This window comes from Aegilops tauschii, chromosome 3 (genome assembly GCF_002575655.3).
Source record: "Aegilops tauschii subsp. strangulata cultivar AL8/78 chromosome 3, Aet v6.0, whole genome shotgun sequence".
Taxonomy (NCBI): Eukaryota; Viridiplantae; Streptophyta; class Magnoliopsida; order Poales; family Poaceae; genus Aegilops; species Aegilops tauschii.
The window spans coordinates 354,379,502-354,451,590 of NC_053037.3; the positions used below are offsets into that span (position 1 = coordinate 354,379,502).

At 50.1% G+C, this 72,089-nt stretch overlaps 1 protein-coding gene across 1 annotated transcript in view; it reads left to right on the forward strand.

Moving 5' to 3' along the window:
- The first annotated feature begins 71,658 nt into the window (after positions 1 to 71,658).
- LOC109753909 (brassinosteroid LRR receptor kinase BRI1) overlaps positions 71,659 to 72,089 on the forward strand; it is a 4,271-nt gene continuing 3,840 nt past the window's right edge. Inside the window, exon 1 of the mRNA XM_020312828.4 lies at positions 71,659 to 72,089. This exon is cut by the window's right edge and continues 3,840 nt beyond it. The gene's annotated coding sequence lies outside the window, so the exon portion shown is untranslated.

Sequence of the window (72,089 nt, forward strand, 5' to 3'; positions counted from 1 at the left end):
CATGCAGGAGTAGGGGTATTATCTCTCCGGAGAGCCCCGAACCTGGGTAAACTAGCGCGTGCTACTCGCATACCCGCTCCCGGTTCTATCAGCAGCAGTCTTACCCTCACACAAAGCCCTTGTGGCATCTGTCGCCTCACACCCCCCCGTGAGAATACCACGACAGCTCGCGCCCACCGTGGGTCGGTACTATCTATGCTACCGCGCTGCTGCTGGTTTCGCAGTCCGGGCGGGACCATCTTCGCCATCACCACCACGGCGTCACGCCGTCCCTCCGATAGCGGTCGAGGGCTCGATATCGACGCGCCCTCGGAATGACCGCGAGGGGCGACGCGTCCTCGCCGTCGGGACCATCTTCGCCATCACCACCGCGGCGTCGCGCCGTCCCTCCGGTAGCGCTCGGGGGCTCGACTTCGACCCGCCCCCGGAGCGGCCGTGCGGGACGGCGCGTCCTCGCCGTCGGCCTCGCCTTTATCACCACTGCCGCGGCGTCGACTGCGTCGCCGCCGTCCCGGCCTCCTATGCGCCCTGCGCCTCGTCTCACTCCGGCGTGTGCGTCGGCACCTCCCCGCGTCGGATGACGCCCCAGCCGTGCGCCCGTGAAGCCCCGTCGCCCGCGTCCGCGCGTTTCCGCTGGCGCCCTGCGTGTCCGTGCACTGCGGGGTGGTTGTTGCTCTACCCACGTCCGTACGACCGTGCCTGGTCGCCTTCGCGTTGCGCACACGCCGGGCTCGCCTCTGCGCCCGCCCGTCGGCTCCTCGTCGCCGCGCCGAGTCCTCGACGCCGCCTCGCTCCCTCCCCGTGCACCCGGACGCCGAATCCCGTGCCGTCTCGCTCCGGCCGGCCGCTCCGCTCCGTGCGCCGCTCTACCGCGGCCGCACCCACTCACCGGCCGGCTACTCCGCTGCCGGCTCGCCGATGCAGCCGGCTATTGCCGCCCTCGCCTTGCCGGCTCCGCGTCCGCCTCCCGCGCGCTGGATCCAGCACCTGCGCCGGCCGCATGGGCCCTGTGCCCGGCCAAGGGTCCACTCCCATCGGCGCCAGCGCTCCAGCCGGCCGCGGCTCCGGGCCGGCTCACGCCCCACACGCGCGCAGCGCCTCCTCCTCCTGCCGACGTCCGCGCTCCCCTGCGCCTGACGACTCTGTGCCGACTCTCCCCCGCCGTGGGCCGACTGCCTCGCCTCCGCCTCCGCCCATGGCCGCCTGCTCGCTTCGGCCGGCTCCCGCGGTCACCGGCTCGCGGCTCCGCCAGCCGCCCCCGAGTCCTCCGCGGCCGACTCCACTGCGCGCCGGGTCGCCGCAGCCGCCTCCCTCCGCGCGAGCGCCCCCGACGGACCACGCCCGACTCCTCCGCGGCCGACTCCAGTGCGCGCCGGGTCACCGCAACCGCCTCCCTCCGCGCGAGCGCCCCCGACGGACCACGCCCGAGTCCTCCGTGGCCGACTCCCGTGCGCGCCGGGTCACCGCGGCCGCCTCCCTCCCCGCGGGACCGCCAGCCGGCTCCGAGCACCTGTCGGGTCGCCTCCGCTCGCGGCCGTCCGGCTTGCCGCCAGCCGACCCGCGTTGTGCCCGGTTTCCGGCCGCTTCCCCGCCTCGACTCGCCGCCTGCGACCTCGCCCGCGGCCGAGAGCTCCACGCCAGCTCGCCTCCTCGCTCAGCTGGCTTCCCGCATGCCGGCTGGCCAGCTCGTCGCCGCGCCCGCCCGCCCCTGCTGGCCCGCTGCCGGGTCGCCGCCAGCCGGCCCCGCACACATGCACGGGCTCCCCCTTCGATCGACTGCTTGGGCGAAAAAAAAAAGAAAGAGAAAGAAGTCGGCTAGGGCAAAGAGAAGAAAAAAAAAACACCCGTCCGGATGATTCGTCCGCCTGCTTCGCCACTCGGACGGTCAGTCGTGACCCACGCTGTCGGCAGTGCCAAGCCGGCTGGTCTGCCTCCTGCTCCGACGGCTATACCCAGCGGGTGCGCTGACGCGCCCCCGCGAGGAGAGAAGACAAAGTAGTCGCCGGGAGATCCGGCCCGACTGCTCAGCAGTCGGCCCGAATCTCGGGGGCTACACCCAGCGGGCGTGCTGACGCGCCCCCGCGAGGAGAGAAGACAAAGTAGTCGCCGGGAGATCCGGTCCGACTGCTGAGCAGTCGGCCCGAAACTCGGGGGCTACACCCAGCGGGTGCGCTGACGCGCCCCCGCGAGGAGAGAAGACAAAGTAGTCGCCGGGAGATCCGGCCCGACTGCTCAGCAGTCGGCCCGAATCTCGGGGGCTACACCCAGCGGGCGCGCTGACGCGCCCCTGCGAGGAGAGAAGACAAAGTAGTCGCCGGGAGATCCGGCCCGACTGCTCAGCAGTCGACCCGAATCTCGGGGGCTACACCCGGCGGGTGCGATGACGCGCCCCCGCGAGAAGAGAAGACAGAGTAGTCGCCGGGAGATCCGGCCCGACTGCTCAGCAGTCGGCCCGAATCTCGGGGGCTACACCCAGCGGGTGCGCTGGCGCGCCCCCGCGAGGAGAGAAGACAGAGTAGTCGCCGGGAGATCCGGCCCGACTGCTCAGCAGTCGGCCCGAATCTCGGGGGCTCCACCCAGCGGGTGCGCTGGCGCGCCCCCGCGAGGAGAGAAGACAAAGTAGTCGCCGGGAGATCCGGCCCGACTGCTCAGCAGTCGGCCCGAATCTCGGGGGCTACACCCAGCGGGTGCGCTGGCGCGCCCCCGCGAGGAGAGAAGACAAAGTAGTCGCCGGGAGATCCGGCCCGACTGCTCAGTAGTCGGCCCGAATCTCGGGGGCTACACCCAGTGGGTGCGCTGACGCGCCCCCGCGAGGAAAGAAGACAAAGTCGTTGCCGGAAGATCCGGCCCGACTGCTCAGCAGTCGGCCCAAATCTCGGGGGCTACACCCAGTGGGTGCGCTGGCGCGCTCCCACGGAGACAAGAGAAGAGTTTTGTCCGGTTGCCAGCAGCCGGCAGAAGAAGAAAAAGGGCGCTGCAAAACGCCTCGCTGCCTGGCCGGTCGAGCCTGACCGGCCGGGACCCTCCTTCGAGCGATCGGGGGCTCGAAGGCTACACCCAGCGGGTGCGCCGGCTCTCTTCGGCAAACTCCGCCTCGGCTACACGAAAACCAATGTGAGCTCCTCACCCGCAGGTTTTTTCACCACGAGAGCACGGATAACCTCGAGCGATGCTCGGGGGCTATCTCCGCATTTCATTACAGTTGCATCACTGTTCGCCCCGGCGCCAGCCAGAGTTGGCCCGGGGGCTGGCCGCTTGGCCTGAGACGTTAGTTCCCGCAGACGGCTTAGTAGCGTGCGCGGTATGAAAAGCCCACTCTTAGTCACAGACCGCAGAGCGGCTGTCCGACTGGCAAGAGTGAAAGCTGAAGGCCACCCACGCGAAAAACGTCCGGGAAGAAAAACGCTTCGGGCGACCCGACCATTTTCTTTATGAGTATCTACTCGGTTAAATTCGCTCCCAGAGTCTGAGTATTGTACACTCCACTCCGCGGCCCACTCTCAGCCACAGACCGTAGAGCGGATGTCCGGCAAGCGAGAGCACAAGCCAAAGAGCGGAGGGAACATGAAAGAGATGAAAGGGGGCTCGGACGAAACCGAGTCGGCACCCTCCGCATAAAACTTGCAGTGCTAAAAAGCAATCACTTGACATATCTGCATGGACTAACTTTCTCTTTTGCATGATCATTTCCATGAACACTCGCGAAAAAACCTCCGCCCGACTTTGCCAAGTTGCCCGGAGGCTTGGGGGCTACTGTCGGAGTAATTGGACACGGGTATCCCGAAGACGATGAGACAATATTTCAAGACATCGGGGCTAGCAAAGCCCCTCAGTCCGACTGCCCGGCCGCTCCTGCCGGCTCCTCAGTCCGACTGCTCCACCCGGCCGGCTGCCAGCTGACCGACTGCATCGACTAGCCGGCTGCCGACTGCAGTCCGACCCGGCATCGACAAGACACCGACGAGACGGTCGTACCCGAGCACTATTCACGTGTCATCCCCGCCATCATGTATAGTGTCACTTGTCCCCTGGCACTATTTATGAAGTGACCCAGGGGACAAGCATGACATGCACCATGCCTTACCCATGCCCACTAGCTAGCTTACATACTAAGCTACCCTCTCCTATAAAAGGAGACACACATCCATCCATCCATGGATGGATTCACGCACACACACAAGCAAGCTAGCTAGCAAGAGAGCTAGCTAGCCATCCATCCATCCATTCCCACGGGCATGCATGCCCAAGCACCACATACGGCCATGCTCATGGCCGGACACTAAAGCATGCCTGGTGCATGCATATACGGAGCCAGATGCCCATGGCACTGCCTCCAGATACAGCTCTAGGAGCACTTTGTACTGCCCGATGTACACCCCAGATATATATGCTCAGACATGCAGGAGTAGGGGTATTATCTCTCCGGAGAGCCCCGAACCTGGGTAAACTAGCGCGTGCTACTCGCATACCCGCTCCCGGTCCTATCAGCAGCAGTCTTACCCTCACACAAAGCCCTTGTGGCATCTGTCGCCTCACACCCCCCCGTGAGAATACCATGACAGGAGGGCTACTACGTCCATCCGGGTTTTTAGTCCACACCATTTTTTTAATCAAGTTAATAGCTGGACAAATAAAATTACCGGGGAGCTGGAGACAAAGTTGTGAGAAGGCTTAGAAATCAATACAAAACTTATGCTCTTAGTACCAACGGCGATCCTTCTTCGAGGAAACATTTGGTTCATATCCAATTGTGTGATAAAATTGCACCAACGTGAAAGACGACTGCGTCTCCAACGCAACCTAGTTGAACTGACGAAGGATATCATCTTTGCGGATAACAAGCAAAGAGCACTGATGGAAGACAACTTGCTTTTCATTTAAAATCGATCAGCTTCACCAGCCGACGCAACTATGAGGCGCAACCATGAGCATCGATAGGTCATCGTGGTGATGCATCATCCATTTGGCATCAAGTTTTGGTGAGGCACCTATGAAGTTCGACAAATCCTCACTGTGGTCTGTTTCTTCTCAGTAGTCAAGCTCGTGGAAGGAAGAACCACGTGGCAGAGGACAGTGAGGCGGAACAACAATGGCCATCCAATTTTGTGCAGTTCCACTAAAATTGAGGAATACATGCCCGGGTATGGAGATACGCATCGCTGTTTCCAAGAATATAAAAAAGGGATGTGTTGTTACTTTGTTTTACAAGATTAACAACGACATCTCAATTGTCAATAAGAATTATGAAAAGTACACCAACAAATAGAGGCATCATGATTATCTTGATGGGAACTAAACCAGGATACCCGAGAAAAAAAGCATTTCTTCATTTAACCAGTGATAGTATTAGATTAGCAGCAGCAATAGGAGCATATGGACAATGACCGCACAACCACCATGTACTTTTTGTCGAAACAAAATGTATACCTCCACCGAGGCATAAATCAGGACAACTTTTCGAGTGGCATTTCCTCTATAATAGTAGGTGATGTTGGACCAGCCGACGAACCATAGCTGTCCTCTATAATAGCATTTCCTCTATAATAGTAGGGGAGCTGGGGAGTAGTCGCATAGAATAAAACCCGCATGCAGCGACCTGGGGAGCTGGACCAGTACAAGAAGTTATACCTCAGGTGGGAAAGATGTCGCTTAGGCGGGTGGGCAGGATCTGCCCACACGACGGCAGCGAACAAGGGCACGGAGGACCTTCGTCCGTGCCAGCGCCGGCTCCGAGAGGACGGTGCGCATCGGCTTCCTCCATCGCCGACGGCGACAATGTCAACGCTGCACCTCCTCACCTCCCGCATCGGACGGGATTCGGCCGGATCTGTGACCACCGGTGAGGAGAGAGATAGTGTGGACACTGTCATCTTGTTTTGATACGGAGAGGGTGAGAGAGCGAGACGCGAGAAACTCTATCAAACAAGAGGCTATAATGGAGTAAAACAATCTCTCCATAGCAGTGGTTTTAAATAGAATACGTGCGTCCCCGGAAAAAAAGAAACGAAAAATGGCGGACAATTTTTTAACGTACCAAGAAAGAAAACTCGATCAAAAACACGCACCCGCTTCTAGGTCGCGAGAGTCGTCGTGCACACACACATACACATAGACATGCATATCCGTGTTTATGTAAAATTCCATTTCCATCTCCATCTCTAATCATATTTGTCCAACTGGCACATTATTTACGTTGTTAATTATATACGCGGCAATATTAACGTACAACATCTCGTGTTTGCGGGCGTCCGGACCGCTACCACGGCCGCTCCTGACCAACCCGAACCCTCTTCATCACCCGCACGTGCTTCCCGCCCGAAACGGTCAGTGCCGCATTCATGCCCGGCCAGAGCGGACGCGACCTCTCACCCGCACCTGGCGTCGGCATTGAAGCGGCGCGCCGACGGAGAGAGCGTCGCCCGCGCCGCTTCCTGGTGCACGCGACTGCTCCGCGCTCAAAGGTCGCAATAGCCGGCCACAACATGCATGTAAAAAGTTCTTGGGAGTCCGTGCTACAGCTAGCTGTCCTCCCCCAACTCGTCAATCTCTTCCAGTAGTACTAGTACTCCATGGCGCGATCCATCGACAAGCAGGCAGGAAAGTTATCGTATACTCGATTTGCGATGAGTGGCATGCCGAGCGACTGTGTGCGGTCGAGCCGTGGAGGAGGGTGAGACACGAACGCGACAGATGTGATTTAAATGTTGGTTTTGCTCGATGGCGCGATCCAACGAAACGAAACGTTGGTTTTTCTCCGTTTCCATTTTTTCTCCGGAAAAACGGAAACTTTCCACTCCATTTTCATTCCTACTCCAAGGTTGCCCCGTTACAACATTCCATCAAATACAAAGGAAAACTAACACGCATGCTGATGCATCTCAATGATTAACAGATCATAGCCAATATTTACTTCACAACTAAAGACAAAAGTTGTGAGAGCGTGTACGAAAGATAAACTACTGAGGGGGTCACTACAACTTAAACCCTAAACCCTAAACAGGATTTAATTTCCTGGCCAGGTAGAACCTGTCGAAGGAAAGACGGCTGGCACCCTCGGATCATTTGATGCTTTTCTACAGTTCCACTAAAATCGAGCTGAGCATCCCTAATGGCAAAGATATTGAAGAAGTGTGATTAGAATAATAGTACTGGCACTAGTTCATGAGACATAAACTCATCACAAGTAGAAGCCGGTAGAAGTAGAGAAAGATCAACATGGAGATGGAGCTACATGGGGAGCTGCGGCAGTGGAGCAAGCCAGCTCCAAAAGGAAGATGGAATACCTGGGACGTCGGGCTGTAGCTAGAAGGGTGGTTGGGACGCGGCATCAGCCCATACCGCGGTGACCCCCGATTGGGATGCACCGACTATGCCTCGCCGATGTCGACCGCGTCTATGCAGAACATTGTTCCCTTCCCCCAGCTGCGGGATCAGGCCGGATATGTGACCAACGGTGTGGCCACCGTCGTTCTATGCTTGTGAAGAGAGCAACCCAAGCAAGCAGGCTTGTAGCTTAGGCTCCTGCTAGTGTATATATAGCGGTTTTCTTTTTCTCTCCATATCAACCATTTTATATTGCGTACATGTCATTGAAGAGTGAAATGATGGTTGCTTCTTCCGACTAACTTACTGTGTGATTTGACTACTCCTTTAGTGGCCCCTACACGTACTCCCCCTACGTGTATGCAACAGTCACACGTACACATGGACGCAAAAACGCGCGCGACGCCCTAATGCATGCATGTCCGAGCACACGACGGAACACACACGGTCACGCTCAAGTGCTCAACCTACATGTGCATGCACACACATACTCAGCCAGGGTGAGCTAGTGACCGTATAAACACCGGAAAATGTATATATTGAGCGCAATGAGCGTATTATGAAGTCCACTGACCATATTTTTACAAATATACAGTGACAGACAGTGTATTTATCTCGTTTGAAATTAAGCCATATTAACCGGAGAGGAGGCAGTATGCACTAGCATTACTTTGTTGTGTCCCGTCAACTTGCGGAACGAGGAGAAGCTTGCAGGACGGTAGAAGCTTGCGCGCAGTGGCTCGCAGGACAAGGAGAAACTTTTGACTAATGCAAGCTGTCCTTCGGTAAGGCGGTGGACGTGCAACAGTTAATTCGGTGTCAGATTGCCAGAAGCATACACTATACTAGTACTCTTATTGTTGCACTTCCCGAAGAGGCGAACAGCCAAGCGCAAAGTTTACTAGTACTAGTACTACTACTATAGTCTATAGAGGTATGTACTATACTAGTACTAGGAACCGGATGGAGGAGCGTCTGCACTCTTATTATATTTTTAAAATGTGATAAAGCAATCTTCAACACATTTGGTTCTCTTCGAGGGTTCTCGCATGTGATAATGGAAGTTGATTGCATGGAACACTCGCCACAATTCTCGCTTAATTTTGGCTCATATCCTGTTACAAATAGGAGCGCTCGGTAATATTTCCTCTCCTTTTTGTTATTCAGCATGTAAACAGGTCAGCAAACCTTGCGGCGCATCTTTGTGCGAACCGTGCTTGCTGCACTTTGAATGTGGCCTAGAGCTGGCTTGATGAAACACCTCGCTTCCTACTTCTTTTTTTACGGGGTACCTCGCTTCCTAGTGACCAGTGTCTTGGCTGATCGTCCTAAGAATGCGTATATATGAATAAAGCTCTCTCATTTACCCGCAAAAAAGATTAAGCCATATTAACCGGAAAGGAGGGAGTATGGACTAGCACTACTTGTTGGTGTGTCCCGTCAACTCGCAGAACGAGGAGAAGCTTGCAAGATAAGGTGAAGCTCGCTCACGCCTTTTGACTAATGCAACATACCCTCGCCCAGGCGGTCGACATGCATCAGTTCATTCGGTGTCAGATTGCCAGAGGCATACACTGTAGTACCGAACATGCGGAGTACCATCATTGTTCGACTTCACGAAGAGGCGAAGATGCAAGCGCAAGGTTTAGTAGTACGAGTAGTACTACTACTAGAACCGCATGGTGGAGCCTCTGTACTCTTATTTTTCTTAATATCTGATAAAGTACACATTTACTCACGAGAAGGGCGGAAAACGGCAGCCCAACATGTAATGATGATATCGATCAACCATGCTCGAATATATCTTGGCCTACGTGCGAGCCCGTCTGTGTGTTCTCGCTCCTCGTCTCTCTCAAGGAACAGCGGGTTGGCCATTTTGCCGTCAATTGAGATCGATTTGCTCACACTCCAGTCCCACATGTCAGTGATATGCCAAGAGGAGGTGCGTTGACCGACTGGCCATACGCGTACTTGGTTTTGCACCTTCATACTACTCCTCCCTCTGTCACAGTTTACAGGGCGCACTTCATTATGATGCATTTCTCTCAATGCATTTCCACCACCAGAGAGACTTTAGACGCGTTTGGTTTAATGCTCGATTAATTAGGGCGTGGTAACCGCAATTTTCTCTCGATGTAGTACTACGGAGTGGAGTAAGTGCATGCATGTGTGTACCCGGGGTGGAAGCACTGCATGCATGTGTGTACGCATTATTTCCTCTAGTAATAGACGTCGTGCTATAACTACCAATGCTATTTTTCAGGCCGATCGCTAGTCGCCTTGGTCCCAGAGATTTTCTCTTTTTCTGAAGCACGCTCTATAAACAGTGACGGATGGAGTAGTATGAGCGGATTCAAAGAAGAGCGTATTGATGGTTGCTTCTTCTGAGCAACTTACAGTGGGAAAGGTGGGGCTTATGATTTGACTGCTCATTACTCACTATTAATGTGGCTCAACGACCGGTCTTGTCAGCGTTCTGGGAACGGGGCTCCCCAGACTTGCCTGCCTGCGGCCCACGGCATGGCTGTGCAAGCAGGCTTGCACGGCCCATCTCCATCAACAAGGCATTCAAGACCCTCGCGAGGGGCCAAGCCTCGTGAGGCTGATGACGCAAGACCTCCTCAGGAGCGGCCTAACCAGGCAGGCTCACGAGGGGCGGAGAGATCAAGGCAAGGCAAACCTCGCGAGGTTCTCGTGACGTGAGCCATGACGATCGAGACCAGGCGGATGCCACCGCGCGTAGCGTCCTTGTTTCCTCTTTGGTGCTAAGGAGGCAAGCGCAGGCGCGGAGTACCGAGGCATCTAGCAAAGGTTTCCATATCGGTCCAATGAGACCAAGACCGGTGGGACGGCAAGATGGAGGTCACCATGGAGCCCAAGGCGGCGTCACCACCAGAGCCTTTTGCAGGCGAAGACCGCTTTTGTCAGGATAAGTTGTACTAGTTGTCCCCTTTCAAATTGGCCGTTGTTGGCTCCCTTCCCGCTCAATATTTGGGGAGAGGACCAGGGCCTATATAAGTAGAACTAGCCACCACCGTAGAGGATAACTCATTCAGAGGCATCTCACCTAAGCCTTAGCCACACATCGAGCACAAGAACACCTCAACCTCAGGAGGTTGTTCTTCCCCCTGTATTGTTCATCATCAGCCCAAGAGGCAATTCACCACCACCACACTGGAGTAGGGTATTACACCACAACGGTGGCCCGAACCAGTATAAATCTTGTGTCCCTTGTGTTGTGAGTTCGTCGAGTTCGTTCTTGAGATCTTAGTTAGTTAGGACGCAGATCGGTAGGGAGGAAACCTTCGTGCGCACTCCAGTGTTCGAACCTTAAGGGTTTTGCCGGAACCCATGATCCGACATTTGTCGCTCCAGGTAGGGGTGCGTCGTAGCCCTCCCTCTGAAAACTAACGCTCTGCTGCCACCGCGCTCCGCCCTCATGGCAGGCGCCCCGCTACCGACTCCGCGGCCGATGCTGACGATGGGGCCAGAGGGCTCCGGGCCCTGGCCCCCGCCTTGCGGCAGGTGCAGTGGCCACCCAAGTTCAAGCCGGAGATGCTGCCGCGCTACGACGGCGCAGCGGACCCATCGGCTTTCCTGCTGGCGTACGAAGAGGCCGTCCTCGAGGCCGGGGGCGACGACAAGGCCATGGCCAACTGGTTTCCCATGGCCCTCACCGGCGCGCCGCGCGCCTGGCTGCTCAACCTCCCCGGATCCATGGTCGCATCTTGGGAGGAGCTCCGCGACCACTTCACTGCGTGCTACACAGCGCCGGTGCACCACGCGGTCCCGGCCCTGCTAGGCGGCTCTCAAGCGCCGCCCTCAGATCGCCATATCAAGCCATTCCTTCGCCAGATCAGCGCCGCCTCCAAGCGCTCGGGGGCTCCGCCGGGCTGGGCTGCGCCCGAAGCCGACCTCACCTTCAACTCAGAAGACCGCCTTTACCATAGGTGCCGGCCTCGACCCAATCCAAGAGGAAGCATTAGTGAAATTCTTGCGCACAAACAAGGATATATTCGCATGGGAGCCCAATCAGCTGGTGGGGGTCCCGAGAGAGGTAATCCAGCATCACTTAAGGGTATGCCCCAATGTGCGCCCTGTCAAGCAACGGGCGAGACGGCAGTCCACGGAGAAGCAGGCCTTCATCGTCCAGGAGGCCTGCAAGTTGGAGGCAACGGGTGCCATTCGCGAGGTTCGGTACCCCGAAAGGCTGGCGAGCCTTGTCGTAGTGCCGAAGAAAGGCGGGAAGGAGCGAATGTGCGTCGACTTCACCAACCTCAACAAGGCGTGCCCTCAAGATCCGTTCCCTCTCCCACGCATCGATCAGATTATCGACTCCACCGCCAAGTGCGACCTGTTGTGCTTCCTGGATGCGTTCTCAGGGTATCACCAAATCAAGATGGCGGTAGAAGATGTAGAGAAGACAACCTTCTTGACCCCGTGTGGGGTGTACTGCTACACCCGCATGCCCTTCGGACTGCACAACGCGGGCGCGACCTTTCAGCAGTTGATGCACATCGCCTTGGGGCGGCAGCTCGGGAGAAACACGGAGGCCTACATCGACGACATTGTGGTAAAGTCTCGGGAGGCAAGAACCTTGATCCAACATCTGGAGGAGACCTTCGCAAGCTTGCGCCAGGTGAACTTGCGGCTTAACCCGGAGAAGTGTGTGTTCGGTGTCCCCTCCGGCAAGCTGCTGGGATTCCTCGTGTCCCACAGAGGGATCGAGGCGAACCCAGAGAAGATCGAGGCCATTGAGGACATGAGCCCACCGCAGAGACCCTCAAGGAAATGCAGAAGCTGGCTGGTCGGGTGACTGCATTGGGACGCTTCATCTCCAAGCTGGGAGAGCGCGCCTTACCCTTCTTCAAGCTGATGAAGAAGAAAGGCCCATTCGAGTGGACCCCGGAGGCCAACCGAGCTTTTCAAGACCTCAAGAGATACCTGACAAGCCCTCCGGTGATGGTGGCGCCATGACCTCTGGAGCCTCTAGTACTCTATCTTGCCGCCACACCATACTCCGCCAGCGCGGCGCTGGTGGCGGTTCGGGAAGAGCACCAAGCCAAGGGCACGCTGCGCCAAGCTACAACCGAGGTAACGCAAGATCAGGAAGGCATAGCAAGAGCCGTAGCAGCCTCAACAGGGGACCAAGTTCAGCAGGACGACGCCGCCAAGGGCCAGGCAAATGATCATGTGCCGGAGGTTCCATCGCCTCAGGAGACGCCCCAACTCCCGCAAGATACGAGCCTCACCAATGCGCCCGCCCTTGTCGAGCACCTGGTGTATTTCGTCAGCACGGTATTGCGGGACGCGAGGGCACGATATCCCATGCCTCAGAAGCTCCTGCTCGCGCTCTTGGTGGCCTCGCGCAAGTTGCAGCACAACTTCCAGGGCCACCCCATCAAGGTCGTCTCAGCGTGCCCATTGGAGAGAGTGCTCAGGAGCCCAAACTCTCCTGGAAGGGTCGCCAAGTGGAACATCGAGCTGCAGGCATTCCAGTTGGAGTTCAGCACTACCAGGGTCATCAAGGGAGCCGCACTCGCCGATTTTGTGGCAGAATGGACGGATGCCCCGACGTTGGAAGTAGGCGAGGACCGGTCCACCTCGCCGGGGAGTGAGACGCCCGACGGCTGGGTCATGTATTTCGATGGGGCCTTCGCACAATAGGGTGCGGGGGCTGGAGCAGTACTCGTCTCACCCACCCAAGACAAGCTCTACTATGTTGTGCAGCTCTGCTTCCAGCAGGGCGAGAAGGTCTCCAACAACATCACAGAATACGAAGGTCTGATAGCCGGCCTGAAAGCCGCAGCAGCTCTGGGGGTGAAGCGCCTCACCGTTAGGGGCGACTCGCAGCTTCTCGTTAACTTCTCCAACAAAGTATACGAGCCAAAGGACGAGCACATGGAGGCATACCTCGCGGAAGTGCGTAAGATGGAGAAGTAGTTCCTGGGCCTGGAGTTGCAGCACGTGCCTCATGGCACCAACAAGGAAGCTGACGACATCGCCAAAAGGGCGTCCAAGCGGCAGCTCCAAGAGCTTGGTGTCTTCGAGGAGCGGCTCTTCAAGCCTTCAGCAATGCCACCACTTTCAAGGACAGCCCAGCCTCGGGAGGACCTCCCGCAGCCGCCTGCCACAGGAGCCCCAGCCTGTGGCCCTACTTCGGGAGCACGCCTACTCTTGGCGCTCGAGCCCCAGGAGGGATGCTGGACCAAGGAATTCAGGGACTATCTGACGCAAGGGGCGCTTGAGGGAGTCGTGGATTAGGGGGTCCTCGGACAGCCGGACTATATCCTTTGTCCGGACTGTTGGACTATGAAGACACAAGATTGAAGACTTCGTCCCGTGTCCGGATGGGACTCTCCTTGGCATGGAAGGCAAGCTTGGAAATACGGATATGTAGATCTCCTCCCTTGTAACCGACTCTGTGTAACCCTAGCCCCCTTCGGTGTCTATATAAACCGGAGGGTTTAGTCCGTAGGACGACAACAATCATACCATAGGCTAGCTTCTAGGGTTTAGCCTCTACGATCTCGTGGTAGATCAACTCGTGTAATACTCATATCATCAAGATCAATCAAGCAGGAAGTAGGGTATTACCTCCATCGAGAGGGCCCGAACCTGGGTAAACATTGTGTCCCCCGCCTCCTGTTACCATCCGCCTTGGACGCACAGTTTGGGACCCCCTACCCGAGATCCGCCGGTTTTGACACTGACATTGGTGCTTTCATTAAGAGTTCCACTGTGCCGTCACCGTATGGCTTGATGGCCCCTTCAATCATAGGCAACGATGCGATCCAGGGTGAGGTTTTCCTCCCCGGACAGATCTTCGTATTCGGCGGCTTCGCACTGTGGGCCAACTCGCTTGGCCATCTGGAGCAGATCGAGAGCTACGCCCCTGGCCATTAGGTCAGGTTTGGAAACTTGAACTATACTGCCCACATCCGCGGAGACTTGATCTTCGACGGATTCGAGCCCATGTCAGGTGCGCCGCACGATCACGACGAGCATGATTTAGCTCTGTCGTCGGACTTGGTTTGGGAGATCACACCTGTAACTACTCCGGCCTTCAATCCGGAACAGATTCGCCATCCGAGGACGGGTGGATAGACCCCGCCACGGAGGCCGCACTCTCAGTGGCGATAGAGCCGAATACTGACTTCACCCCTTACGAGAGTCGTGTTGCCGAACCATTGGACTTGTCCCCGGCCACGGGCTCCGAGCCGCCTGCGTCCGTGCCTATCGAATCCGATTGGGCACCGGTCATGGAGTTTACCTCTGCGGATATCTTTCAGCACTAGCCTTTTGGCAATGTGCTAAATTCATTAAGGTCTCTCTCCTTGTCAGGAGAACCTTGGCCGAACTATGTCCGGCTAGAATGGGATGCGGACGACGAAGAAATTCGCTCCCCACCCACCACCCACTTAGTAGCCACTGTCGACGATTTAACCGACATGCTCGACTTCGGCTCCGAAGACATCGACGGTCTGGACGACGATGCAGGAGACGAACAAGAACCACCGCCCATAGGGCGCTGGACGGCCACCTCATCGTATGACATATACATGGTGGACACCCCCAAAGAAGGGGATGGCGACAAGACAACGGAGGATAATCCCTCCAAGAAGCAACCCAAGCACCGACGTCAGCGGCGCCGCTCTAAGTCTCGCCATAGAAAAAGCAGCGGTACCGGCACAAGAGACAATAACGCTCCGGATAGTGCCAAAGACGACGATAATCCCCTCCAGCCAGACCTCGAGCGGGAGGATGAGCAAGCTAGCCCTCTGGAACAGGCAGCAAACGAAGAATCAGAGGATGACAATTACATGCCTCTCTCTGAAGACGAAGTGAGCCTCGGTGACAAAGAATTTGTCGTGCCTGAGGATCCCGTCGAGCAGGAACGCTTCAAGCGCCGGCTTATAGCCACAGCAAACAGCCTGAAGAAAAAGCAACAACAACTTCGAGCTGATCAAGACCTGCTAGCGGATAGATGGAACGAAGTCCTGGTAGCCGAGGAATACAAACTCGAGCGCCCAACCAAGAGTTACCCAAAGCGCAGGTTGCTACCTCGACTCAAGGAGGAAGCATTAAAACATACACCACCAGCATATGATGCGGCAGATCGGCCACCTCGTGGTCGAGACAGAGAGGCATACCAGCCCGAAGTCCAGCCCGCACCCCGCCGCCACTCAAACAAAAATACCAAGGCCCGGGGCAACACGCAGGACCTGCGAGACGTATTGGAAAACAAGGCAAAACATGCAAGATCGATCTATGGATCACGGGGGCGCGCACCAACACGTGACGATGATCGAAATGCCGGATACACTAAAAGCAAATCCGGCCGAGCCGAACACGGCAGACAAGACTCGTATGAACTGCGTCGTGATATAGCCCGGCACAGAGGCGCCGCACACCCCCTATTCTTCACTGATGAAGTAATGGATCACGAATTCCCAGAAGGGTTTAATCCCGTAAACATTGAATCATATGATGGTACTACAGACCCGGCGGTATGGATCGAGGATTTCCTCCTCCACATCCACATGGCTCGCGGTGATGATTTACATGCCATCAAGTACCTCCCACTAAAACTCAAAGGACCAGCTCGGCATTGGCTGAATAGCTTGCCAGCAGACTCCGTTGGCAGTTGGGAGGATTTGGAAGATGCATTCCTTGACAACTTCCAGGGCACTTATGTGCGACCACCGGACGATGATGATTTGAGTCATATAACTCAGCAGCCAGGGGAATCGGCCAGGCAATTTTGGACCCGGTTCCTAACTAAGAAAAACCAAATTGTCGACTGTCTGGATGCAGAGGCCTTAGCGGCATTTAAGCATAACATCCGTGACGAGTGGCTCGCCCGGCACCTCGGCCAGGAGAAGCCGAAGTCTATGGCAGCCCTCACGACACTCATGACCCGCTTTTGCGCGGGCGAAGACAGCTGGCTGGCTCGCAGCAACAACACATCAAGAAGTCATGGCACTTCAGATACAAAGGATACTAACGGCAGACCGCGTCGTAACAGACACAAGCGCCGCAACAACGGCGACAACGCCGAGGACACGGCAGTCAATGCCGGATTCAGTGGCTCTAAATCCGGTCAGCGGAAGAAACTGTTCAAAAGAAGCAATCCGGGCCCGTCCAGTTTGGAACGTATACTCGATCGCTCGTGTCAAATTCACAGCACCCCCGATAAGCCAGCCAACCAGACCAACAGAGAATGCTGGGTGTTCAAGCAGGCCGGCAAGTTGAATGCCGAAAACAGGGACAAGGGGCTGCATAGCGACGACGAGGAGGAGCCCCGGCCGCCAAACACAGGTGGACAGAAGAGGTTCCCTCCACAAGTGAAAATGGTGAACATGATATACGCAACCCACATTCCCAAGAGGGAACGGAAACGTGCACTAAGGGACGTCTATGCGATGGAGCCAGTCGCCCCAAAGTTGAACCCATGGTCCTGTTGTCCGATCACCTTCGATCGCAGGGACCACCCCACTAGTATCCGTCATGGCGGATCTGCCGCATTGTTCCTTGACCCCATCATCGACGGATTTCACCTCACCCGAGTCCTTATGGACGGCGGCAGCAGCCTGAACCTGCTCTATCAGGATACAGTGCGCAAAATGGGTATAGACCCCTCGAGGATCAAACCCACTAAAACCACATTTAAAGGTGTCATCCCAGGTGTAGAGGCCCATTGCACAGGCTCAATCACACTGGAAGTGGTCTTCGGATCTCCGGACAACTTCCGAAGTGAGGAGTTAATCTTCGATATCGTCCCGTTCCGCAGTGGTTATCACGCACTGCTCGGGCGAACCGCATTTGCCAGATTCAATGCGGTACCGCATAATGCATACCTCAAGCTCAAAATGCCAGGACCTCGTGGGGTTATAACAGTCAATGGAAACATAGAACGCTCGCTCCGCACGGAGGAGCACACTGCGGCCCTCGCAGCTGAGGCACATAGCAGCCTTTTAAGGCAAACCGCCAATTCGGCGATAAAGCGCCCAGACACCTTCAAGCGAGTCCGGATTAACCTGCAGCAGGATCGCCTGGCACGTTCAGAGCTTGCCTAGCAATTCGGGCCCCGTCCAAGTCCCAGTCAAGCGACGAAATCTGTGCCGCGCGTACATAATTACGCACTAAAAATACCATGGGCACAGGTGGGGGCACGACCAGGGCACGTCCCACAATGCGGCTCAACCGCCCCAGGGATACCTTTATCATTTCCTCTCTTTCAGGACCTTACTCTCTGGAAGCCCTTTCCGGCAGTCTGATTGCTGGACACATTACGGGAAGGAACAACCAAGGAGACAAGAAGCTAAGACGTACAAGGGAATCCCCAGGTGGTCTGTGATAACAATCGAAGTACCCATTTTTAATACCCATATGCAGCTTATCCTTGGATAGGACATGCAAATAGTCCTATTTTTTTCTTATTGCACTAATTGTATCAGTACGCTTTGACGTATTATTTAAATAACAATGTGTAGCATTAGTCTATAATTGCATTACCCTTCTTTTTTCTTGTCTATTTATTTACGACAGCTTGCACCCATACATTGTGGTACGACCAGTACGCCAGGGGCTTCAGTATACCCCATAATACGGCGTAAGAAGTCCGAACACTTTCGACAGTGCGGCACCCTGAACTTATAGCATTATATGCATCAGCTCCGAAAAATGTCTTGGGTCAATAGTTGGGTTTGCCCAGCTCCCATGTTTTGGTACCTTACGTTCCGCAATATCGGCTAAGGTAGCACTAGGAGAACTACTGCGATTGTGTCCCGGTTCTTCCGGACGAGCTCCTCAGTAGAGAAAGCCGAAAACTGACTGTCATGATAAGGCGAGAGCTAGTCGCTGTTCGAGAGGTCTCAAGTCCTTAAAGACTTTTTCCGCTTCGGGCGAGGAGTCGGCCTTGCCCGACTTAGGTGTATATAGCACCCCAAATTCGGCCTTCCGAATACTAGGGGCTTCGCCAAAATTTAAAATTGTAGACTTCTATGGCTAAGTGAGAGTGACAAAGCCTTATAGTCCGATTGCCTGGTCATTGTGCTGAACACGTCCCTCGAAGGACCCAAAATTGGGATAAAGAGTGCTCAGGTTTATCCCGAACACCTCAGTACTAGTTACATGGGGGCAGAAGCCAACGACTGGCCAACTCTCAGATTTTATAAACGGCTGCACAGAAGGTAATATTTTAAATTCACAAGCGTTGCATAGCACAAATGAACTTGTTTCATATTACAGGATCGCATGAGTACATTCATTCGAATATTACATCCTTAGTACATTCCTCCGCCACAAGGCGAGAACCCTTCAGGACACTGTTATAATACATCTCAGGGTGGCGATGCTCCTTGCCTTCTGGCGGCCCTCCTTCACCAGCTTCTCGGCGTCCAGCTTCGCCCAGTGCACCTTTGCTCGGGCAAAAGCCCTGCGCGCGCCCTCGATGCAGACGGACCGCTTTATGACTTCAAGCCGTGGGCAGGCATTCACAAGCCGCCTCACCAGGCCAAAGTAGCTATCAGGCAGAGGATCGCCAGGCCACATCCGGACTATGAGACCCTTCATGGCATGTTCGGCCGCCTTGTGGAGCTCGACCAGTTGCTTCAGCTGGTCGCTCAAGGGCATAGGGTGTTCGGTCCCAGTATACTGAGACCAGAACAACTTCTCCGTCGAGCTCCCCTCCTCGGCACGGTAAAACTCCGCGGCATCCGACACACTGCGGGATAGATCTGCGAACGCTCCTGGAGACCTCCGAACTCGGGTAAGTAAAAGGAAATTTTCTTTCACATGCTTGCTTTGCATAATGAATGCCTTACCCACCGCTATCTTCTTAACTGCCTCAATTTCCTGGAGGGCCTTTTGGGCTTTGGCCTTGGCGTGTTGTGCGCTTTCGAGGGCCTTTGCAAGCTCGGACTCTCGCGCTTAGAGTCAAGCTCCAAGGACTCGTGTTTTTTGAAGAGAGCCTGGAGCTCTTGCTGCACCTCGCCCACCCGGGCCTCTTGTTTTTCCCGCTCAATGCGCTCCTTGGCCGCCTTGTCCTCGGCCTCGGACAGCGCCTTCTTCAGGGTCGCCACTTCGGTCGTGGCCCCTGGCAAAATTCATGACGATCCTATGATCTAAGCAACCACCCTTGTTTTTTTCTTATCAACATACAGACGGGGTATAACTTACCTTTGTTCTCTTCGAGCTGCCTTTTGGCAAGGCGGAGCTCTTCCTTGGACCGCTCCAGGTCCCGCTTCAGTGCGGCGACCTCCGCAGTACGTGCGACAGCGGCTAGCAGTGAAGCCTGCATATGCACATAGACATATTTCAATTAGACTCCTGCGGTTATTATTTGATCCTCTATTCGGCCTTTCTTCGCAAACGCCAAACAGAGTGTCGGGGGCTAGTGTCTATGCGGTAACATTCTCTTATAATCTGGTTACTTACCTCAAAGCCCATTAGGAGGCTGGTACAGGCTTCAGTCAGTCCGCTCTTGGCGGACTGAACCTTCTTGACCACCGCACTCATGATAGTGTGGTGATCTTCGTTGATGGAAGCGCAGCGAAGCGCTTCCAGCAAGTTGTCTGATGCCTCTGGATGGACAGAGGTCACCGGCACTGGCGGCTTGCCCCTCTTAACGGGGGGTCGCCTGACAGAGTCCGGAACCACTGGAGGTTCCTGTGCAGTGTTCGGCTGGGGGCCGAATTCGGAGCCCATGGGAGTCTTGCTCCCCTTGCGCCCAGGGTCCGGAACGTCGCCTTGAGGCGCCTCCAGGACTACCTCCCCTCGGCTCGATGCCCTTTGAGACAACACCTCAACGTTGTCCGAAGGGCGAGGGGTGAAGGCGGTCGGAAGTGAATCGCTATTCATATCCGACGGGTCCAAAGAACCATCCGACGAAGATACGTCGATATGGGCTTGGGATGGACTGCATAATCATGTTCGGCGTGATGAGAAGTAGTGCAATAAAACATACCATGAATTACTATGGAATCCGGACACTTACGACTTCGCCAGGGGCTTGTCCCTGGGCAACCACTCGTCCTCGCTGTAGGCGGCGGTGGTGGAGTTGTCTGGAAGGAGGGTTCTTCCCTTCTTGGACCCCTCGGCCGCCCCGGACGGGGCGGCCTTCCTTTTCTTGTCTCCCCCGACCGGGGGGAGAACTTTCCTCTTCCTCCTCCTCGTTTTCACGGGAGGAGCGCGCCTCAATGCTCTCAGGTGAGGAGTCCGATATCGCCCTGCACCGGAGACCCTTCCTGGTCCCCGTGGCCTTCTTCTTGGCCTTCTTCTCCGGCACCTCATAAGGTGCCGGAACCAGCATCTCCGTTAGGAGAGCATCTGCTGGATCTTTGGGCAGTGGGGCTGGACAATCGATCTGCTCCGCTGTCTCGACCCAGTCCTGGAAAATGGTGTGGGGGCTTAGATCCCGCGCATGGTCAAACTGGGGAAAATGAACATCTTATAAGATATAAAAGACTTACCGGATTCGCAGGGCGCTTTGCGCTGAGTCCGCGGTCCTTGGTAAGGGGAGGTGGTACCTCGGCGCCCTTGAACAGCACCTTCCAGACGTCCTTGTGCGTCGTGTCGAAGAGCTCTCGCAGCGTCTGGTGCTCGGCCAGGTTGAACTCCCACAAGGTGAATGCCGTCTTTGACACGGGAGAATCCGGCGGAAGAGCATGACTTGGACCATGTTGACGAGCTTGGTTTTCTTGCTCATCATGTTTCTGATGCATGTCTCGAGTCCGGTCAGCTCTACCGGGGAACCCCAGGACAGGCCCTTCTCTTTCCAGGAGGTGAGCCACATGGGGATTCCGGATCGAAATTTGGGGCCGCCACCCAGTTGGTGTCGCGCGGCTCGGTGATGTAGAACCACCCCGATTGCCACCCCTTTATGGTCTCCACATAGGAGCCTTCGAGCCAGGTGACGTTGGGCATTTTGCCCACCATGGCACCTCCGCACTCCGCTTGCTGGCCGAACACCACCTTCGGTTTAACATTGAAGGTCTTCAGCCACAGGCCGAAGTGTGGTTGGATGCGGAGGAAGGCCTCGCACACGACGATAAACGCCGAGATGTTGAGGATGAAATTTGGGGCCAGATCATGAAAGTCCAGCCCGTAGTAGAACATGAGCCTGCGGACAAACGGGTGGAGCGGAAATCCCAGTCCGCGGACGTAGTGGGTAAGGAAAACCACCCTCTCATGGGGCTCTGGCGTCGGGATGATCTGCCCCTCATCTGGAAGCCGGTGTGTGATATCCGCGGCTAGATATCCGGCTCCCCGCAGCTTTGTGGTGTTCTCCTCCGTAACGGAGGAGACCATCCACTTGCCTCCCGCTCCAGACATGCTTGGAGTGGTTTGAGGAGAAAAATGCGAACTTGGGCACTGGAGCTCGAGTGCGCAAGAATGGACGAGCTAGGAGGAAGAAGGCGTAGGTGAAAAGGGGAATCCTTGTCCCTTTATAAGGGCGGAAGAGGCTATGCGCCTCCCCACCTACCTGGTAAAATCGCTTATTCCCCAGGCGCCGTAATTGATGGTGCGGCTGGGTTACCCACACCCGTATTGATGAGAATTCCGTAATAAGGGGACACGATCTCTGCTTCGACAAGACGTGCCAAGGAAACCGCCTCGCAATACGTGCTGTGGCTAGTTGTGAAAAACGGTTCGAATAATGACCGGGCTGTGGTGTGATGTCATGCTGCAAAATGCATCAGCAGATTAGATTCGTGGGAATATTATTATCTCTACGGTGGTATGTGGAATTTTTTTTGCAGAGCCGGACACTATCCTTGTGTTCAAAATCTTCTATGGAGTATTCGGAGGAGGAACCCGCCTTGCAATGCCGAAGACAATCCGTGCGCCGGACTCATCGTCATCGAAGCCTGGTTCAGGGGCTACTGAGGGAGTCCTGGATTAGGGGGTCCTCGGACAGCTGGACTATATCCTTTGTCCGGACTGTTGGACTATGAAGACACAAGATTGAAGACTTCGTCCCGTGTCCGGATGGGACTCTCCTTGGCGTGGAAGGCAAGCTTGGCAATACGGATATGTAGATCTCCTCCCTTGTAACCGACTCTGTGTAACCCTAGCCCCCTCCGGTGTCTATATAAACCGGAGGGTTTAGTCCGTATGACGACAACAATCGTACCATAGGCTAGCTTCTAGGGTTTAGCCTCTACGATCTCGTGGTAGATCAACTCTTGTAATACTCATATCACCAACATCAATCAAGCAGGAAGTAGGGTATTACCTCCATCGAGAGGGTCCGAACCTGGGTAAACATTGTGTCCCCGACTCCTGTTACCATCCGCCTTAGAAGCACAGTTCGGGACCCCTACCCGAGATCCGCCGGTTTTGACACCGATAGCGCTGCCGGAGAAGGAGGAGGACGTAGAGCGCGTGGCCCGGCAGGCCACGACATACTGCATCCAGGACGGTGACTTGTACATGAGGCAGCCCAATGATGTTTCATTGCGCTGCATTTCTAGAGACCACGAGAAGGAGTTGCTATCTGACATACACGGTGGAGACTGCGGGCACCACTCGTCATCATAGACCCTCGTCGGCAAGGTATTCCGGAGTGGATTCTACTGGCCCACGGCGCTCAATGATGCGGCCGAGCTGGTGAAGTCCTGCGAAGCCTGCCAGTTCCACGCCAAGCAGATCCATCAGCCGGCTCAGGGCCTCCAGACCATCCCGCTCACATGGTCGTTCGCGGTCTGGGGGCTGGACATCTTGGGTCCGTTCCCTCGAGCGCCTGGGGGGTACCGCTACCTCTACGTCGCCATCGACAAGTTCACCAAGTGGGCGGAAGTGGAAGCCGTCCGCACTATTCCAGCTGGCTCCGCGGTCAAGTTCATCAAGAGTCTCGTGAGCCGCTTCGGGGTTCCCAACCGCATCATCACAGATAATGGCTCGCAATTCACTAGCAACCTCTTCAAAACATACTGTACTAACCTTGGAACGCAGATCTGCTACGCTTCGGTGGCACACCCCAGGAGCAATGGTCAGGCCAAACGCGCCAACGCAGAGGTCCTGAGGGGCCTCAAGACCAGGACCTTCAAGAAGAAGCTCGAGGCCTGCGGCAGGGGCTGGCACGACGAGATCCAATCCGTGCTGTGGTCCATCCACACCACCGCCACCAAGCCAACGGGCGAGACCCCGTTCTTCCTCGTCTACGAAGCCGAAGTGGTCCTCCCTCACGAGGTCAAGCATCGCTCCGCACGGGTCCTGGCATTTGATGAAACGCAGCAGGACGCCACGCGGGGGATGGACCACGTGCTGGGGGAGGAACGTCGCCGCGAAGCTGCACTGAGGGCGGCAAGGTACCAGCAGGCACTGCGGCGATACCACTGCCGCAACATCTGCTCCAGGACGCTCGAGGCGGGCGACCTCGTCCTGAGGCGGGTCCTCTCCAGGGAAGGGCTGCACAAGCTCTCACCTATGTGGGAGGGCCCGTTCAGGGTCCTCCATGTCTCCAGGGCTGGCGCCGCGCGCCTAAAGACACAGGACGGGGTACCCATTCAGAACGCCTGGAACATCCAGCACCTCAGGAAGTTCTACCCATGAAGCAAGGCCCAGTGCCTGTGAAGAAAGGCCCAGTGCCTGTGAAGAAGGCCCGGTGCCTGTGAAGAATCGCCGCCCGTGACACTCTCACGTAATAATGAGTGGGGCTGTACATGCCCCGGAGTCTCAGGAGTGCCGCCCTTGGGCCTTGGGGGCTCCCTCCCATGCCTAGTGGCAGCACTTAGCTCCGTGCTGGTGAGAAGACTTGGAGACTAGACTAGGTGCCGGACGCGGCTTTTCATTTGCTTTCCGTAGTTGGCTCGCCTTCTTTTAATCGAAGTTTGCTTCTGGTGTTCCTTGCTGATTTGGTTCCTTCGCTGTTTGCCGCTATTTCCGACTCTAGTTCACCTGTGTTCTCTCTCTCGCATACCTCGCGAGGGGGCTAGGTAGGTGCCCTCGCGAGCGTTTTTCCTTCTGCGTTTTTCCTTCTCTCTGCCTACCGTCTGCTTTCTCGCGAGGCACCCTTGTTCGAGCCCACAAGCTGGCGCATATCTCCTAATCCATGCCCCTCGGGTACCGCGATATGAAGCGCTGGGTCAAGGCTCGGGTGAGCGATATGTCTCCTAGTGAGCTTCCCAACGAATTTTTTGCAGTTCCTGAGCGACCACTAAGTCAAGACGGGCACGAGGAAACAAGTGCCTCGTGAAGAGGAAGCTGCCCCGAGCGCGCCAAGCTAAGTTATCTCTGCACAAAATAACGACACATCACGGAAACAATAGGCATAGCATAATGATTGAGGAATCATAGTTCGATACACGCCCCTCCGGGCCCATACTGGTTTCATTTTGATGTAGGAAAGAAAAGAAGAACAGAACAAAAGCGGCACTCGCCCCTGCAGCGGTCCACGGGGGCAGACCCCTGGCGACGTCCCGAGCTTAGCCGGATCCCTCCTCGCGCTTCACGGAGGCACGACGACGAGATGACCCGCTACCACCTTCGAAGCGAGCGCGGCGGCGTGGCGGCTAGTCATAGCCGCCGCTGCTGGAGCTATCGCCGAGAGAAGAGCCACCATAACTGGACGAGGCACGGCCGGCGAGCTCGCCCACACCATCATCGCGGCCGTCGCTGAGGCCGAGCACCTCCTCGCCGTCGTTCATCTCAGGGCAGCACCCGGCGCGGCGACCATCTTCCCCAAACACCCTCACGTAGAGGGTCATGTCACCGTCGTACTTGAAATGGAGGCTGCACCGCCTGCCCAGGCCGCACGCGCGGGCGAACGTCTGCCAACCGCGGGCCAGCGCTATGTTGCCCGCGGCGGAGATCTCAACCACGACCCAAGAGGCCCTGCTACATCAGCCGTCCGCCTGCAGCCAGAGCCCGCCTGGACCAGAGGTTGGCACCTCATCGACGAAGAAGCGCGGAAGCTGAAGCCATTTGCTGGCCGGATCCTCCGACCAGACAAAGAACTCCGGCAGCACCTCTGCCGAGCGGAAGCGCGTCCGCGGAGGCCGTGCAACCACGGCACGTCTCACTTCATCGACGGGACTGCCGCGACCGGAGCAACCCCTGCCACACGCAGCAGCACCACCCTAAGAGCGGGGGGCCGCGGCGGGAGTCGCGGTGTGCTTACGGGGACGGCCGCGTCCCCGCTTGGGCGCCGGGGAGCCGGGCCCCTCGCGAGGGGCCTTTCCCTTCTCTGCGGCGGAGAACCTTTTCGACGGCGCCATGGGAGTCGGAGGTGGAGCAGAGGAGGAAGAAGCAAGCGGAATGGGAAGGAATGGGCGATGGGGGCTCCGTCCCTTCCCTCATTTATAGCAGGAGAAGGCCAACCAGCGCCCCCCACACGATCACAGGTAATGATGGTTTTCCTTGCATGTCGCCGGGACTTGTCAAGTCAGGCAGTTGCCGAGGCAGCATGGGGAAGCGGAGACGCCACGTCCAATCAACCACCACGCGTCAGCCGAGGCCGCAGGCTATTGGGGCCCGCGGCGCTCCGCACTTGACCTTTGGCTTCGCCTCGAAGCCAAGCCCGAGCGCGCCTTGGGACCGGGGGCTACTGTCGGTGTTCTGGGAATGAGGGTCCCCAGACTTGCCTGCCTGCGGCCCACAGCGTGGCTGTGCAAGCAGGCCTGCAAGGCCCATCTCCATCAACAAGGCATTCAAGACCCTCGCGAGGGGCCAAGCCTCGCGAGGCTGATGACGCAACACCTCCTCAGGAGCGGCCTAACCAGGCAGGCTCACGAGGGGCGGAGAGATCAAGGCAAGGCGAACCTCGCGAGGTTCTCGTGACGTGAGCCATGACGATCGAGACCAGGCGGGCGCCAGCGCGCGCAGCGTCCTTGTTTCCTCTTTGGTGCTAAAGAGGCAAGCGCAGGCGCGGAGTACCGAGGCATCTAGCAAAGGTTTCCATATCGGTGCAACGAGACCAAGACCAGCGGGACGGCAAGACGGAGTACACCATGGAGCCCAAGGTGGCGTCACCACCAGAGCCTTTTGCAGGCGAAGACCGCTTTTGTCAGGATAAGTTGTACTAGCTGTCCCCTTTCAAATTGGCCGTTGTTGGCTCCCTACCCGCTCAATATTTGGGGAGAGGACCAGGGCCTATATAAGTAGAACTAGCCACCACCGTAGAGGATAACTCATTCAAAGGCATCTCACCTAATCCTTAGTCACACATCAAGCACAAGAACACCTCAACCTCAGGAGGCTGTTCTTCCCCCTGTATTGTTAATCATCAGCCCAAGAGGCAATCCACCACCACCACACTGGAGTAGGGTATTACACCACAACGGTGGCCCGAACCAGTATAAATCTTGTGTCCCTTGTGTTGTGAGTTCATCGAGTTCGTTCTTGAGATCTTAGTTAGTTAGGACGCAGATCGGTAGGGAGGAAACCTTCGCGCGCACCCCAGTGATCGAACCTTAAGGGTTTTGCCGGAACCCGCGATCCGACAGGTCTGAGTCTCCCATGCGGCTGTGCACTACCCCCTCGGTTCTTAAATATTCTCTGGAGTATTTGTCTTTCTAGAGATTTCAACGAGTGACTACTCAAATATTTGTCTTTTTAGAGATTCAAATGGACTACTACATACGGATGTATATAGACATATTTTAGAGTGTAGATTCACTCATTTTGCTCCGTATGTAGTCACTTGTTGAAATCTCTAGAAAGATAAATATTTAGGAACGGAGGGAGTACACATACGATGCAAAATGAGTGAATCTACACTCTAAAATATGCCCATTTTTTAAATTTGTAAAAAGACAAATATTTAGGAAGGAAGGATTATAATTTTGTGCATGGCACATGGATCCGAATGTCGAAGAGGCTTCTGGCAATGCTATCAAGCTTCCAGCATTTGTTTACATAATTGACGTACTATACAAATAATTTTCCAGCGACATGAAATTGTACAATGGTGTGAGCTTACAGCTTTTGTTTCGTGTGTCTTGCCATCGATGCTCTTTCGGAAACGATAAAAAACTAACTTCCTTGCTAATCAGAGCTAATATTTACATCACAACTGAAGACAAAGTTGTGAGAAGGTGTTAAATTAAAATTGATCCATGCTTTCATTGGGAGCAACATCCCCCCAGCTCGGTCTAAATCAACAAGGCATGTTGGGAAAAAAGTAGTTGTCTGGAGCATGCCACATTCCGATCATTTTGTGCAGTTCCACTAAAATAGAGCTGAGCGTCCCTGTTCCAAAGATATTAAGTGTGATTACGATAATAGAGGACTGCTGATGAAACAATAAACACACAAATAGAAGCCGGTCACCTTTGCAGTCTCTCTTAAGACTAACTAGTTGGAGAAGATTAGGCTCGGAGTTGGATGAGGAGGATAGAGCAAAACCAATCTCCCTTTGTGCAGTCGCACTGAAATGTAGAGACGTTGCCCGTGTGACATTTTGGTAGAACTGCACAAAACACTCTTAAGAAAAAAGTGATTTGTGCAGTTCACCAAAAGGTTGCAATAGCAACGAGGTGAAATGGATAGCCCTATTTGCAAAAAAGAGGTAGAAAGGAAACAATTACTGGCCAATAACAGTTGATGACACATGCGACGACAAAAAAGAAGCATATTCCTTGTCCTAAGGGAAGATAACAACACGGTTGTGTTTGTCTAAAACAGTGTGAGGACGAGATTGCAATATGGAAAGTATGTCGGACGAGCTACGTTTTGGGTAAAGAACTATGGAAGATCCACATGCAGCGACGTGGGAAGACGGGCAGTGGAGCAAGGCCGGAGGGGATACCTGGAGGTCGTCGGGAAGTAACTAGGTGAGCGGCGGCGGGCGGAATCTGCCCATACTGCGGCAGCGAGCAGGTGGCGTAGGCCCTACCACGCCGGAGCTTGGTCAGAGAGAACGGCGTGTACCGCAGATCGGGACGTGCTGCCTCGGTGCCGTCGAACGGAGAAACGATGCACGTCCTCCCTTTCCGCCAGCGGACGGGATGCGGCCGGATCAGTGACCAACGGTGAGAGAGAGAGAGAGAGGCCACCGCAGCCTTGTGTGAGATACTCTGAAGAGAGACAAACCAGGCAGGCAGGCTCCATTGTATATAGTGGAGCAGACTACCTTTTTCTCCATAAAAATTGTTTTATATTCTGTGTACGTGCCATTGAGCGATATAACTTTATTTAAAAATAATGCACCAACGCATCAAGTCGAACTTTGTTTCGTGCACGCGTGGTACACGACCTTTGTAGGTAAACAACCACTACACGCATTCAAATTAGCACGTGGGCTGCCATTTCGTACAGAAATGAGCTCCACCGTGTACCCGCGCGGGTGTGGCTAGGCACGAAGCCTGAGTACGTGCACAGTGCACCTATTCTCTTCTTGTATACGTACACGACCTACGTGGGGTTGTGTGAGAGAGATACAAACGTAGAGAGAGATATAGTGTGTGGGTTCGTGAGAGCTTTTTTTGGGGGGGTGGGGTCAATCAAAAAATGTAACATATGCAATGTGTGTGAAATAGAGTCCTGGATATATCATATATATATATAGAGGGGGCGATCCACGAGAAGAGAGTGGAGGTATCATCGGCTTGAAGTGTCCATAGAATCGAAGAGAGGGATGATGTGTGTGTGTGCGCGCGCGCGATCGATAAAGAGTTCCATCGAATTTGTGTGTGCCCACGTCAAAGATATAGAGTGGCTGGCCTACTTGAATGTGAGAGGGGACAGGTGCAGTTTGTCTCTGTGGCATGGATACCTACCTACAGCGCTCGACTATCGGTGTGTGGTGGGGGGAGGCCTAATTAACTATAGAGGTACAATGGCTGGTATATGTGTGGAGGAGGAGAGAGGCCTACCTCATGTATTAAGGGAGATCGATCTACCTCATGTATTAAGGGGGATCGATCGGCATCCATGCATATGTGTAGGAGAGGAATAAGGTTGGGAGAGAGACAAAGCTAGAGTGTTGGAGGGGGTGGTAGTGGAGTTGCTTCTAACAAATGGTGGGATAGGCTTGCTAGACAACCGGAGGGCACGCCTGCAATATCAATAAGAGAGGGGATAGCTGCCTGTCTGTGCATGTGCGTGTGAGAGACGGGTCAGGAGGCATGCACGAATGATGAGGGGGGCGATATGGCTGTGGTAAGCAGACATAACTACATAGGAAGATCAATCGTCTTTTGTCAGAGAAAGGAGAGACATAACTTGTGAGGTACGTCGATCGATGGGGGGGAATAGTTAAAGTCGACCTAGGTATATGTTGGGAGATCGATCGGTATACATGCATGTGTGTGTTAGAAGCAAATGAGGCACGGGGAGAAGGATAGAGAGAGAGGGATGCATCTAGGAGGTGGTGCGAGAGTCATACTATATCGAGGGGGGAGGAGTGTGCGAGTACGAGATCGATGAAAAGAGTGGTGGGAGTGAGGCATGGACAGTGATAAGAGAAGAGGGGAAGCTTGAGTTTTGTGCTAGGCACACCTGGCTAGAGAGGCATATCGATCGATGTGTGCCGTAAAGAAGGAGCTGGGGGGCCTACACACACCGTGGGTGAATGACCTAAAGTGAAAAGACGAATTTGCGCGATGGAGCTAGAGAATGCTGAGGGAGGGTGAGAGGGATGCGGGCGTCTGCATGCACGAGAGAAAGTTAGTCCGAGCGAGCTACAAAGATAAGAGGATTGTGTGGGTGTAAAAGACGAATAGAGATCATACTTCATTATAAAAAGCGAACTCGGATATTTGATGAATTTATCATAGTGTTTTAAACCGACGCATGTGTGAATATATATAACGGTGATACACATGGTGTGGTTATGAACATGTTATACTACATATAATATATTTTATCTCTACTCTTATAAAAAAACGGAGTTGTTGATGATGGTGCCATCCTGCAATATAGGCCGTCCGATTTATATCTGACGGATAGGAAGGAAACTATGGCAATTTTGAAAAAAGATACCCACACCCCTCTCCATATTTGCAAATTAGGCCTCCCCTTGATCATGTTGATGTTCTATGGAACGCATGGGCATCTTGCAAGTACTACGTATAATGTATAGAACATTGATCATAATTTGGGCTAATGTGTGGCTTTTGCAGCTCAGGTCTAAATACTTGTCATAACGAGGGGGCGGGGCACTATACTATGTGTGATAAACACGATGTACACGTATCGAACATGGTTTAGATTATGAATATATAGTTAGTACATCAAATGTACTATTATTTGGAATCAACGTAAAGTGTATTCAAAAATAGAATTCGAGTTCATGTAGTACACATAGTTTATATCTATCTCTATAGTAATCATGTGGTGTGTTATTAAGGTAATACACGAATGATGGTTGAAGTTGGCAACAATCATGATTGTAGATTGTTATTGAAATAGAGAAACGAATTCAAATTCTGTTCGAATTGCAGCGGTAGTATAGACATTTGGAATGCACTAAAATGTTGGTATGAGTAGGTTACATGCATTATACAGCAAGCGAAAAAAATTAATTGGACATAACATGGATTCATACTACCGAATAGCATTTAATTGCACTAAATTGTTGGTATGAGTAGCTTTAAATAGCATTTTATAGTAAAATGGGGCAAGACTCTCTCTTTGTGTGGTGTGAATAGTTTTATTTCTTTCGTATTCTTTTTGGTTGAGGGAAGTGCGAATTGATTTGGTACGTACAAGTACAATATTACACGTTAGGCTTGTCCCTAAAATTCAACCCGCGCCTTGTTATATCCCGAAAATTCAGATATCGTGCTCCCAAAATTGGCGCCTTCACAACCCGCGCCTTGCTATCCCGAAATTACAACACGCGCGAAAACTCCCTCCGGCTGCCAAATCCCGACACGCGAAATCCCCCTTCTAACCCTGAGCCGAAAGGGCCGCTAGTTCAAATCGGTGGGGGGTACTTTTGTAACACACCCTACATTTTGGACAAGCGCGTCCCTAAGTCATGGTTCACCCCCTCCCATCGCCTCCTTTTTGTTGGAACACACGGTACGCTATGCTAGCGCCAAATAAAATTTTCTACCGCACACCCAAGATCATGCTGCTGGAAATAGATCACGGGATCGGGTTTACCACTAGACGCGCAGTCACCACAGCGGAAGTAGAGTTGGTGATGCGTGTAGCCGATCTCCCGGGCCGTCTCCTCCTCGCGTTGTCGATCTCCCGCGAACAGCGAAGACCCGTGAATGGTGATCTCCCGCGAACGGCACCTCGCGGTTCCCTTGAACAGTTCGTCCAAGCACCGCAGATGCGATGCCTCCAAGGTATCCACACGTACGGGGAGCAGCGTCGAGCGGCGGACTGCTAGGTCCGGTCGTGCGGCATGGGCATGGGGAGTGGCGGTGGCTAACCAGGGTTCAATCCGATCAATCCTAAGTGGTGTGCCCACTCCCCTTTATATAGACCTCCGAGGTGGGCTCAACACTTGAGCCCACTAGGAGTCCACATCCATTTTCCACTCAGATCCAATCCGAATGGGCTGCAGCCCCTTAAGTGTGCGACCCTATAGGTTCACGTACACATGGACATGACCAGAGTCGATAGTTGGTAGCGGCTCCTAGCAGAACGTGCCAACTCCCATGTGCGCGTAAAGTCGTTTCACGAACCTCAACAATGTGGCATATGCAACATTCCTTTTGCCTCACGATATTTGTTGTCGAGCTCAAGGCGAGTACTTGTCACCCTTGTGTTAGCTCGACCTCTCTTCTCGAAACCATGATACAGATTCCCGAACTGGGTTAACACTTAACCCAAGTCGCATGGCCATGCTTTCCGAATATGATCACTCGAGAGGGCCCAGAGAATATCTCTCCAAATAGGAGGGGCAAATTCCATCTTGGTCAACCATGTCTCGCGGCATGTTTCACGACTCACCTGAAAGCTACCTTTATAACTACCCAGTTACGGAGTAGCGTTTGATAGACCCTAAGTGAGTCGATCCTCATCCCGAGAACATGCGAGGACCTCAGGTCTAGGACATGGCATAGACATTGCACTTGAGACTAACAGATGACTATATCTCGCTGCGTCTCAAAGTGGGTCTGTCCGGCACGGTGATCTCCATCCCCGAGCCCATACTATCGGTTTAGCATCTCAATGCACATGACTTTTGAAACATAGTCATCAACCGAGTCGTATACTAGTCAAGGATAGGTGTCTGCATAACCTTATCAACTAGGGACCATTAAAACAATCATCATACAATACATAGTTCCACAAACAAGTCACATACTTATTGATACATATCATTGATGATGTTCAAGGACAATACAAAGACTCATGAATACATATGGAAATATCATCATCACATGATTGCCTCTAGGGCATATCTCCAGCAGTCTCCCACTTGCACTAGAGTCAATCATTTAGGCATCGTATGCCCATGGAGCTCATGTGCGCCTCATGCTTCGGACGTGGGAGAGGCTTCGTCAATGGATCAGCAACATTTGCATCCGTGTGTACCTTGCATATGTTTACATCACCTCTTTCGACAATGTCGCGAATAAGGTTAAAACGCCTGAGTATGTGTTGGGTTTTATGATGGTTCCGTGGTTCCTTGACTTGCGCAATGGCACCACTATTATCACAATAGAGGTCCAATGGATTAGACGCGCCCTCAACCACACCAAGATCAGAAATAAAATTCTTCACCCAAACACCTTCTTTTGCAGCTTCAGAAGCCGCAATGTACTCAGCCTCTGTTGTAGAATCAGCTACCGTATCTTGCTTGGAGCTCCTCCAGCTCACTGCTCCTCCGTTCAGAATGAACACAAACCCAGATTGCGATCGACTATCATCCCTATCTGTTTGGAACCTAGCATCGGTGTAACTATTTACAACAAGCTCATCCTCACCTCCATAAACCAGGAACATATCCTTAGTCCTTCTCAAGTACTTAAGGATATTCTTAACCGATGTCTAGTGACTCTCCCCTGGATCAGCCTGGTATTTGCCCACCACGCTAAGAGCAAAACTAACATCGGGACGAGTACATACCATAGCATACATGATGGACCCAACAGCCGAAGCATACGGAATCCCATCCATGCGTCTTCACTCATCAGGAGTCGTAGGACTCCGAGTCTTGCTAAGACTAATGCCATGTGACATGGGCAAGAAACCTTTCTTGGCATCTTGCATGTTGAACCGCTTCAACACCTTGTCAATATACGCACTCTGGCTTAATCCAATAAGCCTTCTCGATCTATCTCTATAGATCTTGATTCCCAAAATGTAAGCTGCTTCTCCCAAGTCCTTCATTGAAAAAACTATTTTTCAATGAGTCCTTGACAGATTCAAGCATTTGAACATCATTTCCAGTCAATAATATGTCATCCACATATAAGATCAGAAATGCAACTGAGCTCCCACTGACCTTCTTGAATACACAACGATCACAGTCATTCTTGATGAAGCCAACTCTTTGCAGCTTCATTAAAACGAATGTTCCAATTCCGAGATGCTTGCCTTAATCCATAAATGGATCTCCGAAGCTTGCATACCATGCTAGACTTCTTTGGATCGACAAAACCCTCGGGTTGTGTCATATACACATCCTCGGTTAAATTTCCATTAAGGAAAGCCGTTTTGACATCCATCTCCCATATTTCATAGTCGAAATATGCCGCTATAGCAAGAATGATCCGAATTGATTTAGGCATCGCTACCGGTGAGTAAGTCTCGTCGTAGTCAACTCCTTGAACTTGTCGATAACCTTTAGCAACAAGTCGAGCCTTATGGACTATGACATTTCCGTCCATACCAGTTTTCTTCTTAAAGATCCACTTGCACTCAATGGCTCGAACGCCATCTGGCAGATCAACCAAGTTCCAAACTTGATTGTCATCCATGGACTTTAATTCGGATCTCATGGCCTCAAGCCATAACTCGGAATTAGGGCTCTCCATCGCTTCCGCATACGTAGTCGGCTCGTTGTTCTCCAAGAACAACACATTGCAGTCATGCAAATTGCGTAACCTTTCCGACCTCCGTGGAACCGGTGTCGACTCCACTACGGGTTCCCTGACTAACTCCGGTGTGACAGTATCACCTACCGGAACGTCCCCGTGTGGTTCTCGAATTTCTTTTAGTCGGACCGTCCTCCCACTAGCCTTCCGATTGAGAAACTCTTTCTCAAGGAAAACTCCATGTCAAGCGACAAACACTTTGCCCTTTTCACGGTTGTAGAAGTAATATCCCAAGGTTTCCCTTGGATATCCCACGAATATGCACTTGTCCGATTTGGGTGTGAGCTTATCCGACTGGAGTCGCTAGACATATGCTTCACATCCCCAAATTTTTAGAAAAGACAAACTGTGACTCTTCGCAGTCCATATCTCATATGGTGTCTTATCTACGGACTTAGATGGTACCCTGTTTAGTGTGAAAGCTGCAGTTTCTAGAGTGTATCCCCAAAATGACAAGGGTAAATCCGACTGACTCATCATCGATCGGACCATGTCCAACAGGGTCCGATTCCTCCGTTCTGACACACCATTTCTCTGTGGCGTACCCGGAGGAGTCAGTTGTGGAAGTATTCCACGATTCTTCAGATGATCATCAAACTCCTGGCTCATATACTCACCGCCATGATCAGATCGTAGAAGTTTGATTTTCTTGCCGAGTTGATTTTCCACTTCGTTCTGAAACTCCTTGAACTTTTCAAAAGTTTCTGACTTGTGCCTCATCAAGTAGACATATCCATATCTACTCCAGTCGTCGGTGAAAGTCACGAAGTATTGGAAACCACCTCTGGCTGCCGTGCTCATTGGTCCACATACATCACTATGGATAAGATCCAACAACTCGGACGCCCTATCGCAACTCTTTGCAAAAGGAGTCTTAGTTATCTTACCGAGTAGGCAAGACTCGCATGTCTCGAATGATTCAAACTCAAACGAAGTTAGAATTCCATCATCATGGAGCTTCTTCATGCGCTTTTGACTAATGTGTCCTAGTCGACAATGCCAGATGTAAGTCGGATTTATCTCATTAGGCTTATGCCTCTTGACATTTATGTTATAGACTGATTCACCTTCAAGATCTAGGATAAATAACCCATTTACAACGGGTGCAAAGCCATGAAACATATTATTTAAGTAAATAGAACAACCATTGTCCTTAATACTGAATTCATAACCTTGTCTCATCAAACATGAGGCAGAAATAATGTTTCGACTCAAAGCAGGAACATAATAACAATTATCAAGTTCCATTACAAATCCTGAAGGTAAATTAAGTTGCATAGTGTCGACGGCCAATGCAGCAACTCTTGCTTTATTCCCGACGCGAATGTCAACTTCTCCTCTTGCGACATTCCTAGTTCTGCTTAGCCCCTGCATCGAGTTGCATATGTGAACAACCGATCCGGTATCATATACCCAAGAGCTACTAGAAACATTAGCAAGATCAATGTCTATAACATATACAACAAGTGTACCTGAAGAAGAAGTCATACTTCCAGTCTTCTTGCCCTTCTCGGCAAGCCACTTGCTACAGTTCCTTTTCCAGTGTCCGGGTTCCTTGCAATGAAAGCAAATACACCCCGAAGCCGTCCCTGACTTAGCCGCAGCGGCTGTAGTTGGAGTTGCCTCCTTCTCTTTGCCCTCTGCCTTAGCCTTTTTCTTGGACCAGCTCTTCTTGAACTTAGCCGAGTTCTGCACCATCAACCCTTAACGATGTGTACCTTTCTTGATATCCTGCTCTGCCACTTTGAGCATCCCATGCAATTCAGTGAGCTTCTTTTCCATCCCATGCATATGGTAGTTCAAGATGAACGGCCCATAGATGTCCGGAAGAGAACCCAGAATTGTATCTATGGACAACTCATCCCCAAGTGGGAAGCCCAGCCTATCCAAAGCTTGCATGTACCCGATCATCTTGATCACATGCGGGCTCAATGGATCACCCTCTTTCAGCTTACAATCCATCAAGGATCGCCAGACGTTGAACCTTTCGGTCCTAGCCTGCATTTGAAACATGCTCTTAAGGTTCTCGATCATATCGAAAGACTCGATATTTTCGAACTGCTACTGCAGATCGGGCTCCATAGAAGCCGGCATGAGACAGTTGATCTCGTTTGATTCATCAACGAGTTTCTGGTAGGCATTTCTGGCTGTGGCATTAGCATTATCGGCAGGTTCCTCTGGAAGCGGATTCTCTAGAACTTGTTCCTTTTTCTCATGCCTAAGAACAATTCTCAGGTTTCTATACCAGGTGGTAAAGTTTGTTCCATTCAATTTATCTTTTTCCAGGATTGATTTCAACGCAAAAGGGGTAACTTGAACAGGTGGTGCCATTGATCTACAACAGAAATATGCAAAACACTAAGACATGTATTCATGAAGAGTAATTCATATTAAACATTTTAATAAGATCATTACTCCCACTAAAATCAACATCCCTCGGTTGATACTTAGTGATTCAAGATCCAAGATCAACATGTCAACTAGTGAACTTTTGCATCACCGCTAGAGGACAAGATCACTCGGTAAGCAACTCTTGCTAATCGTATCTCCATACGACTCTTGTTGTTGGGGACATCTCATGCCTCGCCAACTCCTATGCCTCGTAGCCCAAAACTATTTTGATAGCCACGACAAGTCAACCAATGCTCCGCGTGTAAGTGTCCGACACAAACCCATCACTTCAAGGAGATCTAGTGGCACCCTAATTTCATAGGCCCGCCACTAAATATACTTGATATGTGAAGGTGCAGCAATTGGGCAGGCATTTGTACTTGACATTCTTTGAGGGATCACCCTAGTTAAAACATCTACCATGCAAAAGGAAGGGTGCATAAAAGGGATAAACTTTAACAGGCAGTTTATGTATGTGTGATATGGTATAGCCCCTTTTCACAGCGCGTGGTGATCTCCATCTCCACGTGCGCAGTCTGCCCATGCATGGTTGTCCTCGTGGTGATCTCCATCTCCACGCCATGGTGTCAACCGCCAAGTGTTACATAAGATACTATGCTATTAAAAACTAATAGCTACTGAAAGTAAATTACATTACATGGCTTCTCATGTTGACACGCAGGTCATTAATACAATAATGGGACAACCATATGGCTCCTGCCGGTTGCCGCACTCATGACACGCAGGTCATGAAACAATAATATACAAGCAACATACATGGGCTATACCAAATCACAGTCATTCCCTGCAAAAACGAGTCAGACGTTCTACCGCCGAAGATAAAACCTCCTGAAACTCTATCTTCCAAGCGGATTTTGGCCTAGCCAGAAGCGCCGAAATCCTGTTCCAGAATTGCGCCGCTAATCCAGCTTTTCGTTAGCTTCAGTTTGACAGGTTGTGGAGCAAAATAGGAGTTCGTATGCAAAAGTTACAGCCGTTTTACCGAGACCGCTCCAACAGATTTCAGCACCGCGGAAATCACATTTCCAAGGTGTTGATCTATGTTCCGATTCGATCAATCTCATTGATCTTCGCGTGCTGCATCCGGATTTACGTTCCACTGTCTATCCCGATGGCGGAAAACCGACCGGTAGGGGTAAGTCGTGTCACGACCTCTGCATCACGATCACGGAAACAAGATCACGAAAGCAACCTTCAACACTGACATGCGCGACCGATCTCATCGACCCGCACCTGAACCGATCTACATATCTCATATGCATATCATCGAATCTATTACCACACAGCGGAGGCTCTGATACCACTATTGGAACACGCGGTACGCTACGCTAGCGCCAAATAAAATTTTCTACCGCGCACCCAAGATCAAGCTGCTGGAAATAGATCACGGGATCGGGTTTACCACTAGACGCGCAGTCACCACAGCGGAAGTAGAGTTGGTGATGCGTGTAGCCGATCTCCCGGGCCGTCTCCTCCTCGCGTTGCCAATCTCCCGCGAACAGCGAAGACCCGTGAACGGTGATCTCCCGCGAACGGCACCTCATTGTTCCCTCGAACGGTTCGTCCAAGCAGCGCAGATGCGATGCCTCCAAGGTATCCACACGTACAGGGAGCAACGTCGAGCGGCGGACTGCTAGGTCCGATCGCGCGGCATGGGCATGGGGAGTGGTGGTAGCTAACCAGGGTTCAATCCGACAATCCTAAGTGGTGTGCCCACTCCCCTTTATATAGACCTCCGAGGTGGGCTCAACACTTGAGCCCACTAGGAGTCCACATCCATTTTCCACTCGGATCCAATCCGAATGGGCTGCAGCCCCTTAAGTGTGCGACCGTATAGGTTCACGTACACATGGACATGACCAGAGTCGATAGTTGGTAGCGGCTCCTAGCAGAACGTGCCAACTCTGTTGGAAATATGCCCTAGAGGCAATAATAAATGGTTATTATTATATTTCTTTGTTCATGGTAATTGTCTATTGTTCATGCTATAATTGTGTTATCCGAAAATCGTAATACATGTGTGAATACATAGACCACAACATGTCCCTAGTAAGCCTCTAGTTGACTAGCTCGTTGATCAATAGATAGTCATGGTTTCCTGACTATGGACATTGGATGTCATTGATAACGGGATCACATCATTGAGAGAATGATGTGATGGTCAAGACCCAATCCTAAGCATAGCATAAAAGATCGTGTAGTTTCGTTTGCTAGAGCTTTTCCAATGTCAAGTATATTTTCCTTAGACCATGAGATCGTGCAACTCCCGGATACCGTAGGAGTACTTTGGGTGTGCCAAACGTCAGAACGTAACTGGGTGACTATAAAGGTGCATTACGGGTATCTCCGAAATTATCTGTTGGGTTGGCAACGATCGAGACTGGGATTTGTCACTCCGTGTGACGGAGAGGTATCTCTGGGCCCACACGGTAATGCATCATCATAATGAGCTCAATGTGACTAAGGCGTTAGTCACGGGATCATGCATTGTGGTACGAGTAAAGAGACTTGCCGGTAACGAGATTGAACAAGGTATTGGGATACCGACGATCGAATCTCGGGCAAGTAACATACCGATTGACAAAGGGAATTGTATACGGGATTGATTGAATTCTCGACATCGTGGTTCATCCGATGAGATCATCGTGGAACATGTGGGAGCCAACATGGGTATCCAGATCCCGTTGTTGGTTATTGACCGGAGAGGCGTCTCGGTCATGTCTGCATGTCTCCCGAACCCGTAGGGTCTACACACTTAAGGTTCGGTGACGCTAGGGTTGAAGAGATATGAGTATGCGAAAACCCAAAAGTTGTTCAGAGTCCCGGATGAGATCCCGGACGTCATGAGGAGTTCCGGAATGGTCCAGAGGTGAAGAATTATATATAGGAAGTCAAGTTTCGGCCACCGGGGAAGTTTCGGGGGTTACCGGTATTGTACCGGGACCACCGGAAGGGTCCCGGGGGTCCACCGGGTGGGGCCACCTATCCCGGAGGGCCCCGTGGGCTGAAGTGGGAAGGGAACCAGCCCCTAGTGGGTTTGGCGCCCCCCCATGGGCCTCCCCCTGCGCCTAGGGTTGGAAACCCTAGGGTGGGGGGCGCCCTACTTGCCTTGGGGGGCAAGTCTCCCCCCTTGGCCGCCGCCCCCTCCCTTGATGGGATCTTTGCCGGCGCCCCCCCTCCCAGGGGGCCTATATAAAGGGGGGGAGGGAGGGCAGCAATACAACAGCCTTGGGCGCCTCCCTCCTCCCCTGCTACACCTCTCCCTCTCGCAGAAGCTTGGCGAAGCCCTGCCGAGTCCCGCTACATCCACCACCACGCCGTCGTGCTGCTGGATCTCCATCAACCTCTCCTTCCCCTTGCTGGATCAAGAAGGAGGAGACGTCGCTTAACCGTACGTGTGTTGAACGCGGAGGTGTCGTCTGTTCGGCACTCGGTCATCGGTGATTTGAATCATGGCGAGTACGACTCCGTCAACAACGTTCATTGGAACGCTTCCGCTCGCGATCTACAAGGGTATGTAGATGCACTCCTTTCCCCTCGTTGCTAGTTTACTCCATAGATGGATCTTGGTGAGTGTAGGAAAATTTTAAAATTCTGCTACGATCCCCAACAGTGGCATCATGAGCCAGGCCTATGCGTAGTTACTATGCACGAGTAGAACACAAAGCAGTTGTGGGCATTGATGTTGCCAATTCTTCTTGCCGCTACTAGTCTTGTCTTGTTTCGGCGGTATTGTGGGATGAAGCGGCCCGGACCGACCTTACACGTACGCTTACGTGAGACAGGTTCCACCGACTGACATGCACTAGTTGCATAAGGTGGCTAGCGAGTGTCTGTCTCTCCTACTTTAGTCGGAACGGACTCGATGAAAAGGGTCCTTATGAAGGGTAAATAGAAATTGGCAAATCACGTTGTGGTTTTACGTAGGTAAGAAACATTCTTGCTAGAAACCTATACAAGCCACGTAAAAACTTGCAACAACAATTAGAGGACGTCTAACTTGTTTTTGCAGCAAGTGCTATGTGATGTGATATGGCCAGAAGATGTGATGAATGATATATGTGATGTATGAGATTGATCATATTCTTGTAATAGGAATCACGACTTGCAAGTCGATGAGTATGACAACCGGCAGGAGCCATAGGAGTTGTCTTTATTATTATGTATGACCTGCGTGTCATTGAATAACGCCATGTAAATTACTTTACTTTGTTGCTAAACGCGTTAGCCATAGAAGTAGAAGTAATCGTTGGCGTGACGACTTCATGAAGACACAATGATGGAGATCATGGTGTCATGCCGGTGACGAAGATGATCATGGTGCCCCGAAGATGGAGATCAAAGGAGCATAATGATATTGGCCATATCATGTCACTATTTGATTGCATGTGATGTTTATCTTGTTTTTGCATCTTATTTGCTTAGAACGACGGTAGTAAGTAAGATGATCCCTTATAATAATTTCAAGAAAGTGTTCCCCCTAACTGTGCACCGTTGCGAAGGTTCGTTGTTTCGAAGCACCATGTGATGATCGGGTGTGATAGATTCTAACGTTCGCATACAACGGGTGTTGACGAGCCTAGCATGTACAGACATGGCCTCGGAACACACGCAATACACTTAGGTTGACTTGACGAGCCTAGCATGTACAGACATGGCCTCGGAACACGGAGGACCGAAAGGTCGAGCATGAGTCGTATAGAAGATACGATCAACATGGAGATGTTCACTGATCTTGACTAGTCCGTCTCACGTGATGATCGGACACGGCCCAGTTAACTCGGATCATGTTTCACTTAGATGACAAGAGGGATGTCTATCTGAGTGGGAGTACATTGAGTAATTTGATTAAATGAACTTAATTATCATGAACTTAGTCTAAAATCTTTACACTATGTCTTGTAGATCAAATGGCCCACATTGCCTCAATTTCAACGCGTTCCTAGAGAAAACCAAGCTGAAAGATGATGGCAGCAACTATACGGACTGGGTCCGGAACCTGAGGATCATCCTCATAGCAGCCAAGAAAGATTATGTCTTAGAAGCACCGCTAGGTGAAGCACCAATCCCAGAGAACCAAGACGTTATGAACGCTTGGCAGCAGCGTGCTGATGATTACTCCCTCGTTCAGTGCGGCATGCTTTACAGTTTAGAACCGGGTCTCCAAAAGCGTTTTGAGAAACATGGAGCATATGAGATGTTCGAGGAGCTGAAAATGGTATTCCAAGCTCATGCCCAGGTCGAGAGATATGAAGTCTCCGACAAGTTCTTCAGATGTAAAATGGAGGAGAATAGTTCTGTTAGTGAGCACATACTCAGAATGTCTGGGTTACACAACCACTTATCCCAGCTGGGAGTTAATCTCCTGGATGACGCGGTCATTGACAAAATCCTCCAGTCGCTTCCACCAAGCTACAAGAGCTTTGTGATGAACTTCAATATGCAGGGGATGGAAAAGACCATTCCTGAGGTATATTCAATGCTGAAATCAGCGGAGGTGGAAATCAGAAAAAAAACATCAAGTGTTGATGGTGAATAAAACCACTAAGTTCAAGAAGGGCAAGGGTAAGAAGAACTTCAAGAAGGACGGCAAGGGAGTTGCCGCGCCCGGTAAGCCAGTTACCGGGAAGAAGTCAAGGAATGGACCCAAGCCCGAGACTGAGTGCTTTTATTGCAAGGGAAGTGGTCACTGGAAGCGGAACTGCCCCAAATACTTAGCGGACAAGAAGGCTGGCAACACCAGAGGTATATGTGATATACATGTAATTGATGTGTACCTTACCAGTACTCGTAGTAGCTCCTGGGTATTTGATACCGGTGCGGTTGCTCATATTTGTAACTCAAAACAGGAACTGCGGAATAAGCGGAGACTGGCAAAGGACGAGGTGACGATGCGCATCGGGAATGGTTCCAAGGCCGATGTGATCGCCGTCGGCACGCTACCTCTGCATCTACCTACGGGATTAGTTTTAAACCTCAATAATTGTTATTTAGTGCCAGCTTTGAGCATGAACATTGTATCTGGATCTCGTTTAATTCGAGATGGCTACTCATTTAAATCCGAGAATAATGGTTGTTCTATTTATTTGAGAGATATGTATTATGGTCATGCCCCGCTGGTCAATGGTTTATTCTTGATGAATCTCGAACGTGATGTTACACATATTCATAGTGTGAATACCAAAAGATGTAAAGTTGATAATGATAGTCCCACATACTTGTGGCACTGCCGCCTTGGTCACATTGGTGTCAAGCGCATGAAGAAGCTCCATGCAGATGGACTTTTGGAGTCTCTTGATTACGAATCATTTGACACGTGCGAACCATGCCTCATGGGTAAGATGACCAAGACTCCGTTCTCCGGAACAATGGAGCGAGCAACCAACTTATTGGAAATCATACATACCGATGTGTGCGGTCCAATGAGTGTTGAGGCTCGCGGAGGATATCGTTATGTTCTCACTCTCACTGATGATTTAAGTAGATATGGGTATGTCTACCTAATGAAACACAAGTCTGAAACCTTTGAAAAGTTCAAGGAATTTCAGAGTGAGGTTGAGAATCAATGCGACAGAAAAATAAAATTCTTACGATCAGATCATGGTGGAGAATATTTGAGTCACGAATTTGGTGCGCACTTAAGGAAATGTGGAATCATTTCACAACTCACGCCGCCTGGAACACCTCAGCGAAACGGTGTGTCTAAACGTCCTAATCGCACTCTATTGGATATGGTGCGATCTATGATGTCTCTTACCGATTTACCGCTCTCATTTTGGGGCTATGCTTTAGAGACTGCCGCATTCACTTTAAATAGGGCTCCGTCAAAATCCGTTGAGACGACACCGTATGAATTATGGTTTGGGAAGAAACCTAAGCTGTCGTTTCTAAAAGTTTGGGGATGCGATGCTTATGTCAAGAAACTTCAACCTGAAAAGCTCGAACCCAAGTCGGAAAAATGTGTCTTCATAGGATACCCTAAGGAAACTATTGGGTATACCTTCTACCTCAGATCCGAAGGCAAGATCTTCGTTGCCAAGAACGGGTCCTTTCTGGAGAAGGAGTTTCTCTCGAAAGAATTGAGTGGGAGGATAGTGGAACTTGATGAGGTGATAGTCACCCCTTCCGAACCGGAAAGTAGCGCAGCGCGGGAAGATGTTCCTGTGGTGCCTACACCGACTGGGGAGGAAGTTAATGATGATGATCATGAAGCTTCGGATCAAGTTACTACTGAACTTCGTAGGTCCACAAGGACACGTTCCGCACCAGAGTGGTACGGCAACCCTGTCCTGGAAATCATGTTGTTAGACAACAGTGAACCTTCAAACTATGAAGAAGCGATGGCGGGCCCGGATTCCGACAAATGGCTAGAAGCCATGAAATCCGAGATAGGATCTATGTATGAAAACAAAGTATGGACTTTGACTGACTTGCCCGATGATCGGCGAGCCATAGAAAACAAATGAATCTTTAAGAAGAAGACGGACGCGGATGGTAATGTGACCATCTACAAAGCTCGACTTGTCGCTAAGGGTTATCGACAAGTTCAAGGGGTTGACTACGATGAGACTTTCTCACCCGTAGCGAAGCTGAAGTCCGTCTGAATCATGTTAGCAATTGCCGCATACTATGATTATGAGATATGGCAGATGGACGTCAAAACGGCATTCCTTAACGGCTTCCTTAAGGAAGAGTTGTATATGATGCAGCCGGAAGGTTTTGTCGATCCTAAGAATGCTAACAAAGTATGCAAGCTCCAGCGCTCAATCTATGGGCTGGTGCAAGCATCTCGGAGTTGGAACATTCGCTTTGATGAGATGATCAAAGCGTTTGGGTTTACACAGACTTATGGAGAAGCCTGTGTTTACAAGAAAGTGAGTGGGAGCTCTGTAGCATTTCTCATATTATATGTGGATGACATACTATTGATGGGAAATGATATAGAATTCTTGGAAAGTATAAAGGCCTATTTGAATAAGTGTTTTTCAATGAAGGACCTTGGAGAAGCTGCTTATATATTAGGCATCAAGATCTATAGAGATAGATCGAGATGCCTCATTGGTCTTTCACAGAGTACATACCTTGACAAGATATTGAAGAAGTTCAATATGGATCAGTCCAAGAAGGGGTTCTTGCCTGTATTGCAAGGTGTGCAATTGAGCACGGCTCAATGCCCGACCACGGCAGAAGATATAGAAAAGATGAGTGTCATCCCCTATGCCTCGGCCATAGGGTCTATTATGTATGCCATGCTGTGTACCAGACCTGATGTAAACCTAGCCGTAAGTTTGGTAGGAAGGTACCAAAGTAATCCCGGCATGGAACACTGGACAGCGGTCAAGAATATCCTGAAGTACCTGAAGAGGACTAAGGATATGTTTCTCGTATATGGAGGTGACGAAGAGCTCGTCGTAAAGGGTTACGTCGACGCTAGCTTCGACACAGATCTGGATGACTCGAAGTCACAAACCGGATACGTGTATATTTTGAATGGAGGAGCAGTAAGCTGGTGCAGTTGCAAGCAAAGCGTCCTGGCGGGATCTACATGTGACGCGGAGTACATGGCAGCCTCGGAGGCAGCACAGGAAGCAGTCTGGATGAAGGAGTTCATTACCGACCTAGGGGTGATTCCCAATGCGTCGGGCCCGATGACTCTCTTCTGTGACAACACTGGAGCTATTGCCCTTGCGAAGGAGCCCAGGTTTCACAGGAAGACCAGACATATCAAGCGTCGCTTCAACTCCATTCGTGAAATTGTTCAAAATGGAGACATAGATATTTGTAAAGTACATACGGACCTGAATGTAGCAGATCCGTTGACTAAACCTCTCCCTAGAGCAAAACATGATCAACACCAGGACGCAATGGGTGTTCGATTCATCACAATGTAACTAGACTATTGACTCTAGTGCAAGTGGGAGACTGTTGGAAATATGCCCTAGAGGCAATAATAAATGGTTATTATTATATTTCTTTGTTCATGGTAATTGTCTATTGTTCATGCTATAATTGTGTTATCCGGAAATCGTAATACATGTGTGAATACATAGACCACAACATGTCCCTAGTAAGCCTCTAGTTGACTAGCTCGTTGATCAATAGATAGTCATGGTTTCCTGACTATGGACATTGGATGTCATTGATAACGGGATCACATCATTGGGAGAATGATGTGATGGACAAGACCCAATCCTAAGCATAGCATAAAAGATCGTGTAGTTTCGTTTGCTAGAGCTTTTCCAATGTCAAGTATCTTTTCCTTAGACCATGAGATCGTGCAACTCCCGGATACTGTAGGAGTACTTTGGGTGTGCCAAACGTCAGAACGTAACTGGGTGACTATAAAGGTGCATTACGGGTATCTCCGAAAGTATCTGTTGGGTTGGCACGGATCGAGACTGGGATTTGTCACTCCGTGTGACGGAGAGGTATCTCCGGGCCCACTCATAATGAGCTCAATGTGACTAAGGCGTTAGTCACGGGATCAAGCATTGCGGTACGAGTAAAGAGACTTGCCGGTAACGAGATTGAACAAGGTATTGGGATACCGACGATCGAATCTCGGGCAAGTAACATACCGATTGACAAAGGGCATTGTATACGGGATTGATTGAATCCTCGACATCGTGGTTCATCCGATGAGATCATCGTGGAACATGTGGGAGCCAACATGGGTATCCAGATCCCGCTGTTGGTTATTGACCGGAGAGGCGTCTCGGTCATGTCTGCATGTCTCCCGAACCCGTAGGGTCTACACACTTAAGGTTCGGCGACGCTAGGGTTGAAGAGATATGAGTATGCGGAAACCTGAAAGTTGTTCGGAGTCCCGGATGAGATCCCGGACGTCACGAGGAGTTCCGGAATGGTCCGTAGGTGAAGAATTATATATAGGAAGTCAAGTTTCGGCCACCGGGAAAGTTTCGGGGGTTACCGGTATTGTACGTGGACCACCGGAAGGGTCCCGGGGGTCCACCGGGTGGGGCCACCTATCCCGGAGGGCCCCGTGGGCTGAAGTGGGAAGGGAACCAACCCCTAGTGGGCTGGGCGCCCCCCCCCCCATGGGCCTCCCCCCTGCGCCTAGGGTTGGAAACCCTAGGGTGGGGGGCGCCCCATTTGCCTTGGGGGGCAAGTCTCCCCCCTGGCCGCCGCCCCCTCCCTTGATGGGATCTTGGCCGGCGCCCCCCCTCCCAGGGGGCCTATATAAAGGGGGGAGGGAGGGCAGCAATACAACAGCCTTGGGCGCCTCCCTCCTCCCCTGCTACACCTCTCCCTCTCGCAGAAGCTCGGCGAAGCCCTGCCGAGACCTGCTACATCCACCACCACGCCGTCGTGCTCCTGGATCTCCATCAACCTCTCCTTCCCCTTGCTGGATCAAGAAGGAGGAGACGTCGCTGCACCGTACGTGTGTTGAACGCGGAGGTGCCGTCCGTTCGGCACTCGGTCATCGGTGATTTGAATCACGGCAATATGACTCCGTCAACAACGTTCATTGGAACGCTTCCGCTCGCGATCTACAAGGGTATGTAGATGCACTCCTTTCCCCTCGTTGCTAGTATACTCCATAGATGGATCTTGGTGAGCGTAGGAAAATTTTAAAATTCTGCTACGATCCCCAACAAACTCCCATGTGGGCGTAAAGTCGTTTGACGAAGCTCAACAATGTGGCATATGCAACATTCCTTTTGCCTCACGATATTTGTTGTCGAGCTCAAGGCGAGTACTTGTCACCCTTGTGTTAGCTCGACCTCTCTTCTCGAAACCATGATACAGATTCCCGAACTGGATTAACACTTAACCCAAGTCGCATGGCCATGCTTTCCGAATCTGATCACTCGAGAGGGCCCACAGAATATCTCTCCAAATAGTAGGGGCAAATTCCATCTTGGTTAACCATGTCTCGCGGCATGTCTCACGACTCACCTGAAAGCTACCTTTATAACTACCCAGTTACGGAGTAGCGTTTGATAGACCCTAAGTGAGTCGATCCTCATCCCGAGAACATGCGAGGACCTCAGGTCTAGGACATGGCATAGACATTGCACTTGAGACTAACAGATGACTATATCTCGCTGCGTCTCAAAGTGGGTCTGTCCGGCTCGGTGATCTCCATCCCCAAGCCCATACTATCGGTTTAGCATCTCCATGCACATGACTTGTGAAACATAGTCATCAACCGAGTCATATACTAGTCAAGGATATGTGTCCGCATAACCTTATCAACTAGGGACCATTAAAACAGTCATCATACAATACATAGTTCCACAAACAAGTCACATACTTATTGATACATATCATTGATGATGTTCAAGGACAATACAAAGGACTCATGAATACATATGGAAATATCATCATCACATGATTGCCTCTAGGGCATATCTCCAACACTTTTCATCATTTGAAATCCCAGGCCGCCATAACCTCTCCGCTCCAACCGCGAAACCCCACCCTCCTCCATCCACCACCTCACCGCTGCCCAGCCAGAGCCTCTTCCCCGACGACGTCGTCCACCGCAATAGCTCGACGTCCCTCATCCACCTCCCCAGATGAGGAACCGTCGTCCATCTTGTCGTCCCGCCGGTTCAGTCGCCCCATCCTCCACCTCCAAGGAGTTGCTCTGACGATCGCCTCGTCTATCGCGGCTGCTCCATCCCCACAGCACCACCTTAACCTGCTCCACCGGAACCGCAACATCCTCACCGACTCCTCGGACGAAGCCGAGGCCTACTCGGCGCCACCAAAGAGGTTGTACACTCATCGCATCGCACCTTCTCCTTAGCTCGACCTCCCGGCGCCGACGGTGCTCCATCCCGCACCCCCATGGAGTGGCTACCTTGAAGCCGGCGCCGCGGGCGACATCTCCATGGTGGCTCTCCCCCAGTGCGAGGCCCCTTCGGCGGTGGCGTCCATACCAGCCGGATCTGCTGCTGCTGCTCCGGCTCTCGCTCACTCGCTCGCGCTGCTGCTGCTGCTCTGGCTCTCGCTCGCTCACTCACGCTGCTGCTGCTACTCTCCCCCTCACTCGTGCTGCTACTCTGCTCCGATTTAGCTACACTTCAGTCACTGAATCGACTTTTGGGTCAGTAGATTTTAAGGGGGTGGGGGGCTCGCCGGAGTTAAGGAAGAACCACCCGCAACGGGGACAGGGGCTCGCCGGAGAGGTACCCCACTATCTATCTTAGGTTTCAGGGTGGGGGCGGGGGGCCTATAGGGCTGTCCGGGCAGCGGCGGACCGGCGGTGGGGAGTTGTTTCGGGGCGGTGAGGCGACGCTGGGGTCGGCGGTTCGGCCGGTGGTGGCTGGCGGCTCAGGGGGGTGCAGGTTGAAGATGAACTGCAGGCCCTCCCTAAACTACATGTCAAGTGCCTCTCTGCTACCATTGCGTTCAGTTTCGACAGTAACATTCAGATTCCACAGTAAATTTCAGTTTCGACAGTTAAGTTCAGAGTCAACAGTTTTTTACCTCATCTCTTGTAGTCAGGTGGTTTTTGGTGATGTAAATTTTATATCTATTTTACATCATCTATTCGAGATGCTACTAGAATCCCACTTGAGATTGACGATGTCTGTCTTGTGCTGCTTCAGCCTTGACGTCTTACGGCTCACCGGGGCTGCTCCAACGACAGAACGATCCATCACAATAGAGCAGTGCCCTGGACGCTGTCTACAGATTCCTCAGATCTTCCTCCACACCTCTGACAGCCACCTCTGCCTCAACTGCTTCAGCGACCAACCCAATGATGTCGAGGTCGACACGGCTACGGCAAAGAGGTTGTACACTTGTTGCATCACTTATTACTATACATTCATGTCGATCCATTAGGACTATTTTGGTTCGACGGAAAAACATAGCAATAGGGAATTTTCCAATGGCACTCTACTATTCAATTATTCATGCATTTTGTTGAAAGGAATGAAGCAAAACATCCACCTGGACCTAGTTTTCAAAATCCTATGCATGAAAACAAGACCAAGTGCATTAGTGGCAGAATAACATTCTAACTGTACACGCTTTCATATGGTTTCACTTTATTTTGGCCATGTTTCTTTGCATTCCTCTGCTCTTCCAATTCCTGTGAACCAAACACCCAAGTTGACAGAAATCCTGTGTTTACAAATGCTCTGTTTACCATGTGCATTCCTATCCTATTCCGGTGTTTTTCCTATCCCTGCATTTTTAGAATCATGCAAGCCAAATGAGTCCTGACAGAATTTACTTCAGTTACAGGTAGGTGTCGAAGGGAACTTTGTGTGGTTTGTCCTGCTCCTGCCGCGACGTCGTCCACCTCACCTGAGGTGCTCCATCGACAGAAACATCCACCAAACCAGACATCACGACTCCTGGCCGTCTTTCACCGCCTCAGATCTCCTTCCCTGCCGCCGGCACCCACCGCAACGGTATCACCATCATCGACTCAGCAGATGAACCTGAGGAGTACACGGGTCCACAAGAGAGGTCGCACTCTTTTGATTCTGCTTATGTTATGCATTGCTTAAAATTACCTGCTACTTTATCATCCTGTTCACCTCTTGGACTCCAAGTCAGGTCCAAATTAATGTTCAAACTTGAGTTCTAAATTAGTTGCGGGGCACATATCGAGGAAGCAATGAATAGTATCTCTGTCTAATATCTGGTTCACCTAGGGTATGCCTATGTTGTTCATCTTGGGTGGGAAACAAATAGTAAAGCAATCATCATCTGTCTTTTTATTAAATTAAAGCAATCATCACCCTGCTATCATTATTCTTTGATCCATCCACTGGTTGTTACCATCACTCTAAATTTCTGCATGCTCTCCTTACATAATCTCACCATATTTTTTTCGTATGCATGTCAGATGTTGTACACAGTCATGCTGAACATGTAGAGAAAAAGAGAAGAGTTTTGCGCGGCAATACAATGTCATGCAGACATCGCTCCATGGTGGGTTCAATGGCAAACCCTCCCTACCCCTTTCCAGATTGTAATCCAGAGGAAGATATCTGTTCTGAGGCGGATTCAGACGCCGCTGATCACTCCTATTTCCCCCCAAGGTGTTTGCTCTACCTTGGCATGATGATGTTAGTCATATCATGCATATGTTGCCTTGCAGTGCCTACTTTTGACATCATATATGTCATCTGCTTAGTTTAGACATGTTCTGTTGCCACCTATTTAGTTTCTATATCATATATGGGAATTATGCAGTCTCATGTCTTTTAGCCAGCCATAATATATGTGAAATGTGCAATGCCATCCTGTTTAACCAGGCATCATATATTTGAATGATATCTTGCCCATCCTTTTGTTCATTACATTTCCATTTGTCGACAATGTTTGTACATTAAACTACTCTTCCTGTGAATCAGCCATTTGGGTGGGAGATTGAAAAATCTGGAGTGAAAACAAGGCTTTCAGAGCAGACAGTGCTACCTGTCGAAGCAGATCTCTTGTTGGGTCCCGATAGCTCCTTAGAGATGGATTCAGAGACAGATGACCAGTCCTATTCCCCCACTGAGGTGTATGCTCTAACTTGGCACGGCATTTTAGTTATTCATCATATCTTTGAATTATGTTATGCTATGCTATCCAGTTTAGATAGACATCATATATGTGAAATTATGTCATGCTATCCGTTTTAGTTAAACAATATACATGTCAATATTTCATGTCCTCTTTTTTCCACACTATCTATTGCATCTGTCTCTCATACAATGTCTGTACATTCAACTATGTTTCCTGTTTATCAGCCATTTGAATTGGAGCGGGTGATGCCAGCATCTAGCGGACTAAAAACACGGTGTTCAAATAAAACAGTGCTACCTCTTGGTGGAGATAGCACCCCAGTTGTACATGCACGAGAACCAGCCCTACCACACATAACCCAAACTCTCGCAGATTGTACCCCTACTGCGATGGACAGAGAACCAGCTTCACCCAATCTAACCCCAACCCTAGCAGATAGTAACCCAGTTCCTGTTGACACAGCACCATCTCCACCACAGAGCTCCCAAACAAGAGCAGTTAGTAAGGAAGCTCCAGTGCCCAAAGGGCCAGTACTACCACGGCGAACCCCAACTCTACTAGTTAGTACGACTATTCCTGTGGAGGAAGCACAACCAGCTAGTTGTAGTTTAGCATCTATCGCATTTGATGTTGTTAAATCATATGTGCGTATCTTCCCATCTTGGAAATATTATACTGAAGATGAAGGAAAATGCTAGTTGCAGGTGTTTGTCCAGGAGTTATGTGTAAGTAATGTTATTCATGGCAATTACTTTGCTTTGTCCCATACATCCTACCTCCATGATGGTTATAATACAGCAAATTTTCCCATTTTTCTCTATAGAGAAGGGCCGATTTGGAAACTCAGGATGAGGTAACCTATGCTAATACCTCTGCTATCTTCAAGAATGCTTGGTGGCAGTATCAGAATTACCTGAAGAAAACGTACTTCACCAGCAAAGAAACTCAACAAATTCCCTTACGTTTTGTACTGGTTCCGAACCAAGAATGTGGTAAGGTCTATGAGCTCATTTTCTATTTTTAAGTACTATATTCTTGCGTCTTAGTGTACTCTGTTCATGTAGAACAAGTTCCTAAACCTTAAGAACAACTGTTCTAATTTAAGATTCCATTGCTATCATAGTTCCAAAAAGCGCTAGGCGTTAATTGTGCGTTTTGCCACCGCCTTGCGCTTTACTGACCAAAGCGCATGCTTATGCGTAGTTATGCACAGATTAAGCGTAGTTATGCGCAATGCGTTTCGCCAACGCCTACAGCCTAGGCGCGCTTAAGTGCTCGCTTAGGCGCGCTTTTTTTAACTATGATTGCTATCGTGCATACTGCTTTGCTCTTGTATCACTGTATTTACTCATACAAACTTATTTTTAAATTGAAGGATCCAATCGAAACTCCAATGGCACAGCAGGTATGTTCACGCATGTTTCTTTAACAGGCTTGCTCTTATCAATAGCTCTGTTGATTTCAATTTCAATTGTGTATACAGTTGACTTCTCATATCATGCACATTACTAGCATCACAACAGAGCAAATAGTGTTGTTGTACATGTAGACCCGTGGTACCCATCTGAAATCTTGTTGTGCCGTGTAGTTTCCCATGCTTTGTATTCTTTCACTGCTGCTTTGTCTTGAACTGATATGATTTGAACCGTGTCTCTATTTTGATTTGGCAAGACAATGCAGTGACCATAGGACATAGATATATGTTTGTTTGATGCTTTTATTATGTACTAGTACTTGGCAATAGAAGACTTGGTAGTTTAATCCTGTCCACCTTACTAATGAACTGGTTCACCGAAATGAGCTTCATATACTAGTACATGCTAAACCTGTTATGTGTCTGCTTGTTCTTCTTTTAGAATGCTGACAGAATATTGGGGAAGAGTGCCTTATTAAGCAATGGTAAAGTAAGTAATGCAGATAAGGTTCAGGATAGTGACACATCCTTGTTGGTCTCCAACAAAGCTGATAAAACAGCTAAGGAAGACTATCTCGAACACAGTGAGACAACCCCAAAGTCCTGTCTTGGTTTAGTGTTGGAGTTACTGGCCACTACCACTTGCACAAGCTATTCAAACTCACTTCCTGAATCAGTTCGGTTTCTTGAGTCTCAACTACAAGCTGAAAGACATCGATCAGCTGTGCTGCGACAAGAAGCGGAAGGACTGCGGAAGTCCCTGGAGCATTCAGATGCATACTTTCTGGTGCAACAACAAGCGTTGGAGGATTTTAGCGCCAAACAGGACAAAGCTAATAAGCTTGCAAAGCTTATTGCCAACATGGTGGATACCACTTTTCTTGAGCTCTTCTGAAGTTGTTTCAGTTATGCTCTTGTTTTGCTGCCGCGTTTATTTGCACTGGTGGCCAATTTTGACGGCCAGTGTATGTAATATGCTGCTTTGTTCCCTATGTTTGCACTGGTGGTGAACTTTGATGCCCAGTGGATGTAATATGTGTAATAGCGGTAATAGGCTAGCGTTAATTGCTTGCTTATTTATTTCCTTATTGTCTTGTTTAGTTGTCTGCTTGTAGTCACTGCAGTTCTTTTTCTGTGTTTTTCTAGTGGCCACAATAACCTATTTTTGGAAACTAGGCCAAAATAATCATGGCAACACACGGACTGTTGTAACCATGGGCCTCCTGCGGGCCGTATGATCCATGGGCCTTCTACGGGCCGTAGGATCCATTGGCCTTCTATACGGGTCGTAAGATCCATGGGCCTTCTACGGGCCGTACGATTCATGGGCCTTTTACGGGCCGCAGGATCCATGGGCCTTCTACGGGGCGTATCATCATTTCGCCAATCATGGGTCGTACTATTCGTGGACAATAACGGGCCGTTAATAGGCCGTATTTGATAACTCTATGAAAACAGCCCAACGGGTTTTTTTTACATGAAAACGGCCCAACGTATTAACGGGCCACAAACGGGCCAACTGTAACCATGGGCTGAATTTGGCCCACAAGCAGAAAATGACAGTAACAGGTCGTAAGTAACCGAATGCTGGAAATGAGCCCAAGAATAAATGGGCCCTGAGAAGGCCGAAAGATAACATGGGCTGGAAACGGCCCAACGGAATAATGGGCCGTTAATGGGTATAAAGTGATACACTGTTCGTTACGGGCCAGTTTTACCACGGGCCGTTAAGGGGCCGAGGGTTACTAAGGGCCTCATATGGGCCGAAAGACGTCATGGGCCATACATGGGCCGGAAGTTAAAACGGGCTGGAATTATATTGGACTGCCCAGATGACGCTACTGGGCCTAATTCGGATAGGCCGTAAACGGGCCCTGGGTTAGCGGGCTGTAAATGGGCTATATGCGAACATGCCGTTAACAGGCTTGCCGTGGGCCGGCCCGCCACCTTTTGACAAAGTCAAACGGGCCGGCCTTTTCACAGGAATGGGCCTCTGTTGGGCCGTGCCATGTGTCGACGTATCATAGGCGCTTTGGGTCCAATGAGTGAATGACATCTGTCCCAACGGTGAGCCGACACGTGTTTCCTCCAGCCAATGATGATTTTACACGTGCAAAATCCCCATTGGTCGGGGCTGTTAACGGGTTATCGGATCCAAAACCGGACCCGATAGCTTAACGGTGTTCCATTACGGTGGATGCCACGTGTCGGTCACCCTTGACTAAAGCACTTCTGTGACGCGCGATTTATCGTCATGGAAGTGGACACTTCCGTGATGATAATTTTGGTAATGTCATGGAACACTTCTACGACAGCACAGGTATGACTATCTTGATTCTATCATAAATTTGTCATGGATGTACATGCATGACAGAAAACGTGACCTACTGTGACAAACACGTATCATCACGGAAGTGTATTTTTTTTGTAGTGCATATTGGGCTATTAAAGAGCTCAACTATGATTTCAAACTTGCCGATGAGAAGAGGTTATTTGACATTAGCTCACTTGATGAATGGAGAACCCAAGCCTACGAAAATGCCAAGTTGTTTAAAGAAAAAGTTAAAAGATGGCATGACAAAAGGATAAAAAGCGTGAGTTTAATGTAGGCGATCATGTTTTGCTATACAACTCTCGTTTAAGATTTTTTCCAGGAAAGCTTCTCTCTAAATGGGAAGGTCCTTACATTATCGAGGAGGTCTATCATTCCGGTGCCATCAAAATCAACAACGCCGAAGGTACAAATATGAAGGTGGTAAACGGTCAAATAATCAAACATTATATCTCAGGTACTCCCATAAATGTTAAGACCAATATAATTGACACTGTAACACCGGAGGAGTACATAAGGGATACTTTCCAGAACGTTTTAGACTCCGAAAAGGAATAGGTATGTGGTACGGTAAGTAAACCGACTCCAAAACGTTTCCAATAGAAATTTTTCTCCATTTTGGAATATTTAAAAAATTAGGAAAATTAAAAGTAGTCCAGAAGAGACAAGGAGACCACAAGGGTGGAGGGTGCTCCCTACCCCCCTGGGCGCGCCCCCTGCCTTGTGGCCACCTCGTGTGCTCTCCGGACTCTGTTTTCTTGCACAATACTTCTTTTGGTCGGTAGAAATTCATTATATAATCTTCCGAAGGTTTTGATAACCGTACCACGACAATATCTCATGTTTTTGATTCGAGCTGTTTTTTGGACAGATCTAGATCACCATGATGTGTCCGAGTGTCCCCAAGGACAAGTTTTTTGAAAAGGTCATCAACCCCTACCTTGCGGAGGTGCTGCGACACCCTCAAGCCATTGAGATGCATGAGGGGTGCTGCACATCCGCGATGTTGAGGGGCCGAAGAAGACCGGAAGCATGGAGACAAGGCTCGAACCAATGGAGCAACAAGTTTTCAAGTGCCAAGGGATGGTGGAACATGGACTCAATGCCAATCACATGATGATCACAGAGTTCACCAACAATCACAAGCTGTATGCCAAGAACATCGGGGAGGCCATCTTCAAGCTTCACGAGAAAATTGAGCACCTCCAGACCCAGATCTATGACCTGCAAAACCAAAACTGTGAGTATGAATACAGATTCAAGAGGATGAGTTTGGCTGCAGTTTTGAGGATCCCGGAGACTCAATCATCCTTCTATGATGGTGAGCCTATGCCCTGGAAGATGGATGACAAACTTACATCATCAACAACTCCATTATCACCACCCCTGAAGAAAGAGACATAAATACATGGGTATGGGCACTCCCCTTAGCAACTGCAAAGCTTGGGGGAGGTGCCCCGGTGTCGTATCACCATCACACCTTTATCTTTATCATTTTAGTTAATTCGATCCTTTTGGTTATATCTTGATCTAGTAGAATAAAGTTTTTATTATGATCTAGCTTTGAGTTTTGCTTTATGTTCCCTCTACGTGATCGAGTTCGTGAGTTATATATAATAAAGAGTAGTTTTGAGTTGAGGGCTTTGCTATCTTGCTATGATCTTGAGGGAATTAAATAAAAGAAAGGAATAAAAACAAATAAAAAGTTCATATGTTGATCTTATGGAATGTAATGACTTCACATATAAAGAGTATGATGAATAAAAGTTGTTGAGAGTTGACAAACATAGTTTTGGTCATTGTTGCAATTAATAGGAAGTAATAAAGAAAGAGAGGCTTCACATATAAATATACTATCCTGGACATCTTTTGTAATTGTGAGCACTCATTAAAATATGACATGCTAAAACGTTGATGTTGGACAAGGAAGAAAACATAATGGTTTATGTTTTCTTATACCCAAATATAAGTTATGTTGTCATAGATCCTCCAACATGTTGAGCTTGCCTTTCCCCCTCATGCTAGCCAAACTCTTTGCACCAAGTACAGATACTACTTGTGCTTGCAAACATCCCTTAAACCTATTTTGCCATGAGAGTCCACCATACCTACCTATGGATTGAGTAAGATCCTTCAAGTAAGTTGTCATCGGTGCAAGCAATAAAAATTGCTCTCTAAATATGTATGATCTATTAGGGTGAAGAAAATAAGCTTTATACGAACTTGTGATATGGAAGAAATAAGAGCGATGGACTACATAATAAAGTTCTTTATCACAAGTGGAAATATAAAGTGATGTTCTTTTGCATTAAGATTTTGTGCATCCAACCACAAAAGTGCATGACAACCTCTGCTTCCCTCTGCGAAGGGCCTATCTTTCACTTTTATCTCCTATCCTTACAAGAGTCATGGTGATCATCGCCTTTTCTTTTTATACTTTTTCCTTTGGCAAGCACTATGTGTTGGAGAGATCCGAATATATATATATATATATATGTATATATATATATATATATGTATGTATATATATATATATGTATGTATATATATGTATCCACTCGGATAGGTTATCATAAATTATTATTGTTGACATTACCCTTGAAGTAAAAGGTTGGGAGGCGAAACTATAAGCCCCTATCTTTCTCTGTGCCCGGCTAAATCTTTGAACCCATAAGTATCGCGTGAGTGTTAGCAATTGTGAAAGATTAAATGATAGTTGAGTATGTGGACTTGCTGAAAAGCTCTTATATTGACTCTTTCCGGTGTTATGATAAATTGCAATTGCTTGAATGGCTGAGATCATAATCTGTTAGTTTTCAATGGAGTTTCTGATTCATAGTCTACCTTGTGAATATATTGTTACTCTAGCATAAGAAATTATATGAAAATATATGTTGCTGTCCTAAAGATGATCATGATGCCCTCATGTCCGTATTTTATTTTATCGACACCTCTATCTCTAAACATGTGTACATACTTTTCGATTTCGGCTTTCGCTTGAGGACAAGCGAGGTCTAAGCTTGGGGGAGTTGATACGTCCATTTTGCATCATGCTTTTATATTGATATTTATTGCATTATGGGATATTATTACGCATTATATCACAATACTTATGCCTTTTCTCTCTTATTTTATAAGGTTTACATGAAGAGGGAGAATGCCGGCAGCTGGAATTCTGCACTGGAAAAGGAGCAAGTATTAGAGACCTATTCTACACAACTCCAAAAGTTCTGAAACTTCACGGAGAATATTTTGGAATATATAAAAAATATTGAGCGAAGAAAGCACCACAGGGGGGCCACCTGCCATCCACAAGGGTGGAGGGCGCGCCCTACCCCCCTGGGGGCACCCTCCGGTCTTGTGGGCCACTTGGCAGGCCTCCGACGTCAATCTTCTGCTATATGGTGTGTTTTGACCTGGAAAAATCAGAAGGAAGCTTTCGGGACAAAGTGCCGCCCTCTCGAGGCAGAAGTTGGGCACAACCAATCTAGGGCTCTGGCGGAGCTGTTCTGCTGGGGAAACTTCCCTCCGGGAGGGGGAAATCGAAGCCATTGTCATCACCAACGATCCTCTCATCGAGAGGGGGTCAATATCCATCAACATATTCACCAGCACCATCTCCTCTCAAACCCTAGTTCATCTCTTGTATCCGATCTTTGTCTCAAAACCTCATATTGGTACCTGTGGATTGCTAGTAGTGTTGATTACTCCTTGTAGTTGATGCTAGTTGGTTTATCCGATGGAAGATTGTATTTTCAGATCCTTAATGATAATTAATACTCCTCTGATTATCAACATGAATATGCTTTGTGAGTAGTTACATTTGTTCCTGAGGACATGGGAGAAGTCTTGTTATAAGTAATCATGTGAATTTGGTATTCGTTCGATATTTTGATGAGATGTATGTTGTCTTACCTCTAGTGGTGTTATGTGAATGTCGACTACATGAAACTTCACCATGATTTGGGCCTAGGGGAAGGCATTGGGAAGTAATAAGTAGATGATGGGTTGCTAGAGTGACAGAAGCTTAAACCCTAGTTTATGCGGTGCTTCGTAAGGGCTAATTTGGATCCATATGTTCCATGCTATGGTTAGATTTATCTTAATTCTTCTTTCGTAGTTGTGGATGCTTGCGAGAGGGGTTAATCATAAGTAGGAGGCTTGTCCAAGGAAGGACAACACCCAACCACCGGTCCACCCACATATCAAATTATCAGAGTAACGAACGCGAATCATATGAGCATGATGAAAACTAGCTTGACAACAATTCCCATGTGTCCTCGGGAGCGCTTTGCTTTATATAAGAGTTCATCCAGGCTTGTCCTTTGCTACAAAAAGGATTGGGCCACCTTGCTGCACCTTCTTTACTTTTGTTACTTGTTACCCGTTACGAATTATCTTATCACACAACTATCTGTTACCGATAATTTTAGTGCTTGAAGAGAATACCTTGCTGAAAACTGCTTGTCATTTCCTTCTTCTCCTCGTTTGGTTCGACACTCTTACTTATCGAAAGGACTACGATAGATCCCCTATACTTGTGGGTCATCAACAGTCCGCGGCTGCCATGGGCGTCCGCGTGGTCAGGCGCGGTGGACGACGGCCCCACCTCGACCGGCTCGACACTTGTCTCGAAGACGGACTCCCCAAGGGCGGGGGAGCGGCTTTCCGTAGGCTCTCCCGGAGGGACCGCTGTTGCCCTTGCGCATACAGGGCCGCCTATGGGATTCGTTTTGTGCACCGCACTCCCAACGGGCGGCGAGGAAGCCACACTTTGCATGGCCGCGGGCGCGGCGCCCTGGTGAGCTGCCCCCACGGCCGCGGCGAGCGGCAAGGGGGCGACTGCCTGCTCGGGAGCTCCTTCACCTTCTCGCTCGGGGAGTACCTGCGAGAAAGAAGAACTTTAGGTTGTTTGCTACATGGAAGGTGAAGGGGGCGGGGCGCTTACTCGTCCATGGTGACCCACTTTGTCCTCTTCAGCGCCTTCGGCAGTGCGCCGGTGCTAATCCCCGGTCAAGCCCTCCTCGCGGGGGCGTGCGGTCCGGGGATCGACGTCTTGTGGCACCGCACGATACTCATCGCGTCGGCAATGGTGGCCCCGTCCGGACAAGGCAACGACACCAACGCCTGCCGACACGGGGGTGTGTTGTCAGGCGACCTGAGGCGACGAGTCGTCGCCGCCCTCTGTCGTCGTGGTCTGAGGCGTCACACCCATGGGTCCCTCTAGCACCGGGACCACCAGGAAAGGGTTGTCCCGAGGCCCCTCATGGTCCTCGGGAAGTAGCCCCCACCGATCAAACCACGACATCCTGCTGGCGAAGGCCTCCTTGCTCGTGTGATTGTATAGGGGGTACGCTGACTCGGGGAGCTCGCCAGCCTCTTCGCCGGTCAGGGTCTGGAGCATTCCGCTCAACACGTCGAGAGACAGGCGGCTTGCATGGAGCCGCATTGGGTCTTCTGGGCCAGTGAAGGCCCACATGGGACAAGAGTGGTGCTTAAGGGGTGTGATTCACCGGCGGAGTAATTCCCTTATCACCATTGTCACGGATTCTGCAGCCCTCAGGTCAGTGCTACCTCTTGAGCACTGCATTGGTTTTCCCTTGAAGAGGAAAGGGTGATGCAACAAAGTAGCGTAAGTATTTCCCTCAGTTTTTGAGAACCAAGGTATCAATCCAGTAGGAGGCTACGCGCGAGTCCCTCGCACCTACACAAACAAATAAATCCTCACAACCAACGCGATAAGGGGTTGTCAATCCCTACACGGTCACTTACGAGAGTGAGATCTGATAGGTATGATAGGATAATATTTTTGGTATTTTTATGATAAAGATGCAAATTAAAATAAAAGCAAAGTAAAAAGCAACGGAAATAACTAAGTGTTGGAAGATTAATATGATGAAGATAGACCCGGGGCCATAGGTTTCACTAGTGGCTTCTCTCAAGAGTATAAGTATTTTACGGTGGGTGAACAAATTACTGTTGAGCAATTGACATAATTGAGCATATTTATGAGAATATCTAGGTATGATCATGTATATAGGCATCACGTCCGAGACAAGTAGACCGACTCCTGCCTGCATCTACTACTATTACTCCACACATCGACCGCTATCCAGCATGCATCTAGAGTATTAAGTTCATAAGAACAGAGTAACGCCTTAAGCAAGATGACATGATGTAGAGGGATAAATTCATGCAATATGATAAAAAAACATCTTGTTATCCTCGATGGCAACAATACAATACGTGCCTTGCTGCCCCTACTGTCACTGGGAAAGGACACCGCAAGATTGAACCCAAAGCTAAGCACTTCTCCCATTGCAAGAAAGATCAATCTAGTAGGCCAAACCAAACTGATAATTCGAAGAGACTTGCAAAGATAACCAATCATACATAAAAGAATTCAGAAGATTCAAATATTGTTCATAGATAAACTTGATCATAAACCCACAATTCATCGGTCTCAACAAACACACCGCAAAAGAAGATTACATCGAATAGATCTCCACGAGAGAGGGGGAGAACATTGTATTGAGATCGAAAAAGAGAGAGGAAGCCATCTAGCTAATATCTATGGACCCGAAGGTCTGAGGTAAACTACTCACACTTCATCGGAGAGGCTATGGTGTTGATGTAGAAGCCCTCCGTGATCGATGCCCCCTCCGGCGGAGCTTCGGAACAGGCCCCAAGATGGGATCTCGTGGGTACAGAAGGTTGCGGGAGTGGAATTAGGTTTTTGGCTCCGTATCTGATCGTTTGGGGGTACGTAGGTATATATAGGAGGAAGGAGTACGTTGGTGGAGCAATGTGGGGCCCACGAGGGTGGAGGGCGCTCCCAGGGGAGTAGGCGCGCCCCCCTACCTCGTGGCTTCCTGGAAGCTTCCTTGACTTAGGTTCCAAGTCTCTTGGATCATGTTCGTTCCAAAAATCAAGTTCCCGAAGGTTTCATTCCGTTTGGACTCCGTTTGATATTCTTTTTCTGCGAAACTCTGAAATAGGCAAAAAACAGCAATTCTGGGCTGGGCCTCCGGTTAATAGGTTAGTCCCAAAAATAATATAAAAGTGAATAATAAAGCCCAATAATGTCCAAAATAGAAGATAATATAGCATGGAGCAATCAAAAATTATAGATACGTTGGAGACGTATCAGTCAGCCATCCTCGTCGTGACCTGCCACAGCCGCGGGCCCCATCCGGAGCTCACCATTGCCGGGGATGACGAAATCTGGAGCAACGGGCTGAACTGGGCTGCATCCACGTACACCCATTGTCGCCTGAAGACTTCCGCTTCGTGGTTGATCTCCATGTCGATACCTTACCTGGCCGCCGCATCCAAAGCGCGAAGCAACATGCACCCGGAGCATTGGTCAGCGACGGTTAGCTGAAGGCAAAAAAATGGCGGAGCAGCGCTATCAAGGGACCCACGCCCACTAAGGCCTCACATATGAAGGCAAAGGTTGAAAGGAGGAGGACGGCTTTCGGATCTAGGTGCAGCGTGTGCACTTGATAATGCGAGTGCACGGCATTGAAGAAGTCTAAGAACGGGGGCAGCAACCCGGAAATGACTGCCGGAAGGTGAATGGCGATAGTGGTGGCCTCCGGCTCCGGGAGAGGCCGCGAAGTAGGCTAGATATTGGTCGCCCCCCATCCATTGGAGTCGGCTGCGATACGTCTCCAACGTATCTATAATTTTTTATTGTTCCATGCTGTTATATTATCATTCTTGGATGTTTTACAATAATTTTATAGCAACTTTATATCATTTTTTGGGACTAACCTATTGACATACTGTCCAGTGCGAGTTACTGTTTTTTGCTTGTTTTTTACTTCGCAGAAAATCAATACCAAACGGAGTCCAAACACATCGAAACTTTTTGGAGATTTTTTTGGACCAGAAGACACAAGTTGGGCCAAGGATGTACCAGAGGGGGGCTCCAAGGGGAGCACAACCCACCTGGGCGCGCCTCCCGCACCGTCTCTTTCCTCTATAAATACCCCAATATTCCAAAAACCCTAGGGGAGTCGACGAAACACAATTCTAGCCGCTGCAAGTTTGAGAAACCACAGATCCAATCTAGACACCATCACGGAGGGGTACTGTTGGGGAACGTAGTAATTTCAAAAAAAATCCTACGCACACGCAAGATCATGGTGATGCATAGCAACGAGAGGGGAGAGTGTTGTCCACGTACCCTCGTAGACCGAAAGCGGAAGCGTTAGCATAACGCGGTTGATGTAGTCGTACGTCTTCACGATCCGACCGATCAAGTACCGAACGCACGGCACCTCCGAGTTCAGCACACGTTCAGCCCGATGACGTCCCTCGAACTCCGATCCAGCCGAGTGTTGAGGGAGAGTTTCGTCAGCACGACGGCATGGTGACGATGATGATGTTCTACCGACACAGGGCTTCGCCTAAGCACCGCTACAGTATTATCGAGGTGGACTATGGTGGAGGGGGGCACCGCACACGGCTAAAAGATCGAATCAATTGTTGTGTCTTTGGGGTGCCCCCTGCCCCCGTATATAAAGGAGCAAGGGGGGAGGTGCGGCCGGCTCGGAGGAGGCGCGCCAGGAGGAGTCCTACTCCCACCGGGAGTAGGACTCCCTCCCTTCCTTGTTGGATTAGGAGAAGGGGGAAAGAGGAGGGAGAGAGGAAGGAAAGGGGGGCGCCGCCCCCTCTCCTTGTCCTATTCGGACTAGAGGGGGAGGGTCGTGCGGCCCTGCCCTAGCCGCCTCTCCTCTTCTCCAGTAAGGCCCATTATGGCCCATTAAACCCCCGGGGGGGTTCCGGTAACCCCCGGTACTCCGGTAAAATCCCGATTTCACCCGGAACACTTCCGATATCCAAATATAGGCTTCCAATATATCAATCTTCATGTCTCGACCATTTCGAGACTCATCGGCATGTCCGTGATCACATCCGGGACTCCGAACAACCTTCGCTACATCAAAATATATAAACTCATAATATAACCGTCATCGAAACTTTAAGCGTGCGGACCCTACGGGTTCGAGAACTATGTAGACATGACCGAGACACGTCTCCGGTCAATAACCAATAGCGGAACCTGGATGCTCATATTGGCTCCCACACATTCTACGAAGATCTTTATCGGTCAGACCGCATAACATACGTTGTTCCCTTTGTCATCGGTATGTTACTTGCCCGAGATTTGATCGTCGGTATCTCAATACCTAGTTCAATCTCGTTACCGGCAATTCTCTTTACTCATTCCGTAATACATCATCCCGCAACTAACTCATTAGTTGCAATGCTTGCAAGGCTTAAGTGATGTGCATTACCGAGTGGGCCCAGAGATACCTCTCCGACAATCGGAGTGACAAATCCTAATCTCGAAATACGCCAACCCAACAAGTACCTTCGGAGACACCTGTAGATCACCTTTATAATCACCCAGTTACGTTCTGATGTTTGGTAGCACACAAAGTGTTCCTCCGCTAAACGGGAGTTGCATAATCTCATAGTCATAGGAACATGTATAAGTCATGAAGAAAGCAATAGCAACATACTAAACGATCGAGTGCTAAGCTAACGGAATGGGTCAAGTCAATCACATCATTCTCCTAATGATGTGATCCCGTTAATCAAATGACAACTCATGTCAATGGCTAGGAAACATAACCATCTTTGATCAACAAGCTAGTCAAGTAGAGGCATACTAGTGACACTTTGTTTGTCTATGTATTCACACAAGTACTATGTTTCCGGTTAATACAATTCTAGCATGAATAATAAACATTTATCATGATATAAGGAAATAAATAATAACTTTATTATTGCCTCTAGGGCATATTTCCTTCAGGTTCATCATCCTCATTGGTGCCTCTCCGATGATGCATGAGTAGTTCATTGTAGACCTTCGGGTCCTTAGTTAGTAGCTAGATGGCTTCCTCTCTCTCTTTTGATTCTCAATACAATGGTTTCTTGGAGATCTATTTGATGTAACTCTTTTTGCGGTGTGTTTGTTGGGATCCGATGAACTTTGAGTTTATGATGAGATCTATATTTTTATTCATGAAAGTTATCTGAGTTCTTTGATCTCTTATATGCATGATTGCTTATAGCCTCGTATTTCCTCTTCGAATCTTTGGTTTAGTTAGGCCGACTAGATCAATTTTTCTTGCCATGGGAAGAGGTACTTTGTGATGGGTTCGATCTTATGGATACCCGTGGTGACAATGAGGTATTATATTGAGTCACTTGAAATATGTTTTGGTAAACAACTTGCGGATTCCCCCGGTGACATTGGGGTAATCTAGGCACAAAGGTTGATATGCGTTTTCCTCCTACTTTCTCCGATAGAAACTTCGGAGTAATTATTTGTCGCACGTTGAGAGATTATTATATGATTCAATTATGTTAGCACTACTGAGGGATTGCACTAGTGAAAGTATGAATTCTAGGCCTTGTTTCCAAGCATTGCAATATTGTTCGTGCTCACTTTTGCTACTTGTTACCTTGATGTTTTTAATTGTTCAGATTACAAAAACTTATCTCTACTATGAAGATTGTAAATGGTGCATGGGCACCATGGTGCCTTTTCCACAAATCATTTTCTACAAGTCCAAAAAAATTGATTTTTTTAAACACACACATATGTATAATTCATACGTGCAAAATTTCACAACATTTTACTTTAACACGTGGCGTACAAAGAAAGACAAATATGTATTTTCAAATGGGCCTTTTTTGTTTTGTTTTTGGGCCGGAATTTTATCTTTTTTGTACACCACAAATTAAAAAAATTCAAACGAAATTTTATGGATCCGTAGTGAACACACACAAGTTTCGACAGATTTGTTTTCCACTTTTTTTATCCTTCTAAATATAGTTTTTGATTTTTTTCTTCTTCTAAAAAGGGCACCATGGTGCTCGTGCATCATAACTTCGTACTCTATCCATACTACACTTGTATCATCATCTCTTTGTTGAACTAGTGTACCTATACAATTACCATTGTATTGGGTGTGTTGGGGACACATGCGATTTCTTGTATTTGATTGCAAGGTTGTTTGAGAGACTAACCTCCCACGGATTGATAAACCTTAGGTCATCCACTTGAGAGAGATTTATTGTTGTCCTACAAAACTCTGCGCTTGAAGGACTAACCGAGTCTACAAGAATGAAGTTGCGTAGTAGACATCAGTGGGCCAACTTAGTTAGATGCGGACGTAGTAGTGGTCTGGATGCCCGCAAAACCGCCAGTTTATCTCCGGATTGCGGGAAAAACACCTCTGAATTGACTTGTAGACTGATACATGACCGCGTTGGATGCAAAACACGTCTGGACTGCACGGTCTTCTCATTCGCGGGCGGTTTAAATGTCTGCATTGGAGATGCCCTTAGAGCATCTATAGCCGGACCCCCTACTTCCTTCTCAAACATTCGCCTGGTTAGTGCCCGGTCAAAAAAGAGTGACCCAAACGGACCCCGCACTTCCTCCCTAAACGTTCAAACTGACCGACACCCCTCAAATTGAGACTAAATCTGGGGGGAATATGAGGGCTTATGGGCATGACCAGACGTGCCCCGGGGAAGGCTCCACGTCAGATGTAGCGAAACGATGACCCCGCCTGTAGTGACTTTGCAAGAAGATCGCAGTCGCAACGACGCCATCATGCCCGCGTCGAGAGGAAAGCCGCCGGAGCTAGGCGCGCTAGGACCGAAGCTCTCCCTCGCCGCCTTGATGCTAGAGCTTTCCCACCCCGCGCCGCGCTGGAGCCAAAGCTCATGGCGCGAGCTGGGGAGGTAAGGCGCGTGTGTTGTGCCTCGTCGGCGTCGGCCTCAGCCTCACGGGTGTGCTGGCCGGCTGTGGCAGCATCACAGGCGTGCGAGCATGCAGCCACAACATCGTGTCAACTGCTGGCTTGCATGCTAGCTTCTGTGCGTGTGCGAACTTGCGTGCTGGTAGCGGTCATGTGCGGAACCGCCGCCACGTGTTGGCCGGCTGGCCGCAAGGGGGCAAAACGGACACGTCTGGACACTGATCGGGAGCGTCCACAGACGTTCGAGGAAGAAGATTTGACATTTATGGTTGTAGATGCTCTTACCCGTACATACTGCAGAGGTAACCATATGGCTTCATTTTCGTTTTCTTTGCGGGTAACAGAGAGAAGGTCTATCTTTTATCGACCGATCATATATAACAGTATAACAAATCGTCTAAGCTTCAGTTCTTCTTTTATTTTTGGGCTCTTTTTATCTCTGTGGTGAATTACGATGAGTCTACATGTGTAACTAATTTGGGGATATGACACGAGTACTTTCGCGGGCGAACTACCATTTATGAACGTGCAATGTATTGGTGTGAAGATGAGGTGCTAAGTGCATGAAAAGGTTTAGCAATTAATCTTCCCAGTGTGTAGATGCTTAGGGCAATTCTAACACGGATGCTCAAACCCCTATATCCGTCCAGACCGGACCCGCAAGCCATCCAACGGCGTGTCACATCGGTCCGCGGAGGGCCTGAGCGTCTGTATTCATGCAAACCAGGGTGCTTTGCGGTAGTCCGGATACTAGACACATAGGACTCTGACACCCCGGGGCCACCTAAAACTGAGGCGGAGCCACGCATTTGGAGCTTGCCGCACTGCTTTCGCGGCTAAATCCCTCTTTCTCATCTTGTGTTCTACCATCCCGTCGCGCTTCACCCTAATTCCCGCCCCTTTTCACAGCCACCTTCACATAGACCCGTACAAAAAGCTAACAGGGACGACGGGGGTGGGGGATCCGACAATCATGGCCACTCGAAAGATCAACTCGCTTAGAAGGCAAAACTGCCACCTCAAAGCGAAGGCAAAGGCGGCGTTGCTCAACAAGCTGAAGGTCGACAGGGGTGGTGGTCGTGATCGTGGACGTGCAAGGGTGGGCATTGGTGCAGGCCTAGGCCTGGGACACATGGCACGACTGTCGTCGTCGTCCTTCCAGACGTCGTGCATCCAGACGCCGTCCTGACCGGAACAGTACAAGCCTCCATACTTCTACATCGCCCAACAACTCGGTAGGCAGCAAAAGGGCACAACATTTTTGGCCCACATTCATACTTTGTTCCATGGCCACTAGCATTAGCCTACGCCGATAAACTCATCCACAACCATGGGGTAAAGTCTCTCAACCATCGATGGTACATCATCCAAGAGGTCGTGTCCAAGTATCGCGGGCATCTGAAGCAACTAATCAGACGGTAGCCAAGTGGTGCACAAATCACCGAGCAAATAAGTTGTTATATGTGTTGGTCATTTGGCCGGATATTCAACTTGTTGGTCGGATATGCTCTACGTGTTGGTCATTTGACCAGATATGCTCTCTGTGTTGGTCATTTGCCGGATTAGATATACATCTTGTTGACAATGCTTTACTTTGTAGCCTTCCTGTGCGTGTAATTTGTTCTTAAAGTAGGAGAAGAAGAAATTTGTCATCATGCATTATTGGTTGAAGTTGAGTAAGGAACCCAAGTGGAACATATTCATTACCAACTTTGCCAAGAACGGCCGCGTCGGCACAGCAGAACTGCAGAAGAAACGGCTGATCGAGAAGAAATGTGAGGAGTAGAAGGCGAATCGAGAGGGGTGACGGCCAAGATGACGACAAGGTTCGAGAACATCTTGACGAAGCAGGAGGAGGCAAGTGTCAAGGTCGAAAGGTTTAACGTGTTGATGACGGTGACCGACAAGAAGCTCAAGTGTGAAAAGAAGAAGGTCATGCTCGAAGAAAATGTGGCTCAGATTGCAGCCGTTTCGGAGAATTTCAAGATGTTTATTTTGAAAATGAAGTTGGATGACAATGTAAGTATGATTTTGTAAGCTGTCTGTCTTAAAGTATTGAAGCGCGTGAAGTATCACTATGATGATATGGCGATATGAGGATTTTGCTAGAGTTGGTGTAAAGGACAACGGCGGTCACGACGGCGCCGGAACCGAAGACAGCCACCGGCAGGGCTCGTGGATCTTTCCACTCCGATCAGGAACACCCAAAACAAGTCATAAAAGTCGCAAACGAGCTATCACCCGAAAAGAGAAGCTAGTAGTACTAGGACTACGTTACGGGGAGGTACGCACAGAAGATGTACGGTGTTCTGCAATCAAATCGGGCTCGCTTTGGGCCGATGAGGTCAAAGAAACTGCAAATGGCGTGACTGGTCAGTGGTCACTACGCATGGAACAGCCTCGTGTAATAACGTATCCATTTTTTCCGTCAGCAAAGACAAGGGGCGAGGGGGATCTAACGGCAGATTGCTCACCCAACGACAGTGCTCGGCTACAGACGAGTGGGCCCCGTCCAGGCCCCACTGTGGACGGATGATATCAACCAGAGCCTGAATCAAACGGCCACGGACGTCTCTCGCCGGTGGTCCAGGGACAGGCGCACGTGCTGGGTCATGATGCGGGCCCCGTTTCCCAAAACATTTCCCAGTGACTTGTCGAATCAGGCGTCCACGGAAACGCCAGTTCCACTGAAGGGCGGGCCCCGCGCGCCGGGCCACGTACGTCAGCGAAACTTGATGGACTCGGGGATGGAGCGGATATGGCGGCGTGGGCGTCGATGGTGGGCCCCGCCACACCCACACGGGGTATGCTCTCCACTTCATAGCCCAAATATGCGACACGCCGAGGCGCACGGGTGCGGCCGTAACCTCATCATCGCGCCACTACTAATAAAGCCGCTTTCCCGTTTCCTGTTTGACTGGCTGGATCTTTTCAACTTTGCGTTTGCTCGGTCATTCATAGAATCACGGTGGTAGATTGTGAGCCCGGTATGCAGCAGATGGACTGGACATGCATTTGCGTGCGTTTTTTCATTCTGTTTATCCTTTTCGTTTTTATGGCAATGGAAACTCGAGGAGGACTAGTTAAAAGCACGGTTAAGTGTAATTATGCTAGTACCTGAACAGTGGCACCTTTCTTAAAAAAACGTTTCTGAGTGAACAAGCACACTAAAACACGTTTCTGAGTGAACAAGCACACTAAAACACGTTTCTATTTCACTTATTTCTGTCTGCATACATCCAGTTTTAAATAAGTTAGAACATGTTATAATTTGGAACCAATGAAATATATATGGAGCGGAACATCTCGTGCAAAACATTGCAACTTCACTTTTGCGGAGTAGCCCAACTAAGCATTCATCGGGCTAAGAAATTCATCAATAAATTTTTAAAAGTAAAAATCACTTAAACATGAGGATGCTTTCTGTAAGGCCTGCATGGGGTTTAAAGCCACCTGGGGTTCCCATCACACCACCCAGGTTAAAAGTGTAAAGTATCTAAATTGTTTCACACTCCCTTCTTTGTAGCCACTAATGGTGTTTTTCCATGGAATGCTATCAGTCCATCTCACGGTCAAGTGATTTTCTCAAATTGCTCTTGTTTATTCAACCTTTTTGAACTTTTTACTTATTTACAATTAACATCCTCATACTATAACCCATGTGCCATATGTACTCACCAGTCTTTGCATTCATATCGAAGACCACATGGCTAATTTATAACATTTTTCTGTTAGCTTTACACGTAGGAGTACAATCAACTTAGAATTCTGTTCCTACATGTTATACTTCGAGTGAACTACATCCACAATCCTTGAACTTGGTCGGCGCGTGCCCACTGTCCTCCTAAACCTCCAAGGGCTCCGTTGGTTTAGAGAATTTTGTAGGAATTCTAAAGGATATAAATTTTATAAGATTTCTTTCTTTCGAACCCTTCGGTACATAGAAATGGATTCCTATTCCTATGTCGGATAAGAACCAATTTTTCACATTTTAAAGGAAAAAAAATACGATCCTAGACCCAATGAAAAAATTCCTATCCTATGAAGGTGACATATTTTTTCCAATAAAAATTGAGATACTACATGCAGTTCCACTTCCAATGATATTTTTTAATTCCTAACCTACTTCATGCGTTTTTATTTACCCCGCATATTAGCTTTGGCCGAAGTCAAACTTTATAGAGTTTGACTAAATTTATGGAAAACAATCTAAACTTTCATAACAATAGATATATATGGTATGCAAATATATTTAATGATGATTCTAATGGTTTTGTGGATGTTAATACTTTTCGGTATGAACTTGATCAAAATTTACAAAGTTTGACCTGAGACCAAAGAAGGCCTAAAACGGTTGGTCCGGATCATCATATGACCAGGTGTGCCAGAAAAACGACTCAAGCTCATAGAGATTACTTGCATATTATTCCCTTGCACGATTTGCAAGTTTACGAGTAAGACAATTCTCGACGTGGAGGAAGTCGGTAATTGCATGCGCTTGTTGTACCAGCGCGTACGTACGGTTAGCGAAGGCCGGAACAAACTAAACCACGGCGCTGAACCGTACCGGAGAGAAAGCAAATCTCCGGCCAGCTTGTGTGGCCGTGCGTGATGACTTCATCACGTCGCGCAGGTTAGCGGGTGGTCTGACACTTTACCCTGCTTGCTGCCCGCGCGGCCGGGGACGAGAGAGGGAGGAGGGGGGGCATTGTGGGGAGGCTGGAAAAAGGTGGCACGCCGCAGCCTCCCACCGCACGCACGCACGCTCGCTCCGGCCGGCCGCCCGGATCGGATCTACCAGCCCACCTCGGAATTAAAGACAAAAACCCTTCGCGAAGCAACGCAGCCCACGCGTCCCGGATTCCTCCTCCGCACGCCCGGCTCGGACCGCGACCTCGCTGAGCTCGCTCCTCCACGGTGATGATGATGAGACCCAAAGCAGTCATTTCCTCCCCGCCTCGCCTCGCCTCAAGGCCCGGCGGCACGTGAGCGCGCCTCGAGCGGAGCAGCCCCTGTCCCCGCCCCGCCCCGCCCCGCCCCGGCGATGGGATCGGGCTCCTGGTTGGTTAGCGTCGCCGTAACTAGCGGATAAGCACCGTGCTTAGCTTTGGGTTATGTTAGGTTAATCTAATCGCACCGCGGATTACTGCGATTCGTTCGTTCGCGGCCGGGGGCACATGCCATGTGACCCCACCACCACTGCCCCCTCTTACCTACAGCTGTTTAATCTGCCCCCCGCCTCCTCTCTCCTCTCTCTCTCTCGCTTCTTCTCCCTTCTCTCTCCCCTCTTTCTTTCTCTCCCCCCACCACCACCATCCGGAGTTGGACCTCCCCCTCACTTCCCACTCTCTCCCTTCTCCCTCTCT